Here is a 72,089-nt window from a genome sequence, read left to right on the forward strand (position 1 = left end):
ATTATACAGTGCAGAGAAAAAAAAAATCTTTTTTATTTAATGTTGATGTAGCCACTTGGCCAGCAGAGGGAGAAAATACAATACAAAATACATGCAGTGATATTTAGCTCTCTCCATTATAAATGATGTGATATTTTATGTTTTCTTTTCCATCACTTTCAGGTCAGAATATGTATGAAATTATCCAAGAATATGTAGTTATCTAAATCATCTCTACCATCTTCCCCCAAATGTTAAAGTCTGCCTTTATTTTTCTTTAGGTTGAAAGAATTCAGCAGTGTATTTTACTCGAGAGCCAGTAAGCTCTCATCTAAAATTAATAGAAAATTATGCCTTTCAGAGAGAGCTGCAATTTCCAGATGCTCATTTCGTCTCTCATTGCACACTAATGAAATGAACTGGAATATTTAGGCGTTAGATATTCTATTGCTTGGGTCTGAGGGCAGTTAGCCAAAATCTGATGGTGCAAGATAGAACTGCTCTTCCCCTATAGTACAAAGAGACTTGCTTATAAGATTGGAGGGGGTGGGTGTGTGGGTAAGGTGTGGTTGTCTATGTTGTGTTATGTAATGTAGTGTGTATGTGTATATATACACACACACATATATATACACACACATATATACAAAGACACACACACATATGCTTTTCCATCCCACTAAATTTATACTACATTTGCCTAATGAAAGCATAATGTAGAAAATGCTTATTAACAGGTAAAATGAGGATATTTACTCACATCAAAACCTGATTCTTTTCTGTACAATATAATTCAAAGCTCTCATCCATGCATGTCAAATAAGATTAGAGTTTTTAAAACAATAGGATATATAAAGTTTTCACATTCATTGCAAAACATCTACTCCTTAGGAAATTTAATTTGTGAGGAAAACAAACAAATCTGAGAGATTATTAGCAGCAGTTACAAATAGCTTGTGCTAAGTGTAGTGTGCCAACCTCCCAGTCCTAAACCACACCCATCCCTTCACTCCATTAGCTCACCATCTCTTATTTCAGTCTTATCATCTTATAATCCATATTCCATGCTATAGCTAGAGTTTTTAAAAATTATTTTTTATTTTTAAATCATTGTAAATTCCATTCAATTGTAAAAAACAATACAAGGAGTTTCGATGTGCCCTTTACTCAGTTTCTCCCTCATGGTAACATCTTGCAAAACTGTAGTGTAATATCACCAGCAGGATACTGACATTTATACAGTCAAGACAGAAAACATTTCCATCATCACAAGCCTCCTTCATTTTACCCATTATAGTTACACTAACTTCCCTTTCCCATCCCACATCCCTGATCTGGTCTCGATATTTATAATTTTGTCATTTTAAGAATATTATATAAGTTGAATCACATACAATGTAATCTTTTGCGATTGCTTTTTTTTTTTTCCTCACTTGGCATAATCTTCTGGAGATTCATCTAGGTTGTTGGGTGGATCAATAGTATGTTCCTCTCTTTGCCAAATAGTATCCAACGGTATGAATGTACCACAGTTTAACCATTCACTCATTGAAGGAAATCTGGGTTGTTTTCAGCTATTGGCTATAGTCAAGTTGCCATAAAAATTATATACAGGTTTTTGTGTGAACCCAGGTTTTTATTTCCATGGAACAAATACCCAGGGGTGAAATTACTGTGCCATATGGTAGGTTCTTGTTTAGTTTTAAAGAAAACACCACACGTTTCCAGAATAGCTGTACATTTTACACCCCTACCAGCACTGTATAAGTGATCCAGTTTCTATGCATCCTCACTGCAATTTGCTGATGTCATTATTTTACATATATACTTATATACTGCTATCTCATTGTGGCTTAAATATCTATTTCCCTAAAGGCTAGTAATATCGAACATCTATTCATGTGCTTATTTGCTATATGAATCTTTGGTGAAATGCCTCTTCATTTGTTTGCCCATTTTTTAATTAGATTGTTCTTTTACTATTGAATTTTAAGAGTTTATGAAAAAAAGAGTTTATGATACATTCTAGATAATAGTTCTTTGTTGGCTATGAGGTTTGCAGGTATTTTCACCACTTTGTAGCCTATCGTTTCATTATTTTTGACAAGATCTTTAAATAAATTTTATAACTTTTGATGATGTCTAATTGATTTTGCCTTTTATGGAATATGTTTATGGTGTGAACTCTTAAGAACTTTTTGCCTTTCCCTAGATTCCAACGATTTTTCTACTATATATTTTTCCTAATACTTTTATATTTTAATGTTTTACATTTAAATCCATGATCTATTTTGAGTTAACTTTTGAATAAGATTTGATAATTAAGTTGAGGTTTTTTTTTTTTTTTTTTTACTATAGATGTCCAATAGTTTCAACACATTTTGAAAGAATATCTTTCCTTGATTGAATTGCATGTACATCTTTTGTCAGAAAAGTTGGGTATATTTGTACGAATCTATTTCTGGATTAGCTGGTCTATTGTTTTAATCTATGTGTTTAGCCCTTAGCCAATACCACACAGTATTGACTACCATAGATATAGTAATAGTACGTAGTATATGACCATATACTGTAGCTATATAATACATTCAGCATTTTCTGAAAAATGAGAGGCATTGAGAGGAGTAGGATGATATGGAGTGAACTGAAGGAAAAAGTTTGGATCTCTGAAAGTATAAGATACTAAACAATACGACCTGAAGAAACTGAGACTGAGATTGAGGGCTGTAAGTGAAAAGTCTAGATGTAAGTGTCTACAAAAAGTGCAACTCAAAGAAGTAGACTTTGGGAGCCAACCACCAAGACAGAGAGCATATCGGGCATTCCAGCATAGACATTCTGTTGGAAAAGTCTGTAAGGTGACATTCACTCAGATTTCAATACATCTGACTTAAATTTATCTTCTGTAACAGTGGAGATTACTATGCCACAAACAGTATACATATCACACAGTGATCTACCACCACTCTATGACCAGTGAACTGATTCATGATAGATTAAATGCCAGCAATTGTTATATCAATATAGTGAATAATTTGTACTAGTGGATTGTCTTGCCAGGAGAAAAGTGCTTTCTACATCTTGAAATAACTCATTTTCCCAACTAAATAGTAGGAAAAAAATATTGCCACAATTTCCAGGGTTCAGTCTTTGTAGTTCTTAGGAAGATTGTATAGCGTTCATAGTAGCCATGAAATAAAGTATGAACATCTTTTTATGGACTGTCTTCAAGACTGAGTTTACCACATGACAATATTGATGTCACTCAATTGAGAATGTTAACACGGTTTATATTTCTGTGATATAGGGTTTACCTTACTTCTACATTTTAATCTAAATTGCCAGCTTGAGGTGGCAAAAGAAAAGAGGCAATAGCAAATTTTACAGTAGTGAAATTTAATATGATAAATATTGCTTAACTGAGGCCAAAATAATATGAAATTTGCTGTCTCAGGATAGTGAATGAACCATTAAACAGACTAAAAGAAGGCTAGGGTAGAGGTATATGGAGAGCAGGGTAGAGTGAAACAAACTGAAATACAAGGTAGAGATGTGTGTTAGATATTACATGGCCTTGTAGGACACATGAAAGAACTTGGTCATTGTTCTCAGTACAAGAGTAACAGATCAGCTTTTAAGTAAACCAATTAACTTTATTGTAGTACAGCCTTGAGATAATCCAGTCATTTTCAAATCGGTTGGACTTTTCATATACCTCATCAAGCATCATAAAAGATACATTCAAAATACTGGTGTCTGCCTATATCAGTAATTGTGGGTATACTAGATATGTTTATTTTTGAGCTCTTGAATGTAAATTTATATCTAAAGTTGAGGAAATATCTTCAATGCACATTATGAGTGACTTGAATTCTGGATTAGTATGTGCTCATGGACACTATTGGAATAAACATATAGACTACATTTTTTAAACTTTTTCTTAAAAAAAAAAAGCCGGGACACGTGCAGAATGTACTGGTTTGTTACATAGGTATACGTGTGCCATGGTGGTTTGCTACACCTATTGACCCATCCTCAAAGTTCCCTCCCCTCACCCTCCACCCCGCAACAGGCCCTGGAGTGCATTGTTCCTGTCTCTGTGTCCATGTGTTCTCACTGATCAACTCCTACTTAACAGTGAGGACATGCGATGTTTGGTTTTCTGTTACTGTGTTAGTCTGCTGATGAAGGCTTCTACTTCATCCATGTTCCTGCAAAAGACATGATCTCATTCCTTTTCATGGCTGCATAGTATTCTATGGTGTATACGTACCACATTTTCTTTATCCAGTCTATCATTGATGGGTATTTGGGTTGCTTCCATGTCTTTGCTATTGTAAATATTGCTCAATAAACATATGTGTGCATGTGTCTTTATAGTAGAATAATTTCTATTCCTTTGGATATATACCCAGTAATGAGATTGCTGGGTCAAATGGTACTTCTGGTTCTAGATCCTTGAGGAATCACCATACCGTCTTCCACAATGGTTGAACTAATTTACATTACCATCAACAGTGTAAAAGCCTTCCTATTTCTCCACAGCCTCACACCAGCATCTGTTGTTTCCTGACTTTTTAATAATCACCATTCTGACTGGCCTGAGATGGTATCTCATGGTTTGGATTTTCATTTCTCTGATGATCAGTGATGTTGAGCTATTTTTCATATGTTTGTTGGTTGCATAAACGTCTTCTTTTGAGCAGTGTCTGCTCATATCCTTTACCACTTTTTGATGGGGTTGCTTGTTTCTTGTAAATATTTAGCAAGAAAGCACCCTTTCTTCCACCACTCTACTTGACTACATACTTCCCACTCAATGCTTCGTACCTCTGCGAATCCTTAGAACACTACAGTGAACTGACATGAGGTCTAGCACACAGCTTTGAAAAGTCCGCTAATATAAAATGTTTTTAGCCACATCTGTCCATGGCATTCATCAACAATTTTTGAGAGAACTATTATAGATTCAATATTTCAATGCCCTACAAGTATTGCTCTCACTTCTGCTAAAGCCAAGTAGATTTTTAATAAATGACTAGGAAACATTTTGGAAAGATGATAATAATGTAACAGAAGTATGTCAAATGTTGCTACTCAAACCCCTCAGAAAGAAGAAAAAGACGCTAGAATTTTACTCATATAGGTCAGAGTCTTCAAAGGAATGTCCTTAAAAACTCTGCATTGTCCATCTTTTTGCTTCCAGTGACATTAATGCTTTTTATAACTTGCTATTTCATTCCAGCTTATATTTGAAGTGGGACTAGAATCAGCATAAAGAGATAACAGAGGTGAAAAGGTATTACATCTCTTTCCTTCCCTTTTGTATAATATGGAGCTCCTCTTTAGCCCTTTCTCTAATCTAAGAAAAATATAGGTCCTAGACATTTCAAAGGTTAGAAATTTAATGGATGAGAGATAAATATATTCTGTAGCTTCTATAACTAGATACTACCCTGTGGGTGATCTCACAAGTCTCTGGGTTGATGACAAGTGCTTAGAAGTGTAAAATCAAGTCTGCCTGGAATTTTTGTTCACACCTTTTATTGAAGAGAGGGTTACCTCCCAGACACTCTTGGATAGATACCTTTCCCACCACTACCACCATGTCTGAATAATCTAACCCCCAAGAAATAGCAAAAATATTCAAGGGGAGAGAGGTCAGGGTTATGTAGAGAAATTACACCTCAAACCAGACTGTTAGTACCTAAGGTATTTAAACCTCCTGGTAGATATGACAGTGTGCAATGTGAAATTTCTATTATCAGAAATTTTATTCATGTATCTCTTCTCAAAATACACCTAAGTTCATCATCTCATTTGGTTCTTACAATTTTTAAAGTCCCCACATTTAGATAAGACTGAATCATGGGAAAAGAAGTATCTGTTGGGAAGTTAAAATTCCCTAGGAAACAGTGAACTTAAAGCCTAGAGTTAGTATTCAAATTTGCTTTGACACGGCCTTGATGGCTCAGGATATTGCCTTACTATAATCTGTGCTATTAACATAGCACAGAAGCAAAATATTTAAAACCACAATAAAATATCTCAATTATGGGGCAGATAAATGTAACTTGAGACATCACAAGGTACCATTGCATTCTAGCATTCCTTGGAGCAATTGGTTCACTGGGCACTCTCCCTTGTGCTGAAAGGGGCCCAGGCAGAATGATTCCAATGTCTGGATATGTTTGGAATTGCTTTCTTGAGGCAATCTACCTGGGGCTTTTGTCCTGGTTGTTGGGTGAGTTCCTTAATGCCTCTCTACCTTGCAGCTGCTAGGGCTGGGAGGCTCAACATAGCTTCTCATTCACTTGTCTAGTTCCTGGAATGAGATGGATAGACCAGCTGAATCTAGCCAGGCATTGTTTCCTATCCTTGTGGCCTCCCCATATAGCTAGCTTTGACTTTCCTACAGAATGATGAGCTCAGGCCGAGTGCAGTAGCTCACACCTGTAATCCCAGCATTTTGGGAGGCCAAGGAGGGCAGATCATCTGAGGACAGGAGTTCAAGACCAGCTTGGTCAACATGGTGAAACCCGTTTCTACTAAAAATACAAAAATTAACTGAGCATGGTGGTGGACACCTGTAATCCCAGCTACTTGGGAGGCTGAGGCAGGAGAGTCGCTTGAATCTGGGAGATGGATGTTGCAGTGAGCCGAGATCATGCCACTGCACTCTAGCCTGGATGACAGAGCAAGACTCCTTCTCAAAAAAAGAAAGGAAAAATAAATAAAGAAATACAATAATGGTGAGCTCAGAGTAGCTTCCTACAGGACAGCTGGTTTCTCCCAGAGTGACCAGGTCACCACTGGGAAGAATTATCAAAGATTCTTATAAAGCCTCAGAACATTACTTCCACTGCATTACATTATTGAAGCAAAACACCAAGGCCTGCCCAGGTTTAAAAGAAGGAATTAGACTCTACCTTACAATGGGGGAAGCAGCAAAGAATTTTCAGCACCTGTAATGTAGTATCTATGAAACAAAAAGACACTCACAGTGAGGGTGTGTGTGTATGTGTGTGTGTGTGTGTGTATATATATATATATATATATATATAAATTTTGTTCCTCTCTTATGTACTTTGGCAAAGGCACTCATTATTTGTCCCAATTTTTTTCAACTGCAAAGTTGTAATAATGATCCCTGCCTCCTTCTCTTTACTAGTAATAATGACACAATACAAAAGGTAAAAATATTGACAGTATATTAAGCTGTTTAAACAAAAAATATATACTACATAAAAAAGAATAGCATCAGACCTAATACCATTACCTTTGGATTAAGACAGAAGTAATTTAACATAGCTCTGCCACATTTTTCCATAGGGCCATTGACAAACTAACTAATATAAGTGAACCTCTATTTCCACACTTCTAAAATACGGAAGAGCCATAAGAAATCCAACCTCAATGTTTATTTTATTTAACATACTTAACACAATTCCTGTTATACAGCACACAATAAATATTAGCATATTGCTAGTGTAAGTTCTTCCTATCAACTGTGAATTCATGAAGGTAAACTTCTGATGGCAAATGTAGGACTCACTTTATATATATTGATAAATATCAGACTCTATTCAATACCTTGGAGATGTCATCTTTTTGCAGAGGCAATGTGCCATAAGAAATTTTTGTCTTCTCTTTGTTTTTTCAATCAGTGCACAATACACTTCTTGTTACTGAAAGACACCAGTAGGGAGGTCAATATAATTAAAAGATTGATCTTCTGGAAACAATGCTTAATAACAGGCATGAAAAAGGGAGAGTGATTTTGCATTTTCAAACACTGTCCTCAAGTTAATTTAACCTGAGCTGTTTGTGAGCCATCTAAAAAGTCTAGGATCAATATGTCCAGGCTGAAATCAATGGACCAAAGAGAAAAGGAGACAAACTCCAATTGGCTAGTTCATTCAGGTCGGTGACAGCCTTGTGAAAGACACTTGGTGGAACATCCATTTCATATGCTCCAGATGCTAACAGCTTAGATATAAAGGGCAATTGTTGTATTTTGCTTGTTCTCTAAAGTAGAAATCAATTATATATGTTTACTTGCAGATACACATAAACAAACACATTTTTATGTTAAAAAGTAAAAAAAAGAGTGGTTCTGAGAACCTTCTTTTTTATTCCAAAATCTCTAAACAGAAACAAACAAACAAACAAATAGACCTTCAATAATCATCTACTGCATTGGTTTTCAAACTTTTGTCACCTAAGGATCTTCGGAACATCACATTTTTATTATCACATTTTGATCTTTTTATTTATGTTCTTATGGTTCTTGGCCAGTAGTCCTCTAAACTTGATTTTTTTTCCAAGCCAATTTCTCTTTTGTTCTATCAGTCTCTAATAGTTATTTTTTGTCAGAAACTATTTCAGTTCAACATTCACTGAGAGCTGAGCATGAGCAAAGCCTGGCATAAGATGTTCTCCCAATGTTGTAACCTCTGGGACATATATATTCTCTCTTCTTCCTTAACAGGAATTTGTATGAAAGATGCCAAAAGACTTACACAGTACTTCCAGGTTATTATGGATTGTTAGGTCTAACACAAACCATAAATGAATGTCAAAAGGAATACAAAAACAGAGGTCAACAGAATTTCCTGAATGGTCATATGATCCAGTTTGCAGGAAATTTGAAATTTTTTTGCTTCTGTAAGTTATTCAAGCCCATAATAACCTACACAGAAATCAAGTAAAATACTCCTGACCCAAATATTTCAGTGATTTTTTTTCTAGGTCATTGTAATTGTATAAACATAAATAATATTGTATGCAATTATTCAATGTAAAAAACACAGCACAATCATGAGGGTGGATGCAAATTTATTTCATACTCATTTTGTATTCACATAACTTTCACTAAAGCAAAAACATTTATTGTTCATGTGGGATATATCACGAACATTAGAACACATTATCCAACTAACTTATTTATGTGGAAATTTACATATGTCATCTTCACTTTCAATTAGCATCTAAGAAATTTTTGAGGAACCCGAGAGCTCACCATCAAAACAATATACCCATGTAACAAACTGCACATGTCTAAAATACAAGCTGAAATTATTTTTTAGAAAAGAAGCTTACCAGTTAGTTGCAAGCAGAAACACGAAGAATGGCATGGCAAAAAAAGGTAAATTCGACTTTTCTGATTGAATTATATGTTGGAAAATACAAAAATTAAACTTTTCTACTATTACATTTTTCACAAAAATATAGATGAGAAAGCCATTTAGGGACAGAATGAACTCTACATAGAGGAATGGAATGGGTTGTTGGGTGATTATACAACTTTAAACAATTTAACCACTGACAATATTAAAATTAATATTTAGCAAATAACTCTCTCTGAATCTAGTGGAATATGTGAGAAATATGAGGTACGCCCTCCATAAGCTTCATAAAATAAATATTAGTAACAAAGTGAATGAAATAATTAAATAATTACAGTATGGGCCAGAGGGTTCTGTTTAGTTGGCCTTTCTTGTGATGCTGTTCCTAAATATCCTAAAAAGCTTAGCAGCTAATTATTCACCAAAAATAACCCCAAATCAAATTCAAAATTTTGACTTTCTTGGACAAAGTACAGAGAGTCAAAAACCCAAGTAGACAATGTTCTTATTTTTTATTAAAGGTAAAACTCTCAAACCTATTTATGTTGCTATTATGATATAAAATGTTACATATTCTTTACAGGAATCTGGTCTGTGAAAATCTAGTTATTAGTTTCACAAATGATTTCCCATAAAATTCCTTTAAATAGTATACTCTTATAACACATTTAAAATTGATTATCGCCACAAAGCTTAATTCACAAAGAATAGTTAATATATGATATATAGCCGTTGTTTTATGTATATCTATTTTCTCAATATTTTACATTTGTATAACTCATTACAGTTTAATGTGTTTAAAACAAATTATTTTATTTTATGTATTTGATAATTATTTTAAAAAGCCTTTTAAAGTTGTTAGGGAAATTATTATTGTCACCCATTTCATAGGGAGGGAATTGGGGCTGAGAAAGGTGAATTTTTCAAAAGTTAACCAGCTTCTAACAGACAAAGTCATTGCCACACCCCAGGTCTTCTATTCTAGACTTATAATTCTTTCCATACTGTCACAATATGACTCAAATTTTAAAATATCAGGGGTCCTTCCTATTGCTAATAACATTTCTTTGTGAACTGATATACAGTTTCAAATCCCTTGTTAATGTTTCTTCTTATTTTAGGATTTTAATTCCAGACTAGACATACTGTGAAATATTTAATTCAATTCCTTCATTGGATTACAACTATCTGTAAAAAATCATATAGATAAATCTTCTCTCATATTTAATAATCTACTGTTTATACTATATTTTCTGAGTTTTCAGTCCATTGTTTCTTTTCAGTAATGATTATCTTCAGATATTACCGAGTACAAAACTTCCAGTATCTAAATTGTCACCTGATCTGGTAAAATATCTGAGTTTAAAAATAAAAAACTCCTCATGAAACTCATCTCCAATAAAATTAATTTTTCATAGTTACATGTTTTTCTATTATACTGTTCCAACTCTATTTATACGCATTCTCTAGGTGCTTATGCTCTTCCTGATACCACAGTACCTGTGCACTTTGATATGTATGTGATCTGTGATCCTTGAGCACTCAGAGGAATGTTCAACATAGTTAAAATCATTCTCAGAAATAAAAGATGTCAGAAATTCCTTTCTCACGTATGTTTATTGCAGCACTGTTCACAATACCAAAGACTTGGAACCAGCCCAAATGCCCATCAATGATAGACTGGATCAAGAAAATGTGGCACATATACACCATGGAATACTATGCAGCCATAAAAAAGGATGAGTTCTTGTCGTTTGAAAAAAAAGGATGAGTTCGTGTCCTTTGCAGGGACATGGATGAAGATGGAAACCATCACTCTCAGCAAACTAACACATGAACAGAAAACCAAACACAGCATGTTCTCACTCATAAGTGGGAGCTGAACAATGAGAACACATGGACACAGTGAGGGGAACATCACACATCGGGGCCTTTCAGGGGTGGGGGGCTAGGGGAAGGATAGCATTAGGAGAAATACCTAATGTAGATGACGGGTTGGTGGGTCCAGCAAACCACCATGGCACAAGTATACCTATGTAACAAACCTGCACGTTCTGCACATGTACCCTAGAACTTACTGTATAATTTAAAAAACACACATTAAACTATGAGAAAGAAAAAAGAAAAAAAAGAAATACCTTTCTAGTAGTCCTACTTTTCTTCAAAATGGCTCAATATATTATCACATATGGTATCTCAATTGCACTCTCAATTTTACTGTTACAGATCTAACAGATATGAGGAAGATCTTATTCATTGTTTACCATAAGGAAAATCGTAACAAAAGATTTTGAGCAACACAATACAAGTTTTAAGGCATTTGGATAATCTTATTTATTATATTCAACTTCTCTTGACTCAGTACTAATGTATAGGTTTGTATTGTGTTTTTATAATCAAAAAGCAAACTATTTTTCCAAAATGTATTCCACATAATCTAATAAAATGAACATGTGCCTAATTACAGAAACCACCAATTTGAAACCATGACATTCCTGGGCATTCACGGTGATTCTGCCTTGTGATTTTAGTTCTTTCCTTCCTTGAGAAGTGGGATTTCTGGGCTGTCCAGGAATTAGAGTGTCTGTATTCTACATGATAATTAGCATGCCCAATTCTTAATCACTTGGCTTTCAATTGTGACAGGACTGACAGAATGAAGACCCTCGAGTTATTAGCAAGAAGATGTTAGATTAAATCTTTCCTGTATCACCCATGAGTGGAAGTCAAATTTATCTCAGAGCTCATATTCAATACATCCTTAATTTTCCCATCCTTCTTAGGCTTCTCCAAAATCAACTTCCTTTTTGTACTGTGCCCACCATATTCCAACCAATCCATTATTTTCAGGCGCCCATAAAAAATTTATGGCAGGAATGTTGAGGCATTTATTTCATCAAGTTAGTACAGCCCAGTTTGTAAGGTTCATAGTATTTTCTTTCTCTTCTCTGTTTTCTCTCCCTTTAGATATTGTAATTTCCACTTGGGTGACAGATCTCTGTATTAGACTCTTTACCTTACTTCTTTCCTGGAATACTAAGCCAAGTGATAACATTTAGTTACTTTTCTTAACTATGAGAAATTAAAGTAATTTTATGTTTGGATCTTTGGATTCTTTGTCCACTTCACCTATTTTGATGACTAAGTTTCATTTCATTCAACATAAGACATGTGAATCATATTCATACTTTTTACCTTAGTACAATCTGTGACATTCTGACAAAGACAGGGAAAAAAATTCCTGCGTTTCCAATCACTTTTTGGGAAGAGAGTGCTTTGTCTCAACAGCATTAGTATAGTACTTTGTACTTTTAAAGAGAGTACAAATACATTATGCTATCTGATCCTCTTAAAAACCCTCTGAGATAGGCTGGACACATTAAAGACAAAGGCATAGGCTCAAAGAGATTTTCTAACAAAGCTGGTTAGTTAGTGGCAAAATTAGATCTCCTGATGCTTAGCCTGTGCTCTTTCTGCTACACTGAAGGCTTAGCTGAAAAAGTTGAAAGGAAAATTTTCTAAGGCTTGCAATATATCATTTTTAAAAGTTTTTTTCTTATTTTTTAAGATAAAAAAACCCGCCTTCACTTTAGATAAGTTGTAAAACCTTGAAAATATAAATAGATTGAAACTCACCAATAATGTTACTATCTGAAGGAAAACTTTTTCCATAAATATATTCATTTATATTTACATAGTTGACATCATTAAAATTATAACTCAATTTCCTATTAACACTATCAATTTCTATTTATATCAAATATATTAATGTCTTTGAATATTTTTGAGACATTTCAAAAAAGGCTATATAATATTTTATCACCTGCATACACCATCATTACTTTTACCATTTTATTATTGGGCAATCAAGTTCTTTCTAATTTTTCACATAATAAATAATAATGTAATAACCTTGCAATTACATCTATGTTGAAAATCAAAGAATTACTAGTCATAGGATATAAATATTTTTAAAATCTTTGCTGCATACTGCCAAATGATTTTCTAAAGCTTTGATCAATTTACATTGTTCCAACAGTGTAGGTAAATATCCAGCATTAAATTGCGTAGCTTAATTTTTGAAATTTGACCAACTTGTCAACTTGTTTTGTTTCACATTCTTTTGATTACTAATGCTTTGTTTTCAGTTTTACTAAGAAATTTTTCGTTCACTTTCCTGCATGATATTTTAAACATACTTGTCCTTCTTACGCCTTTAATTTTTGCACTATCTCAAATCACTCATCCCTTACTGTGTCCTTAGGTCAGTGGGTTTTTAGCCTTATGCACTAGAGAAAACTTCTCGAGATAAGTACTTAAATCATAATTAGCCATGTGTTCGTCAATATTCTCTTCTACTGGGGTAGAAAACAATTTTTCAGGTTTTCCCAAGAACTGATGCTGCCAACTTCTGTGATGCTACAGAGAATGACAGCTCACTATAATAAAGCCTTATAAGTTAAAAGGTTGATTCAATTCAATTCCATTTCTTCTTCCTTATAATTGCTGGAAATCCCACTCTTCCCTGGTTAAGTCGCTAAGAAAAAATAAACGTAATTGCCTACATGCTACTTTACTTTATTTTACATTTTATGTATTTAAGAGCCATATAAAAACAGGGTCATTTTTATATATTCTTCTGGGATTGCTTACTTAACGTACTTCTGTGTTTATCTATGTAGATGCATATATCCATAGCTTATTTTTATTGCTGTACAGTATTTCATTGTGTAACAATACAATTTATTGGACCAGGTGCAGTGGCTCACGCCTGTAATCCCAGCACTTTGGGAGACCAAGGCTGGTGGATCACTTGAAGTCAGGAATTCAAGACCATCCTGACCAACATGGTGAAACCCCGTCTCTACTAAAAATACAAAATTAGTCTGGCATGGTGGCGCATGCCTGTAATCCCTGCTACTTGGGAGGCTGAGGCAGGAGAATCACTTGAATCTGGGAGACAGAGGTTGCAGTGAGCCAAGATTATGCCACTGCACTCTAGCCTGGGCAGTAAGAGAGAAACTCCGTCACAAAAAAAAAAAAAAAAAAAAAAAAAAAAAAAAAAAAAAAATTATTTAAGGATTCTTCTAAACATGACTATTTGAGCAGTTTTCAGTTCTTTGTCACTAACTTATGCTATGGGCATTTTGTGCATATTTCCTGGTGGCCATTTGCAAAAACTTTCCCAGAGTAAATAAATATAATTATTGGATTATAGGTTGTCCTCTTGGGAAGAGGCATAATAAAACCTATATAAAATAATTATATTCTCAATCATAAATGAGGTGCTCACAACTTTCTTGGTTGCTATAATTAAGGCAAGATAAGAAATTAGTTTCAAAAGACTTATTTTTTTAAAAAAAGAAGAGAAACAACAACAAATAAAAAACAGAGCCACCTCCAAGTTTAACCCAGTTCTTATTTCCTTTGAATTTTCTTCCAAAATTATATATTATGCCATCAGAGCCTAGTGGTGATGCATGCATTGTGGACAACTGCCTTCAAACATATCCCAGGATGCCATCTTAGCACAGCAGTAGTATAAATGACCTAGGAAAGACACACTATACAGTGCCAGTCTATGGGCTTTCTAAAGCAGGAAGAGTGGTGAGCATTCGTTATTGATTACATTTATTTAATACTCCCATGGTGTCAAAATTTGGATTCAGGAAGCAATAAAGCGAATGAAACTGGAAAGCCTAAGCTTGAAAATCCAAGTAGATCCACAAGGTAAGGCAAAAGCCAGGTGTCAGAATGTGGAATAAGGAAAGGAGTGAACTATTTCAGATAGGAGCGCTCAGAGATAAGTGACCAAATGAGGGTCAGAGGACAGATGAGCGTACTCAGATGACATATGCAGAATGACCATGAGTCAGCAGACAAAACACACAGAGATCTAAGCAACTGTCTACTCCAGCAAGGCAACCAAAGGCAGCCCATCTGAAGGCAAGTTGTAGAGCACCCAGAAGTCATGTGTGTGTTAGAAAAGCCTAGCAACAGTTCTCACAATTGTGATCAGTTGGAGAAAATATTATTCCTAAAACTGCCCCTTAGGGAGAAGGCTGTATTTGCTTGAAAGGCAAGCAGTGACAAGTGTTTTTGGGGAAAAAAAGCTCAAATATTAAAGGCACCGATAGTGATCAAAATTTTAGAGGAAGGAATGAATCCAATTCTACCCGAGGAACATTAAAGGAATGTTTTTCTCCTGAGAAGGAGAGAAAATAAAAATAGTTAGAAGAAAGGAGAGTTAGGGAAGGAGGAGAAACAATATGCAGGGCTCAATTAAAAGCCTTTTCATAGACATGGAGTCAATCCAAATGCCCATCAATAATACAGTGGATAAAGAAAATGTGGTACATATACACCATGGAATACTATTCAGCCATAAAAAGGAACCACATCAAGTCCTTTACAGGGACATGGATGAAGCTGGAAGCCATTATCCTCAGCAAACTAACACAGGAACAGAAAACCATACACCACATGTTCTCACTCATAAGTGACAGCTGAACAATAAGAACACATGGACACAAGGAGGGGAACAACACACACTGGGGCCTGTCAGGGGGTAGGATTGAGGGCGGGAGAGCATTAGGAAAAACTCCTAATGCATGCTGGGCTTAATACCTAGGTGATGAGTTGATAGGTGCAGCAAACCACCAGGACACACATTTACCTATGTAACAAACCTGCACAACCTGCACATGTACCCTGGAATTTTAAATTAAATAATCCTTTCCAAAACTGCTTCTGTAAACCTTCAACATTTTTCTCATGAAGTTTATGTGTGAGTATGTTTTTTAAAAAAATCAAATCCTGTTAAAGAGATGAGTTTCAAATCTGCATGGAGCTAGGGTGAGATCAGGGCAGTGTGCAAAGTAGGGGTTAAAAATGGAGGTAACAAAGGGGAGATAAGTACTAGGGATCTTTCAACCATCACAGTGAAAACTTTTAGTCTGTTGCCAGCTACAGTCTGATGAGCAGTTTAAATTCTAATGTACTGCCAGGTTAGACACAAAAATTGTTCCAGGGCCAGAAGTTGGTTTGAGCCCATAGGGGCAGAGTGGAATGGTTTGTTATGTTAGGATTAAAAGAATTCAGACAAGGGGTCAAATTCATAGCACACATGAGTCAAAACGGGCATGTGGAATCAGTGTAAATGCCAAACACTGCCTTAAAAGATAAGCAAGGATGACGTTAACAATAATGTGTACAAATATATAATATGGGTTATTTTTAAAGTTAGCCTAATTAAGATTTTTGAAACAATTTTCTTTGTTACATTTGTTTTATGCTAAAGATTTTCCACATAATCTGAATGAAGGTATTAAAGAGAAATTGTGAAGGAGTGCATGATGGAAAAATTGAAAACCAGCAACACAAAACAAACTCTGAAAAGACAGGCAGAGAGAGAGTGTTAGGAGATAATGGAGAGAGACCAGATGAGAAGAGGTGGGCCAAGCAAACTGCAACATCCAACACATCCAGCCAGATTAGCCTTCTCGCAGATTTAATTTTGCCATATTTCCATGTTTGCATGCTTTTAATAAGGGCTATAAATAACCTTTAATATGGTTAGGTTGAAAAATAGGGAGGAAATGAAAGGTAGGATTTAACTTAAAGTCATATTTTATTGAACGATTTTGTAATCACCAGATACCTTTCCTGTATTGTAAAAAGCAAACAAACAAACAAAGATTAGGACCATCTTCCTAGTCCTGTGAGTAGCATTTGTCATGACCAATCAGCTGCTTCTTTGCACTTTTCTTTCCTCTCTTTGTATATTGATCTTCTGATTGTCTCGCTTTTTGTCCTGACTCTCAACTCTGTGTGTTTTCCAGCCCGATTTTAACATGAGTATTCCTAAAAGTTCTCGCCATGGACTTATCTCTTCTCAAACTATACTTTCTATTGAGAACAGCACAGTTTCGAGACTAAAAATACATAGTTTGAAGATAGCCTGTCTGGATTTGAATCCTCACTGTACAACACACATAGAAATACTCTCTCTGGGCCTCTCTTTCTCCATTTATAAGATGGTAACAATAACAGCACCTTCCTCTCAAGGCTGCTGTGAACGTAAATAATTTAAAGTATGACAAATGCTTAGGACAATGTCTGGCATACAATACAATTAATACTTTGGCCTTGCTATGATGATGCTTAGAAAAAGGTTACATCCATTCCTGTATCTTCAAATTCTGGCCATCCTGAGAATAATTTTTGATTCTGTTTTTCCTCCAATTCTTCACCTGTAACTTTACTCCTGCAGTGATAAATTCCTGTTGGGTATTGCTACCTGATCATTCTGCCAGCACCTCCACTGAACATAACCAAATCTGAAGTCAGTCCTCGGTTTTTTTTTCCTCTGATTATTCTTCTGACACTATTCTCTTTTTGCTTTTTTGTTTTTAATGATATGACAGTCTTTCCACTAATCGACCCTTAAAATTTCTTGGTCAACTTACATATCTTATTCTTCAACTTCCACATCTCATCTGCCTTTAAGTTCTAGCTTCCTTTCACAAATGCTCGTCATATGCATTCACTTTTTCTATTTCCTCTTCACTGCCTAAATCCAGACACTCATCATTGTTTATCTGAATTAGTCCACATTATCTGTGAACTGATATCCTTACTTCTATCATCTCTTCGACGCATCTGCATGAGCAGCACATGTTAAAACTGCGCTAATCATTCCTTGCTCAAATTACATTTAAAAGTTGTCATATTTAAGAGTACTTTAAAATTCATTAGTTTGATTTTTGTATTACTTTATTTTTCTTTTTAGAAATTGTATGTATTTAAATATGCTTTATCATCTACCCACAAGCTATGTCTCCATATTTGTCTTCCATGACAATTAAAGCCTTCTCTGCTCCAGTCATGTCCACAGCTCAGAGATCCCCAATCATGCCTAGGTTTCTCACCACCATGTTTTGCTAACTGGAATACATTTCTCCCTTATTTCAGCTTATCAAAATTTTTCCCAACATTTGAGACCCAATCCAAATTCCTTTTCTGCATGAAGCTTTTCTGTTCCCCTGGTACAGTAGATCCAGCATTTCTTTCCTTTTTCCAATCCTAGCACTTATTTAGAATTGATAAAAAGCTGTCATGCTATGTACCAGAAAGCACAAACAATATACTTTAAAAAGGGTTGGATATCATAGGACTGTCATTTACATTACTCATAATATCTCTATAATGTAGGTAAGTATATATTGCATGTTCAAATTATTTATATTTGCATGTGCAAAAATTGAAGATGAAAGGTTAAACAAGTTTCCCAATTATATTCCTAGAAACAGCCAGAAACAAGAAAGCATACCAAATATGTGTGTCTCTTAAATCTGTGCTCATTAGCATTAATTTTGGTAGTTTTTAAAGGATCACCTACATCAGAGGCATCTTGAGGTGCTTACTAAAACGTAAATTCCTACTTACATGGCTACTGGGGAAGGGATCAGACTCTGCGTCTTTAATAATTTATCCAGGTGATTCTCATGTACTGTACAATTTGCAAAATAGTTCATTGAACCTTTTTTATTATCTATTACTATATATATTAAATTCAGTGAAGGATTAGTTTCTTGTGGGCAAAAATCATGTCTTATTTCAAATATGTACCTATAACAGTTCATAGTACAGTGCCTGATACATAATATATGCTCAATAAATTTTGGTTGAATTATTGCCAATTTCTATGTTTCACCACAGCAAAAATTATTATAAACCCATCAGCGGTCAGTAATATATTTGCCTTATGTGGCAAGCTGTAAGAAATATATTCGAAGATTTAACATATACACAGAAATACACTCACATATGCATATTAACTGCAGAATATTTGGAAGAATACAGAAAAACAGAAGAATGAAGATCACCCAAGGAGAAAGCCTTTTGTCATATTTATGTATTTCTTTAGGAATTCCCTCTATATTATGTATAGGTCATATTTATACATATGTAGATTATATATATATAAACACTTGCTTACAAAATAGAAAAACGGTAATGTTTCTGTCAATTTCTACTTGATATAAAATCTGGTGCTACTCTTATTTAAGTGCAACTGTCTATATAATGACCTTTTCTTTGCAATGTTGTTTCCAGATTCTTGTGGGGCTTCCAAAATAATATAAAAGTCTCCTCACCTTCTTTCAGGAAGAATCACAGAAGCTTAGAAGTGAAGTAGACAATGATTTAACTTTCAGTGGCTTCTTATCATTGTGTTGACTTTATTTGGTGAAGACATGAGGTTCAGCACAACCTGTATTAGAAGGGTCTCTCTCATATTAACGACATATGATGCACCACCCGGGTTAACAGAAACAAAACTTCAAAAGCGTTTCAGAAGAGGAAGAAACTGTAACTCTGTCACCTGAGGCTCTGCATACCCTTGAACATCTCTTACTTCTTTCCTGAGGATAAAAATAATGGTAATTCCAAGGCGATAAGTAAAATGATCCATCTTTGAAACTTTGACTCAAGAATAGAAACTCTTTTATCTGATTCTCTTCTCACATCTAAGAGGAATTCATATTTTCAAATTTTTCACCTGCTAACGGTGAAAAAGGCACATTATCCTAGTAGGGATAGGGGAGTTTAAAGCAAAAGATGGCAGATTCACTAACTCGTTACCTACTCCCTCTCCCAAAAGTCCCTTACAAGGACAGTAACAAGATTAATGCATGAAATCAAAAGAACAAAAATAATACAAAAGGAGATCATAGCAAAAGCTTTTTGGAAATGGATACAGCAGAAAGATGAATGACAATTCATTAGCAGATGCAAATAGCCAAGTCTCGGGATGGCATTTAGGAAAAATTAAGAGGCAGCAGAAATTGTGCTGAAGGTCCCAAAATGTTCATAGAATGTTTATTTCAAGTCTTTCTAGAAGTACGATAAAAAGTAGAGTTGAACACAAGTCGATTTGTTAAACTCTCAGAAGATAGGTCCTTAAATTTCTTTCAGCAGCCCACCAAGCTGAAAATGGCTCATTCAAAACCTTCACATAAGACCAGAGGAACATGCTCTCGAAGTACTGATACAAATGGGACACCTGCCTCACACTGTATACAGAAATTAAACCCATATCTGTTGAACATCAGCGCTGTCACTTACCATTATACTACACTGTTGGTCACTTTTTTCATACACTTCTATTGCCAGTAATAATAACAAGGAAGAACAAATTTGGATACACTTTCACATGGGATCTTACTATTAGCAAATTCTTTTTCTCTTGACATTTTGGAGATGGTTTTATGTTTGTACCTCAGTCTTTATAACAGCTGCATCCCTATTCCTATAAGAAATGTGTCATATTTTGTTATTTTCTCACTCTTATTTTGTCATGTAGCCTGTTCCCATTTTTCTATATTACCATAATTATTAAAGTGAACATGCTTGTGCAGTTTTTCCTATTTTGCCCTTGCACTGTAAATTCACTAAGACATATTTCTAGAGAGAGAATTGTTGGTTCTAAGGGTATGTGTGTTTTAAATTTTGAGATATACTGCCACATTGCCCTCCAAAAGAGGTTTTACTGCTTTATACTAACACTATAATTACAAGAAAGGGGCTATTTCTTGAATATCACCCATCACTTAAAATTGTATCAACATTTTAAGTTTTGGTCAATCTTATATGTGAATAGATCTCATTTTAAAAGTTTAATTTCTGGTATTAGAGAAGTTGAACATCTTCTCCTCTGCTAATGACCACTTGTGTTTCTTCCATGAATTCTACTGTACCCAAATATTTCTCCCTTGCACACTATTACTATGGGTAAGCCCTCTGTGCCATGCCTAAAGCCTACCCTTTGATTAGCATTAGGTGCCATCCTTCATCTACATAGGGCCCCAGCAGTACTCTTGTTTTGTTTCCTAAATCATTTTTCTCTCTTCGTTGAATTATTTCAACCAGCATATAAACATGCCATAATTTCTCCAAAAGAAAAAATTTTTTGTGATCTTCAACTTCCATTCACCTACTAACCCATGATGTTGTACCCCTTTCAGCCAAACCCCTTTCTCATTGTTTCCAAATCCTCTCCTTCAGTTCTCTCTTGTACCTATTCCAATCAGGTGTTATTCCTCACCATTCTATCAAAACAGCTCTTGTCTATGGCATCCATCATTTTCATGCTGCTAAATTCAATATCTTACTCTCAGTCCTCATCTTCCTCTACCTTTCTGCACCATTTGACACAGTTGCTTACTCCCTCCCTCCTGAAACTCTGATCACTTGATGTCCAGGAACTCACTTTCTAAGTTCTTCTCATGTGTCATTTGGGGGCTCCACCTTCATCGCTTTCACTGATGCTCTGCTTTTTGGACTACACCTGACCTGCTTCTTGAACCTCTTCCTCATTCCTCTCACAGGTTTCCCCATCTCAGCAAATGGCAGTATTACTCTTCCAGTTACTCCAGTCAAAATCCTTGCTGTTATTTTACCCATTTTCTCTCAAATTTAAGATTAAATCCATCAGCATTTCACATTAAATCTCCCTAAATAATATGTCCAAAATCTAACCATCTATCTTCTCCATCACATCTACCCCTATAGTTCAAGGGAGAGTATCTCTTCCCTGGATTATTGCAATAGCTTCTCATCTTGCCTCATTTCTACCCGGTACATCTCCCTGCAGTATATCTTCTATGAAGAAATCAGAGGAACCCTTTAAACATGTAAGTCAGACCAGGTAATTCCTATGTTCAAAATCTGCAGTTGATTCCCATATCACTCAGGACAAAAGCCAACAGCCTTACAAGGATCTACAAAATATTACATGATCTCATTTTCTACTGCTCTATGCCTTGCTGAATTTACTGTAGACACGCCATCTTTTTGAAAGTCCCTCAGATATGTCCAGTGTATTTCACTCTTTGAGTCTTTGCTCTTGCCTCCTTGCTTCTTTTGGATATTTTCTTAAATTTCATCTCATCAGAGAGACCTTCACTGATGTACTCTGTCTTTTAAAATATTATTTATTATTTACATGATTTACACATATAAAAAATTCAAGCAGCACTTAAATGTGTAATGAAGAAAAATATTACCCCAAACCCTAACATTTATAAAAAAATTATTAACTAATCAGCTTTCTGTTCTTGCAAATGAAGACATATGTGTTTAGAGAAACTAGAATATTTCTGTTGAAAAGTATTACATTTTTTAAAAATGAGAAAGTGAAGTAAAACTAAACAAATGTTAAACATGTAATAAATGTTCCTTTACTGTAATATCTAGTATTTTTCAAAGTATCATGCAAGATTAAAAAGCGATTATGAAAATCATTAAGATAGTAAATAATTTACCTGTGGCCACACTGCTGGCAAATGATAGAACTGGCATTTGAATGGACACCTGTATCCCCAGTCCTTTTCTGATATATGTTTCAAAAACCACAAGATTTAGTTTTCAATGTAGTTCTTGTTATGATGTAATCAGCATTCTTATTTTGCCTTATCATCCAATTTTTACATTATAAATTTGATTTTATATTATTAGACTAATATTTAGATTCCATTGTACAACTATAGTTTTTATGGCATTTTAGTTTTAATTCAATGTTTAAATAGATTCAATCTTCCTGTCAGCTTTATCTGGCTTCTTCAGTCTTAAATTTTTTCATTTTTATTAATCTTTTAATGGGTTGAATTTTCTCTTCCTGATTTTTTGCAAGAATGCAGCATGGGTGCTTTATTTCCTGAGTTAGTTTATATTTGAGGCCGTTTCTTGGTTGAATTTGTATTTGAATATCTTTTCTGAGTATAGTCTTTTTGGATCATATTTTATTTTCCATAAACTAAATAGATGCTTCTCTGGTATATTCTGCCACTGAATGCTGTGGTGAAGTTATCTAGAACCAGCTTAATTCCCTACCCTTGCTTGTTTATACATAAGTTTTACCTAGAAGACGGAGAGATTCATTCATAATAACAAGAATATACACTGATATCAATTGTTTTGTATCAATTTCCTTAATTAAACCATATACTTTCAACATTAAATTCTCAAATTTTTCACTGTAGGGAAATCTCATATTTTTAAGTACCTTTTTTTTTTTTCTATCCATTGAATTTTCTACTCCAGAGACACAAGCTATCCTCCTGCTGGATTTTTACTGCTGTCTCTCTTATCTATTGTATTCGGTCTAATTTATATCTTTGCATTCTTTGTGATTACCGCAAATCTTTATAGACTATTAATGTTATTTCAGCCCTATCTATTCTATTATTTGGTTTACTTATTAGTTTGACTTTTCAATTTGCTGTCTTAGCACTGCAATTTCCTTTGTAATTTCATTCTGAATGAATTTCTAATTTTAGCAAGTTAATATTTTTACTGACTTGTTCAACAGCATGGAACACTTACAGTGTAATAGCTTGCACGTCTTGGATGTGTTTCACATTGTCTTCTTTTCCTAGATTGTTTTTACTATGATTTTTTTTTCTTTCTCCTGTTTCAGAGACACACAGCTACTCCTAACATCCATTCTTTCCTTCTACGAAGTAATAGGGGCCTAATTTTGGGTGCATGGCTATTTGAATTAAAATTCTCTTTTTCAGCCTCCTTTGGAGGTAGGTATGGTTATGAGGTTAAGGTTATGTTCTTGGCATTTGATGTAATTAGAAATGTCTTTAATGTCTTAGTCCTTTAAGAGGTGCTGTATGCCCTTTTTTCTCCTTTTCCTGCTGCCTGAAATATGAATACAAGGCTGTAACTTAAATGGTCATTTTAGAGCTGTCACTACATGTTGAAACCTGGATCTCCGATTACGTTGGTAGCAGCCTTAAAAATGTGGACATTTTTCTACAGACCCTTTTAACATGAGATTAATAATTATGTTGTTTAAATTGCCATATTTCAGAGTTTCTTTTGATTGTAGCTAAAACTAATCCTGCTAGTCTTCCTCCATTCCCTTTTCCCTGCCTGTCTCATTTTTCTTTCTTTTCTGGTTACTTCTTTGCATAATTTCAGACCATTTTTCTTTTTCATTTTGCTCACGCTTGGCAGTTCTGTTGCGGCTTTTTGGCTGTCATGTTCTGTGGGAGATTTCTCTGTTATTCCCTTCTGAGACGTCTTTGGGTTCCTCTCTGAGTTACAGTCTGTGAGCAGGGTTTTATGCTGTGTGCATTCCTCTGTAGCATGAGAGGTGAAGCACGTGTGTAGAAGTGGGACCTTCTGAGGCAGTGTGCCCCCTTGGAGATGGGGATACAGGTGTGCATTTAAGTGCCAATTCTATCATTTGCCAGCAGTGTGGCCACAGGTAAATTATTTAACTGTGCTGAATCCCAACTTCCCCATTAGTAAAGGGACGTAAAATATTAAATTCTTTCCTGCTTCACAGTGTTTGGAGGACCAAGTAAGACAATAAACTAAAGGTTTAGAACTTTGCTGGTGGATCTGCAGTCTGTGTCAGAGCATAGTTACCACTATCATTATCATCTATTCTGCCGCTGCTTCTTAGCTGTTGTTAAATGTTGTACATTGAGTATGCTCTACATAGTCAAGTGTGCATCATTTTGCCAGGATAGGTACCCTTGACCTTTGAGGCTTTCTGCCAATCTCGTGTGGGGTTCTGGAGTATTCCTGCTCCTCAGACATGCAGATATGTGTGCTTCCTTTCTAGTTGCTCTAGTTCTTCACCAGACATTTCCATTCCTTTCAAATCAGGAAAGAGAAATGCTAGTAGCACCCACTTATATCCCTTCTCTAAAGACTTGGGGATGTTAGTGAGAGTGTTTGAGATTCTGTCAACTCAAAAATGTAACATCATAAAAGTGAAAACAGGATTCATTTCTGTGGGACCCAAATCATCTGTTTCATTCCTTGGTCATGTTGAAGTTTATAAACTTTGCTTGTGATCTTCATTGTCTATTGTTCTTTTTGTTTTAGTTATGTTTTGTTCCTGCTTGTAGAAGATTTACATTTTTAATTTTTATTTAATTCAGTTTACCTTTTATTTTTTAGTTATGCCTTGTACAGAAGGCTTTCTTTCATTCTAGGATTAAAATATATTGTTTTTTATGCCATTTTTATATTTTGATAATGTTCAGTCTTTAAATTATCTGGAATTTGTTTTGTTGAGGACAGTTAAAGACATACAGTTGTCCTTGAATAAAACAGGTTTGAACTACATAGGTCCAAATATAGGCAGATTTTTTTTCAACCAAATTCAGATCAAAATACAGTATTCAAGGAATACAAAATCTGTGTTTAAGGAGAGACAACTTTTCATGTAAGTGGTTTCCTCAGGGCTGACTATGGGACTCAAATGTGCTCAGATTTTTCTAGGGGGTGGTGGTCGAGTTTTGGAACTAGTCTCCCACATACACTTCAAGATGACTATAATTTGTTAATTTTTTTCCAAATGAATAACTAATTTTATTAATACTATTCATTGAATTGGCTAACCTTTCACTGCCAGACTAGCAAGACTCCTTTATGTTAAACTGTTTCTACTTATATGAATCTGTTTCTGGATTATATTTTGTTCCATTTATCTATTTGTCTAGTATCGGCACACTGATATATGTCTAAATGATCATAGATTCGTCATATGAGAAAACCATAATCATGTATAATTATCATATATTGTAAAAATAAGTTATGACTATTACGTGAAGTATCATATATTGTATGAAATAAATTCTCTTATTTTCAGAATTTTTTCATTTTTGTGTGTATGTATTTGGTCTTTCAAATGATGTCAGATTTCCTGTTGAGGTTTTTACTGGGCTTTCTTTGTAATTTAAAATTATTTCTTATTCCTTTAGTATATGACATTCTGTTTCTTTAGGCTATTACATTCTTCAGTACAGTTTATGGTTATATTCACATAGGTCTTACCCATCACTTATTGATATGGGACGGGGGAAGGGAAGTGGTAGGTAGAGAAGAACGGGGTCCGTGGCCAGGGCTCCACCCTCAGGCCTGTGCCCACAGACCTAAGTGAGAACAGGCACTCCTGTTTTCAAGTCCAAATGTTTCATTTTCCAAGACCAGTCTGGCCCACCACACCTCCCTGTCCTATCCCCATATAAGCCCAAGACCTCAGCGGGCACACATACAAGTGGCTGGGTGTGGAGAGGAGCAGAAGAACACACCAGCAGACACTGGTAGACCAGTGACGGTAGAACGATGTGGACGCCAGGGAAGTTCAGCTGCGAGCCATCAAAGGAATCTGGCCTCTGGGCAGCCTGACTCCAGGGGAAAACCACTTTCCCACTCCATCTCCCTTCCAGATCCCTATCCCTCTAGCTAAGAGCCACCTCAACCACTCAATAAAACCTTGCACTCATTCTCTGAGCCCACAAGTGATCCGATGTTTTTGGTACACTAGGGTAAGAACCCAGGATACAGAAAGCCCTCTGTCCTTGTGATTAGGCAGAGGGTCTAATTGAGCTAATTAACACAAGCCACCTGCAGACAGCAAAGCTGAAAGACTGCACTGTAACACATGCCAACTTGGGCTTTGGGAGTTGTTAACACTCACCCCTAGATGGTACCGTGGGGTCAGAGCCCAAAAGCACTCCCCACGACCATGTGCCTGTCTGGTCTGCATGCTCCCCTAGGGGTTTGAGCAGTAGGGCACTGAAGAAGCAAGCCACACCCCTGTTGTACTCCCTGCCAAGGGAGATAAGGGAACTCTCCTATTTCATTATGAGATTACTTCAAATGTTCTTAATAGTTTTATTTGCTATTATGAAGGAGATCCTTTTGAACTTTTCTCTACCTTGTTATCAGTGTATATACAGTAAAGCTATTGATTTTCTAAGTTATATTTGGATCAACCACCATACTAAATTTTGATAGTTTCTTGTTACAGTTTTCCTGTTAATTCTCTGAATTTTGTAGTTTAAAATTTTGTCATCTAGTCTTCTCCTTGCCAATATTTATACTGCTTCTTCCTATTACTTTTATTATTGCCTGACTAGAACTATATTGAATAGTAGCTATCTTATTGCAAATTCCTTTTTTATATCCAGTTTTAATGAGAATTCTAATAATATTTCAACAGTAAATGTGAGTTTTGCTTTAGTTTTTACGGGTTTTCTAGTTTTTTCTTTATGGATATATTATCTGTTCTATTAGCTTTGTGAGACTTCTCTTTCTCCCCATATATATGTGGGGGGGATATATATATGTATAATCACACAACCACATTTGTATATATAAATAGTAGCTGCAAATTTAACTTAGATTACTTTTGTTTCCTTGTTTTATTTTTTATTTCATGTCCTTTTGTTGCTGTTATTGATATTATAGTAACGTATAACATGAACTAATATTTTTCAGGTGTTTTCTACATGCCAAGAACAGTTTCAAGTACATTATAAGTTTTAAGTCCATTAATCTTCACAAAGAAAACTAAAAAGAGATACTATTATTTTGACAAATAGATACAATAGATACTAGGCACCTAGGATGCTATAGTGTACAAAACAAACAAAAATCTGTTTTTATTGAACTTATGTTCTTTTAACTTCTTTATTTAGATACGAGAAACTGAGTGATTTAACCAAGGTAGAACAATTACCAAAAAGAAATGACATGGACTTAAAAATTAATAAATTCATTTTCAGAACTTAAAACTTTAAACCACTACCCTTTACAAATATTTGTTCACCTGATTCTACTAGGTATTTTGTTTGCAATAGCCTGGCAGTGTGGAGGAAGGTAGGCAATGATTCCTGGAGCTGTACACCGGCAAAGAAAAACAAAGCCAGGTACTAATTAAAGAGGTCAGAACAGGTTTTATTCAGTACCTTTTGGAAACGGACGAAGAGTCCAGTGTGAACTAAACCCTGGAAACAAAAGGCTAGATGTTTTTTAAAGGCTGGAGTGTGCTAAGAGCAAAGCACTGAGGGATGTTAAGGGAACCTCTCTTAACCATGGGACTACCTAGATTTGTAAATCAGTGCTCACTGGAAGAAGAAAGAAACTTCTACTTTCATGACAGAAGGCAATGGGGCAAGTTGAAGCAAGGTGCCCACTGAAAGTAGGTCCTATCCCCCCACGGGACTGGGAGTAGGAACATGAGTTATCTTCCCTGAATGTTCTCATTTCAAAAATACAACTCTGAGATCTTTAAGAAAACCATTTGGGGTCGTAGACTTACAGCTTTAAAGGCAGAGAAAGTATTCATAATTGCAAGCTTTCTAAAGTAACTGTTCTATAGGGGGTTCAGAGGCCTATCTGCATATCAACAAAGTTTGGCTGGAACAAACCATAAACTCACCTGCCAGCAGTGAGCTGAGGCAGGCATTTTAAAAGTAGAGGTTGGAGAGGTAGGGTCATCCTAAGGACACAGCCTTAAGCTGCCAGAAGTCATGCTAGAGTTTGCCAAGTCTCTCAGAGCAGAGGGTTGGATGGAGTTGTTATGGGCCAAGGGTCCTACAGTTCTTAACACCCATAGCTGTGGTCTGGTTGTGGAGGTTATCTGCCACTCCTGGGGTCTGTTACTACTTGGGCCACTGTACGTATGCTTGATGCTTTCTTCCAGGGATGCTTATCCTTGCTGTTTCTTATTAAGCCCAAGTCAGGGAAAGAGGGCTTAATTGCTATACATATATTAAACATTCCAATTGTTGCTTCTTACTGCTGTACTTCACTTGTGCTACTTCCAAACTAATCTCTATCTTTACAGCAGTCCACTTGCGGGTGATTTAGCAGGTTGTTCTGGTTTCACCTGTATGTCTGCATCATCCAATTTGTTTTCTACTTTTGGGTGATATCAACTATTCTTCTGCAGATGACAGTGTATCATGTTTTCCTACATTGCTATGGATTAATCCTCTAACTTTCTCTTTATTCTCTAGATCTTTATTTCCATCTCTAGGTACCATCTATTTGTATTTTTTGTAATCACATGGGACTTGGGCAGAACTCAGTGCTTGATTCTCTATCTTGATCTAGTCAGTCTTTCTTTTCAAAGTAGAATTGTGAACTTTGAAAAAAAATACCTATGAGCTTTATACCCTTAACAGAATATAGATTATGTTTTATTGAGTTGCATTTGTATCGTATTTGCTTATTTCATAGGCACTGAAATCTTTCCAGTCTTTTTTGGTATAGGTTCTTCTTATGAATACCCTTAAAAAGTGGAAGCTAGTTCTATTAGCCCTCAGTCTCAACAATAGCATAAATTTTGTAATTATGTCATTATCTGTGAATATTACATCATCGTTGAGGTTCATGTCTTCTATTTTAATAACATTCTGCAAACTCTTTATCACAGAGCTATAATCCTGGCTTATTTTTATATCTTCTATCATAGGTCTCAAAGAGCTTCTATAAACTCTAGCTACATCTCAAGGTTATTAATCTTATTTGGACACGAAGGACTTGACAGTCACAGGTTAAAAGCAGTGTGTGAGCAGCAGGAACTGAGTCCACACATCCTAATTCCTGTCCAGTGCCCCATTTACTGCTTAATCTTTCACAGGTCCTGTCTGAGGCATGCCACATTTATTTCACAGCTGCAGAGCCTAAAACAGTGTAATAAACAGAGGTACAAAATAATGATCCAAAATTCTAATCACAAATTACAATATTTAATTATTTGCTTCTTTTCAATATATCCCTTAATTAATTGAATCTAATATTCCTTTTTGACAAGCCAGCTCTTTTCATTACTTTTTAACAAATAACTACTAAATAACTCTGCTGGTCTAAGAACAATTGGCATAGATTTGAAAGCACACTTGCAATGAATTATTTCCAAATTGTAAATGAATTCTCTTTACGTCTTTCTCTTTACCTGACCCCCAAAACATAAACTCTGCTTTCTTATATTTTAAGCTGTCAGCTTTGACCCCATGTTCAATTTGGTGGGGGGTTGTTTGTTGTCATTGTTCCTCCGCTCATTTTTGAACTGAGAAATAAGATCATTTTTAAAAATCAGATACTTATGAAAATTCATCAAATAAGATCTATCTTAAAATTTAGTATATGAAAGATTTGATGTTGCCTTTCACCTACTGTGATAAATACTGGGAAGATTAGGAGAAGGTGACCTAAGTGTACCATTTTCTCTCTTCTATTAATTCCATTCAACTACACACACAGAGAGGTGGCAGATGACAGGTAAAGCTGAGAGCAGAGAGAATTTGCCATGCCTTCACAGGTTACGCTGTACTATGTGAGTGAGAACAATGGAAAGAAGAAATAATGGGAATATCTGGACTTCCAGAATTCTGAATAAAATAATGATTAGTCTGTGTTATGTCATTCCAAAGAAAAAAAAAACAGGAGGGCAGTGTATATTATGCACCAACCATGTGATAAGGTTTTCAAAACTTTAAAAATCATTTTCATGATTTTCTTCTTTTTGCAGAAATAAAGAATCCTATAGTCTTAAAAAGAAAGCAGCACTGGGAACAGCTTTTTTTTTTTTCAAAACTTTTATCATTGAAATAAACGCTAAGAAAAATGAGACACAGGAAAATGCCATTACAGAGAAGAGCGGAGTTAAGTATGGCTATGATCATACTTGAGAAATTCAGTTATATCAAACTGAAAATACATTAGCCGTGTTGATTAGATACAGAGGACGTGAAGTAGGTCTAATACAGCCCTAGATTCTTTTATTTAAAATTTTAGCAGGTATTGGTAACAGGTTGTTTTTCCCTGTTTGAATTGTTTTCCCTTACAATTAAGAAGGTTATATCTTAATTGTAAACATGGCTCTTTTCCAAATTTCTGTCAATATTTTCTAGCATCTCATGTCCAGAACTGGACCTCATGATTATTTTTAAATTATTCTAAATACAAGGATAGAGTTTTGTTTCTTTTGTTTTTGTCTTCTAAGCATATTTGAGTTTATAATATTTAAATTTTAAACTTTCTGTAATTTTGACTTCCTCAATATTTTTAATATTTATATCATATTTCACCATTTTTATGATTGCCTAAAATATTTTCTATAAATAATAAGATTATCAGTATTTTCAAGGTTGAGTAAATAGGCTAATTATATATCTTTATATTTGTATTGCTAAGGTCTGGTTTTATGGCTCGTCAAAATTCAGTATTAAGAGATAGATGACACTCAGGAAAAAAAACAGATAAAAATAAGAACAAAATAGTAATTATTGATGACTTTAAATTGTGTTCAACTATGTGTGTTCTATTTAGGTAAATAGCAATTATTGATATAATACCACATCCACTTAGTAATTAATATTTTTTCTTTTGGTTTTGGCCACATAGGAAATTTTACAAACCATGGAAACAGAACTCTCAAGTTTGCACTTAAAGTAATTAATCTGCAACTCATATCCATATTAAAATGAGTCTGATATTATTGACCCACTTCCCCTGAGCCAGCTTTCCCCTTTATCTTGTTCAGTCTGGCTTCCTCCCTAAATAAAATACTTAAACCACAGTTACTAAGGTCTTTAAATATCTTACATAATGTCTCTAAAATCTATCCCTGTGTCATGTACATATTCCAGTGGTTTACACTCTACTGTTGCCTAAGTCCTGCCACTTTAATAAGTTAATCCCCAGAATCCAGAACATATACATACCCATTCACACACATTATGCATTTTTATCATATTTTCTGGGCTATGAGGTCCTAATATTGAGGATATTTCAGCTGCAAGAAAAGTCTAGCTTAAATATGATGTAATTAACTAGCTCATGTAATGAAGTACAAGTGTAGGGTAGTTCTCTAGGTTAGTTGATTGAGAAACTCAATAATTTCCTCAAGTGTCCAGCCTCTTGTTATTACTTATCTCTGCAAACCACAGCCACATATAAGACTGGTTCTCTTAATGGTCTTAAAGTATCTCTGAGGAGGAAGATCTACATTGTTCCTTCTTCCTGTTCATAAGGATAGAAGGACATGCTCCCTGGAAGTTCTCTCTTAATTGTAAATATGACTCTTTTCCAAATTTCTGCCAATGTTTTCTAGCATCTCATCGCCAGAATAGGACCACATGATTATTTCTGAATCATTTCAAAGAGAATAGAGCTTTGTTCCTTTTGTTTTTTTGTCTTCTAAGTATATTTGAGTTTACAATTTTTAAATTTTGAACATTCTGTGATTTGTACTTCCTCATTTAAAAAAATTTATATCATATTTCACCATTTTTAATTGTCAATATATAATTTTCTATAAATAATATGATAAGTAATGAAAGGGCTGATTTATAGGGGTGGTTCTTTGTTTTATAAGTAAATGAGAAAAATGAATGATTTAAAAAAATTAAGTTCAAGGATGGTAAATGCAGAAGTTAAAGTACCTGCTTATAGAAACTGGTGATACTTTGAAGTTTTATTGTGGAATGAGAAACGGATATGACAAAACCTATTTTAATGAAGAATAAGAGATTTGATAATTAGCCAATTTAATAATACTGGAACTAAGAGGAGTCCCTTGACACTGGAAAGATCTGTTTAAAACAAATAAAGGATGCGCCCCCTTAAACTTCTGACAGAAGATCAAACCAGTAAAAATGTTACTGGTGCCTAAGATGCCATGGCAATGTACTAAGAATCATAGAGAATGCCAGACATGGAAGACAGTTTCTTACCATAAAGAAACTTAAATATAGAAGGTTTAGAAGATCATGTGAAAAATTGAACAGCAATAACAAAATAATTAAGCAATACTTGAAGACAGCCACTGTAGATGTCTTATAATTAAATACATCATAATTTGCCAAGAGAATTACTCTGATAATAATGCCAACTAGAGGTCATATGGGAAAAATCATTAAATGAACATACAAAATTCATTAATTAGAAAGTTACTACACGTCAAAACATCAGTTTTGTATTTATTGCTAATACCACCAAACATTTGAGGAAGAAGCAATAAAAATCTTGTACAAACTCAAAGTATAAGAGGAGGGAATACTACATTATGAAGTTGGCATATCCTTGATACCAAAAACTGAACAAAGATATTAAAAGAAAATTACAAATATTCCTCCAGAATGTAGATCCAAGTATCTTAAAACAATATTCACAAATATATTTGTATGCTTTATATATTCAAATAAACTTAAAAGCAAAACGAAAAAAAACCCAATATGTTAAAAGACATATTGACCAAGTGGAGTTTGTTTTAGGCAGACAAGGCTGTTTTAATATTTTAAAGTCCAGCAGCATAATTTACTACATTAGCAGAATAAAAGAGAAAAATCACGATACAGAAAAGGTATTTGAAAACATTCATACATATCCATGTTTTTAAAAAAGTCAGTGAACTAGTAGTTCTTAGAAGGAAATGTCCTCAACCTGAAATACAGGGTATCTATGAAAATCCCACAACTAACATCTTACTGAATGGTAAAATTTTGAATGTTTTCCTCTTTAGATCAGAAATGAGGCAAAGATGTATTCTTACAACTTCTATTTAACTTTGCATTGGCAGTTTCAGAGAATACAGTAAGACAGGGAGAAAAAGCAAAAGGAATATAGGCAAGCAATTAAGAAGTAAAAGTCCCTTTATTTGGAGACAATGTGATTTAAACAATCATCAAATGTATGTTTTGATATATAGTAACTTTCTAATAAAGAATTTCTTATGTTCATTTAATGATTTTTTTTCCCTATGACCTGTAACAGAAATTATTATCTGGGTAATTCAGTTGGCAAATTATAATGTATTTAATTATAAGCCATCTAGAGTGGCTCTCTTCAACTATTGTTTAATGATGTAGAAAATCCTAAGGAATCTATTTTAAAACTAGAATTTATAAGGGAACTTAGCAAGATCACAGGAGACAAGGTCAATATACAAAATTAAATTGTATTGCTATTCTTAGCAGCAGTCAATTGGAAAATGAGATAATACCATTTATATTAGTGCAAAAAACCATAATATACTCACAAATAACTTTCAAATAAGCAGTGCAAGATATCTGCACTATAAACAACAAATCACTTAGACAACTTTTTTAAAACCTGAAAAACTGGAGAAACATACAATATTATTTTGAAAACAATATTATTTTCAATTTTCCCCCATTTGATGTATATATTTCATGCAATTCAATCAAAATCTCAGTTATACTTTTGTAGAAATTGATAAGTTAAATGTAGAATACAAATGAAAACGGGACCTGGAATAGCCTACACACATTGAAAACAATGAGCAAATTTAGAGGACTTACATGCCTATTTTCAAGACTTGTTATAAAGGTACATTAATCAAGACAGTGTGGTATTAGAATAACAGCATATTTACAGGTCAACATAGCAAAATAGGAAATCCAAAAATAGATTAACACATATATGGTTAACTGATTTTCAACAAAGAGATCAATGCACCTCAATGGGGAAAAAATCATTTCAACAAATGATGCTGGTTAAAAGTGTGGGGGAAGAAAGTGAACCTCAACCCAACCTCACACCACACACAATAATTTGAGATGATTCATAAGCTTACACATAAAACTTAACATATAAAGCTTCTGAAGAGTCATAAAAGAACAACTTTATGTTCTGAAGTATGCAAAAAAATTCCTGGGCACAAAAGCACGAATTCAAAATAGAAAAAAATAAAGGAAGGGTTATATAAGTTTTACCAAAATTAAGAACTTCTGCTTATTGAAAGCTGCCATTAATAAAGTCAAATCACTGGATTGGAGAATATAGTTTCAAGACATGAATTTTACAACAGACATATTCAGACTATATAATGAATTCCTATGAATCAGCAATATAAAGAAGACAACCAAATTTTTTAAATGGCTGTGAGACAAATTTTTCAAAAAAGAAAATTATCCAATAAGCATATGAAAAATGCTTCACATCTTCAGTCACAAGGAAAATGCAAATTGAAACTTTAGTGAGATACTGTCTTCATACTCACAAAAATAACCCAAATTTTAAAAACTGATAATGTTGGGAGGATATGTAGCACCTGGTACTCATACATTGCTGGTGGGAGTATAAAATGGAGTCAGTTTAGAAAGCTATCTGACAGCTTCTTACAAAATTAAACATACACATTTACTATAACCTAGCAATTGCATTTTAAAATATTGTCCCAAGATAAATGAAAGCATGTTCATAAGAAGACATACAAAAATGTTCCCATTGGCTTTATTCATAAAAATAAATAACTGAAAAAACCCAATGTACATTATCAAAAGAGTGGATAAATAAATCATAGCATATTTAAAGAATGGAAAATAACTCCACAATAAAACATAACAGTTACTGATATATGCAATGCTATTTGATGAATCTCAAAAAAAATTATGTTGAGCAAAAGAAGCTAGACACAAAAAATTGCTATATATTGCATTTTATGAAGTTCTAGAATAAGCAAAATTAGTCTATAGTGAAGAAAAGCAGAATTGGTTACTTCCAGTAGAGTTGTAGGGTGGGAGGAGAACAGGAAGAGATAATAGAAATATTCTGCACTACTGTGTGGCTACCTGGGTGTATACACTTCTCAAAGTTCATCAGATTATATACTTAAGATACGTGCATTTCATTGCATGTGAATTGTGTCTCATTATTTTACAAAATATAGCAATGGAAAATCCATATACAGGCATGTGACACTTAATGACAGAGATATATTCTGAGAAATGTGTCTTTAAGAGATTTAGTCACACAAATATAATAGAGTGTACTTACACAAACCTACATGGTATGGCCTACTATACCCTTATGCTAGATGGAATAGCCTATTGTTCCTAGGGTGCAAACCTGTACAGCATGTTACTGTACTGAATACTGCAGGTAATTTTACCACAATGTAAGAATTTATTTATCTAAACACATCTACACATAGAAAAGGTACAATTAAAGTATGGTGGGTTTTATAGTATTTTAGGACTATCATCACATATGTGGTCTGTCAGTAACAGAAACATTACGCAGCACATGACTATATTTCAAGGAAAATTTACAGAGGACAACCATCAGGATCTCTTACAGAACGTGACTCCTTGTCAATAATAAAATGAATGTGAGTCTAGGGTAATTCAGCTGGGCTAGGCAAAAAGGTTAAAGGGGAAAGCAAATATACATGGCTACACATGTAGGTACCTAGGCAAGGAGGCGAGTCTTTTGCCTTTTCTAAATTTCAATTTTTTCATCTGTAAAATTAACATTATTGAATGTCAGTGCATTATGCTGTTAGGAATTTTTTGTTGTTGTTCTTTAAAAAAGCAAACACATAGAAATAAGAAATGCAGTGGTGTAGGGCTTCAGATCACAGCCCATTTAGGTCTCCTTGTCTTGACTTCAGTGGCTTCTGGAGCCACTGTGTTTAATCATATGATTCTGAGGAAGATAACTCAAAGCTTGGGATGTATGTACCAATCAGCCTAAAGTTAATTAACCTACACTTATACTTAATGTATGTTACATGTTGACATATTATTCTGATGTTTAATGGATCTGGATTATTTTTATGATTTTATAACAAATTGAAACTTTCAATGATACAAAAAAATAAAATAAAATAAAGACTTCTGGCCCAGGGCATTATTCACTGTTTTGTGTTTTTTTTTTTTTTCTTTTTTGGTTGGGGAGGGATGGGGCGGGGCAAGCACACATCTAAACTAGATTTTTTGTTTTTTAAAAATACAGAAAAACCCTATTTTTTAAATTGGACTTTCTTCAAAAATACTGAGCAAAGGAAGCAAACATTTCACAAGGCTGTAAGGACCCTTAAAATCTTCTTCAATGGTGATTTTTATTAATAGACAATGCTATGATGCAAAATAAACAAAAGGAACTAAATGCTGTTATCTGGAATTAAAAGCACATACTTAAAGTAAAACATGAAATATATACACTGCATTATGGAAATAGGTTGACTGTCAAGCAGGCAATTAAAAACTAAAATATAGTGAGCCACAGACACATTCATTTTCTAACAATGGATGAATAACAAGTGGGCTTTTTTACCTTTCTTTTTTCTTTCTTACAAGGAACACAAGAATACAATGTATTTCACAGAGTGGAGTACATATTTTCAAACAATGCTGACACATCTTTATTGTTCAGTCTGTTTCTAGGAAAATTAAATCTCCTTTTTCAGTTTGTGGACAGTTAGCTCGGCTGCACATGTTAATAGAGACCCTCTACCTGAGTTAATTTACCATTTAGAACTATCTGAGTGTGAAAGTAATCCTCGTGGTAAACAACATGTACTCCATGGTAAACACAGCATTATCCCCAGGCCCAATGACGGAGTCAACTCAATAAATAGAAGTCCTGGCAGTAATTCCTACCTTTTACAATTAAAAACTAATTATTGGTTGAAAATAAACAGTGTGGTAATTTCATTCATTACATGCAACAAACAAAGCCCTACAAAGCTCACGTATTTGAGAATTTGTTGTATTTTGGTTAATGAATGAAGTTAAAATACATATACATATTTTTTACCATATTTCTTGACAATTTCACAAGGACAATTACAGCACAGGCACAAGAAAATTGTTGTTAAAAAATGCAGTTGACTAAAATGTGTACCACAGAAGATGATCATTTGTCCAATAAAGATTCTAAGACATCAATGACACAATTAGTAAAGGAACAGAAGTTTTCTATTGCCAAGACATTTGCTGCAAATATAACCTTCAATCTCTTTTATTAAATCACAACTGAAGACACCAGTAATATGGTTAGCTAGAATATGCTCTATTAATGGCTAATATTTATTAATGCATAGTAAATAGCTATTACACATAATTTACATATATCCTTTAATTCTCACAACAATCATGAGACCTACCTCATATTCACTGTTCATTTTGAATACATTAGATTCATTTTTGTGCATTTAATTCATGAAAAATTCATAATCAAATTGGTTTTGAAGCCGAGTGGAGATGCTTCCATCAAATCAAAGGCTACAGTAGATACTAAAAGATACTAGAATATTTATATACATTTACACAATAATCCACTACTGGAGACTTAACCTGATAAATAATCATAAAAGTACTTGCATAAGTCACAGGAGAAAAAAAATGAATCAACGCAAAGTAAAAAAAATAAAGGTACAGTGGGAAAGAAAGTCCCTGTAAATTTACTACAAAGAAGTTGTATTTAATATAAAAAAGTATTGTGCATAATTGTTAGAGTTGGGTTACAAACTCAACTCTGATCAAAGCAGAGAGAGAAGTCAATTATAAGATTTTGATATGGTTTGGCTGTGTCCCCACCCAAATCACATATCAAACTGTGATTCCCACCTGTATTAGGCCATTTTCACATTGCTGTTGAAGACATACCTGAAACTGGTAACGAAAAGAGGTTTAATTGGACTTACAGTTCCACATGGCTGCAGAGGCCTCAGATTCATGGTGGAAGGTGAAAGGCCCTTCTTACATGTCAGTAGCAAGAGGAAAATGAGGAAGATGCAAAAGTGGAAACCCCTGATAAACCCATCAGATCTTGTGAGACTTATTCACTATCACAAGAATAGCACGGGAAAGACTGGGCCCCATGATTTAATTACCTCCCATATGGGTCCCTCCCATAACATGTGGGGATTCTGGGAAGTAAAATTCAAGCTGAGATTTGGGTGGGGACACAGTCAAACCATACCACCACCTGTCAAAGGAGGGACATATAATCCCCAGGTGTGAAGGGAGGGAGGTGATTGAATAATGGGGGCAATTTCCCCCATAGTGTTCTCATTATAGTGAGTTCTCACGAGATCCGATGGTTTTATAAGGGGCTATTCCCCCTTCACTTTCTCTTCTCTCTCCAGCAGCCTTGTGAAAAACGTGCCTGCTTCCCCTTCTGCCATGATTGTAAGTTTCCTGAGGCCTCCCCAGCCATATGGAACTGTGAGTCAGTTAAACCTCTTTCCTTTATAAATTACCAAGTCTCAGGGAAGTTCTTTATAGCAGTGTGAAAACAGACCAATACAGATTTATTGTTCCTAATATAAAATGCCAATGGATAGAATAAAGCCCATTTCCCCTCTCTGCCCTCCCTAATAAATATTAAAGTATAAGAAAAATTCTTCCGTGGAGCCTCATAAAAATGACTCTTTAATTAACTTGAAAAGCTCTTCAACAGCATGCTTACCGCATCTCCTTACGTGCAAATCAAAAGTTCTAAAGTATAGCTTAGTGAACAAATCTACTAAGGGACTAAATAATGGTAAAAATACAGACGTCTCATATGGTCTTGTATGAATAACAAGCATATTTAGAGTATATGGTAGAATGAATTATAAAGTATTTAGGGTTGTAGTTTTTAAAACTTACACAGAACTCATGGTCTCTGTTATAGACACCAGAGAAAGAGTGAGAGAGGTGGTAGGTGTGGTGGAGCTCTGGTATCTTACTCCTGGTTTTACCCGGAACAACTCCTTACTTATTACTTCTATATTGGGTTTTCTTATTATTTGAAGAGAGGTTCCACTGAAAAGGAAAAATGGGTTTATTGTAGCATTAACCATCACTGTGAAAATATTACAACACAAAATTGCAAAAATACAGTAATGGCTAATCAGTACTCCAAATTTAGTAATAATAATTATAAAAGTTGAATTGTATACAATTATTACAGTTGAATCACAAATTCAACTCTGACAGTAAAAGAAATGAAAGAGAGAAATCAACTTAAAAGATTCAGTGCCAAGATGAGCCAATATATTGCTGCCCTTGTGGGTGATGATTATGTAGAGTAAAAAGAATTAAGGAAGATTTTTATAAGATACTAACAGAATACAAAATAGTATGCATGGGATGTTTATAACTGTAAAAATGAGTACATGTAAATGATAAATGGAAATACACAAAGATGAAATTTTGTTGTGATTTCAAGGTTTTTTATCTTTAAACATCCCTTTAAAAAGATCAATGATTTTGACTACATAAAGTTTTAGGACAAAAGGCAAATCACTATATGATAGAAAAATTTGCCACAAATGCAATTGTAAAAGGCTTAATACCCTTATTAAAATTGAAAATTATTAAATGATAGGAAAAAAGACTCTAAATTTTCTAATTTCAATAATTTGGAGTTTGACTAGATAAAAATAACAGCAACAAACATTATGTAATATTACCATATTCCAGGAACCTTTCAAATTACCTTACATAAATTAGGCAACTGAATCCTCATAACAATCCTTGTGAATTAGGTACCATTTTTAGAGATAAAGAACCTGAGTCACAGGAATATGAAATAAATTGCCCATATCACATGGCTAGGAAATGGTGGCTCCAAAATTCAAACCCAAGCAGTCTAGCTTCAGAGCTCATGCTCTCAAACAACACACTAACTGCCTGCCAAAGCAAATTACTCTCCGGCTCTACCCTATTCCAAAATATTCATACCACATCATGCAGCAATAACATTATCACCTCCTATCTGCATGCTATTCTATAAATTTCAGAATGTTGTCATATGCATTATCTGATCCTCAGAACACTTCTGATAGCAAGAACTCTCTGCTCATGCTGTCCCTGTATCATTGATCCCAATATTGCTATTGCACGATGTTTGTTTGACATTTGCAACCATTTTGTAGTCTTGACCTCTTGTTCCCTCATCTCTTGGTCCCCTATGGACATTCTAGTCCGTAGGGTTTGATTATCTGGATTTCAGAAAGAATCCCAGGGCGTTGTTAAATTCCATCAATTATAGGTTGTTATAGAAAAAAAGAGAACAAACACATCTACTATAACATCCTGATTTGTCAGAACATTTAAATATTGAAGACATGCTGGGCACAGTGGCTCATGCCTATAATCTCAACATTTTGGGAGGATGAGGTAGGAGCATTGTTTCAGACCAGGAGTTTGAGACCAGCCTGGGGCAGCATAACAAGAGCTGTCTCTACTAAACATAAAAAAAAATTTATTGGATATAGTGATGAATGTCTGTCGTCTCAGCTACTCGAGAGGCTGAGGTGAGAGCATCACTCAAGCCTGGGAGTTTGAGGCTGCAGTAAGCTATAATAGCACCATTGCAATCTAGCCTGGGCAACAGAGTGAGACTCTGTATCAAATTAATTAATTATTTATTAACTTATTTATTTAGGTGTGTGTGTGTGTAGACAACCATACTTACAAAGCTAATTTCTCATGGTATATAAATGTAAAAGTGGCCAGTGATAATATTAGCCAGACAAATACCCTAACATTAGCTCTAATGTGGATAATAAAGTTATAAATGCTTTAACTATAATTTTAACTATCATTTTCTTACTGAGAAAAATTACATGTACATTATACAGCTACTAACAGGAGGCCAGAAATCCAGGCTTCTAAGAAAGACTGTGATATACTACTGGACAATGGAATTCACATTTGAGAATACAAGAAGCATCAAAAGCCTTTGTGTCCAGTCAACACTTTAGAGTTTTCCTATAAATAGAAACAAATGTCTTTGTACCCACATTTTTTAAAACTCAGTATTGTTAGTCTATTTTACTGTTGAGACCACAGGAATTGAATAGCCAGAAAATGATAGGTCATAGTGACAGATTCAAACTTCACTGCTGTTTCTACCTAGCAAAAAGCCAAAACCCAACCAATATTCCATTGAATATTTGTTTTAAAAATAACTAAAAATAGGCCGGGCGCGGTGGCTCACGCCTGTAATCCCAGAACTTTGGGAGGCCGAGGCGGGCGGATCACGAGGTCAGGAGATCGAGACCATCCCGGCTAAAACGGTGAAACCCCGTCTCTACTAAAAATACAAAAAAATTAGCCGGGCGTAGTGGCGGGCGCCTGTAGTCCCAGCTACTTGGGAGGCTGAGGCAGGAGAATGGCGTGAACCCGGAAGGCGGAGCTTGCAGTGAGCCGAGATCCCGCCACTGCACTCCAGCCTGGGCGACAGAGCGAGACTCCGTCTCAAAAAAATAAAAATAAAAATAAAAAATAAAAAATAAAAAATAAAAAAAATAACTAAAAATAGCTTTCTTTAAAAAGTGACTTAAAGATTACAGAACAAAGGGAATTTTTGGACAGAAGTAAAGAGAATATGATGCATGTGATTTAGCTAAAAGTATGGAAAAAAGTCAATTACCATATTTTCTTAAAATTCAGATCAGGAACTAATTTTGCAGTTGTCAATTTTCTAATAACATGAAATCAGATCTTTGAAGTATCATTATAATATATTAAAATAATTGATATTAAACATGGCCTCTACCTCATTTGGGATTAAAATCAGTAAAATCATCTCAGCTCCTTTAGTGAGAGAATTATCAGACTATGGGAAAGTAATTTTGTTTTGCTTTTGCTTTCAAATGAGCAAATGCTCCTTTTAGGAAAAAAATACAGATGAATGAAGAAAAAATATAAAATTAAAGAGATATATTTAATAATAATCTCACCACCAACAGCTAACAAATATAATTACAATAATGCTTTGCAATAATGCAATGCAGTAAAACACTGGACATGTGTATTTTAGTCCATTAGTGTTGCTATAAAGGAAATTACAAAGAAAAGTTTATATGGTTCATGGTTCTGCAGACTCTACAAGAAGCATAGTGCTATCATCTGCTACTGATGAAGGCCTCAGACTGCTTTCACTCATGGTAGAAGCTGAAGGTGAACCAGCATATAAAGATAACATTGTGTAAGACAGGGAGAAAGACAGTGGGGAGAGAAGTGCCAGGCTCTTTTTAACAATAAATTCTCACAAAACTAATTAGAATGAGAACTTATTACCATGAGGAGAGCACCAAGCTCTTCATGACAGATATGCCTCTGTGACCCAAATACTTCCCACTAGTCTCCACTCCCAACACTGGGGAGCAAATTTCAACATGAGATTTGAAGTGGGCAAATATCTAAACTATATCAATGTGCTATTACTGAAGTTTTTTTAATGTATTGACTTATTTAATCCTTATTACAAACCTGTGAGGCATGGACTCAAATTTTACAGTCTCCATTTCACAGAAGAGAAACTAAGCCATAGAAAGGATAATGTGACTTGCTTCAAATCACATAGCTACTAAGTGATGGTGAGGCTTCAGTCTCCAACATCTTGGCCTTAAATCAGTGATTGTTATCACTATTCTCTATTGCTGGCAACAATAGAGAATATATCATGGACATAAAGGAAGCAAATAGTCCACATCCACTGGATATGGACTCACGTGTCAAATATTATAGACTGTATTAGTCCATTCATGCTGCTGATAAAGACACACCTGAGACTCGGCAACTTACAAAAGAAAGAGGTTTAATGGACTTACAGGTCCATGTGGCTGGGGAACCCTCACAATCATGGTGGAAGGCAAGGAGGATCAAGTCACGTCTTACATGGATGGCAGCAGGCAAAGAGAGAGGGCTTGTGTAAGGAAACTCCCATTTTTAAAACCATCAGATCTCACGAGACTTATTCACTATCATGAGAACGCCATGAGAAAGACCTGCCCCCATGATTCAATTACCTCCCACCAGGTCCCTCCCATGACATGTAGGAATTATGGGAGTTACAATTCCAGATGAGATTTAGGTGGCGACACAGCCAAACCATATCATTCTGCTCCTGGTCCCTCCCAAATCTCAAGCCCTCACATTTCAAATCCAATCATGCCTTCCCAAAGTCCCCCAATGTCTTAACTCATTTCAGCATTAACACAAAAGTCCACAGTCCAAAGTCTCATTTGAGACAAGGCAAATAAGTCCCTTCTGGCTATGAGCCTGTCAAATCAAAAGCAAGTTAGTTACTTCCTAGATACAATGGGGGTACAGGCATTGGGTAAATACAGCCATTCCAAATGACATAAATTGGCCAAAACAAAGATATTACATGCCCCATCCAAGTCTGAAATTCAGCAGGGCAGTGAAATCTCAAAGCTCCAAAATGACCTCCTTTGACTTTATGCCTCATATCCAGGTCACCTGCTGCAAGAGGTAAGTTCCCATGATCTTGAGCAGCTCTGCCCTTGTGGCTTTGCAGGGTATACCCTCCCTCCTGGCTGCTTTCACAGGCTGGCATCGAGTATCTGTGGCTTTTCCAGGCATACAGTGCAAGTTGTCAGTGGATTTACCATTTTGAAATCCGGAGGACAGTGACCCTCTTCTCATAGCTCTACTAAGCGGTGCCCCAGTAGGGACTCTGTGTGGGGGCTCCAACTGCACATTTCCCTTCTGTACTGCCCTCACAGAGGTTTTCCATGAGGGCCCCACCCCTGTAGCAAACTTCTGCGTGGGCATTCAGGTCTTTCTATACATCCTCTGAAATCTAGGCAGAAGTTCCCAAACCTCAATTCTTGACTTCTGTGCAACCGCAGGCTCAACACCACGTGTAAGCTGCCAAGGCTTGGGGTTTCCACCATCCAAAGCAACAGTCCAAGCTGTACCTTGGCCCCCGTCAGTCACAGCTAGAACAGCTGGGACACAGAGCACCAAGTCCCCAGACTGCACACAGCAGAAGGACCCTGGGCATGGCTCACAAAACCATTTTTTCCTCCTAAATCTTCAGACCTGTGATGGGAGGGGCTGCCACAAAGGTCTCTGACATGCTCTGGAGATATTTTCCCCATTTTCTTGCTGATTAACTTTTGGCTCCTTGTTACTCATGCAAATTTCTGCAGCTGGCTTGAATTTCTCCTCAGAAAATGGAATTTTCTTTTCTGTCATTTTGTCAGGTTGCTAATTCTTCAAACTTTTATGCTTTGTTTCCCTTTTAAAACTGAATACCTTTAATAGCACCCAAGTAACATCTTGAATGCTTTGTTGCTTAGAAATTTCTTCCACCAGATACCCTAAATCATCTCTCTCAAGTTCAAAGTTCCACAAATCTCTATGGCAGGGTCAAAATCCCACCAGACTCTTTGCTAAAATGTAACAAGAGTCATCTTTGCTCCAGTTCCCAACAACTTCCTCATCTCCATCTGAGACCACTTCAGCCTGGAATTCATTGTCTATACCATTATTAGCATTTTGGACAAAGCCATTCAACAAGTCTCTAGGGAGTTCCAAACTTTCCCACATTTCCTGTCTTCTTCTGAGCCCTCCAAACTGTTCCAATCACTGCCTGTTAGCCAGTTCCAAAATTGCTTCCACATTTTCGGGTATTTTATTCAGCAGCACCCCACTCCTGGTACCAACGTACTGTATTAGTCTGTTTTCACTCTGCTGATAAAGACATACCTGAGATTGGGCAATTTACAAAAGAAATAGGTTTATTGGACTTACAGTTCCACGTAGTTGGGGAAGCCTCACCATCATGGTGGATGGCAAGGAGGCGCAAATCATGTCTTTTTTTTTTTTCTTTTTGAGACAGGGTCTCACTCTGTCACCCAGGCTGGAGTGCAGTGGCACAATCTCAGCTTACTACAACCTCTGCCACCTGGGTTCAAGTGATTCTCCTGCCTCAGCCTGCCAAGTAGCTGGGATTACAGGTGCACATCACCATGCCTGGCTAATTTTTATATTTTTAGTAGATATGGGGTTTCACCATGTTGGTCAGGCTGGTCTGGAACTCCTGACCTCGTGATCTTCCTGCCTCAGCCTCCTAAAGTGCTGGGATTACAGGCGTGAGCCACCATGCCTGGCCGAGCAAGTCATGTCTTACACAAATGTCAGCAGGCAAAGAGAGAAAGCTTGTACAGGGAAACTCACATTTTTAAAACCATCAGATCTCATGAGACTTATTCGCTATCACAAGAACAGCACAAGAAAGATCTACTCCCATGATTCTATTTCCTCCCACCAGGTCCCTCCCACGACATGTGGGAATTGTGGGAGAAAAAATTCAAGATGAAATTTGGGTGGGGACAAAGCCAAACCATATCATGGATGCTATGCAAGTGACAAATTTCAGATAAACTTATAATCTGAAAATACCTAATATTTTAATATCTTGATATTGTCTACCAAATTAACCAATTAGCAGAAAAAAATGCAAAATGAATTTGTTAATGTGAGAAAAATTATGTCCTGAAAATGAGTTCAGTAGAAAACATAATGGTACTATTACACTTAGATTTGATATTCAATTGTCTTACTTCCATCAATTCAATACTTTCCCACACAAAGTACTTTCAAATAATGTCATGATCAATATTGATTGAAATTCAAGTTGAAGAAAATAGGATTTTTATGTACTTTATTAAGCACTCTCTCATATATCTCATGAAAAAATCATCAGAGATCTAGCTACAAAATTAACAAGTTCACTTTTGAAGCTGATGCATGGGAACTTTATCTGAATGAGTGGTGGCCTCATTTTCCTCCATTTCTTCAAATTGCCATTTTAGTAGAGCTACCTATGTATCTTTTTTAAAAAATACAGATAATGTCAATTCAATCATTCCCACCAAGTGATTCAAATAGAAAATACTATATTTAAATATCAAAGCTAAAAGTGCAATTTGAATAGTCCTTGATTCTCACATTGCAATACACTATTTCAATGTTTAATAGAATCTAGTAATAGTTGTTTTATGAGGAATACATATACAGTTATTCTACAAAGACGTAAAGACAACAATTTCTAAAATTTCTACACAAGAATAGAGTAAGTCTACACTATAGAAGTTAGATTACTTATGATCATGCAATTTCTCCACCCCAAATACATATGTGGTTTAGTGTTTGTATTATTAGGGGACAGAAAAGTGCAGGTTCATAATTATATTTTTATAGCATATTATATCAAGAAATAATCTTAGAAATTATCTAGTTGTGGCAGAAAAATATCTTTTAATAGTTGTGGCAGAACTAAAAATTATCCAATTGCTGTTTATATAACCCAATTTTATTTCCTCTTGGGTACACAGTTAAACCACATGTCACAAGCTTCCTTGTGGCCTTGCATGTGACTGAATTCTAATGAGTAGATTGCAGGTGAGCATTATGTGTTCTATTTCCTGGCCTGGCCCACATAAGTATCTCCCATGCCTAACAGTCTATGCCTTCTTCCTGTTAACAGCTGATGGGAATGAAGAAGACACTCTGTCAGTGACACCCTGGGGATGGATGCCACCAACACACAAGAGCCTATTATTAAGTATTTGGGGATGTTGTAAGCCAGTTGTTAAAATGTTGATAGCTTGAAATTGACCATGGTGGTAGTACTGATCTAGCGAAATCAGCAATGCTATCATTAGGGCTTTTTTTCATTTCTTTTTTGGATATATATATATTTGGAGAGATTTACTAGATTCACTAGGTTTACTAGAATACCATTGTCACTAGAATGGTTTCCTAATTCACATATGGTAGGTGACAGAGCCAAAATCTGGGAGAAATTTTTGTCTGATTCATTACTTGAAAAAAAGAAAAAAAAAAAAGAATTAGCTGACCAGTAACAACTACTTTAAATTGCTGTGTAGGGAGATATAGGGTGCCCAGGTTTGCTCAGGATGCTCTTTGTGCCCATTTTCCCAAATTAATATATTCCCTTTCACTTGAAAAAATGTCTTAGTTTGAATGATGGTCACTCCGGCAAGATAAAAACATAAAACGTGTCTTGTATTAACCCACTCAGGATGGAGGTTTATCAGTCACATTCTCTGTAATATCTTTGCTAATACATTAATTCAATCCCTTAATTTTATAATAAGGAAATTGATATTTGATCTTCATAATGATTTTTTTAAGAAAAGCAGTTAGCTCATATACAAAGTGTGTCACGTATGTGTAAAGTAAGGCATAGGGAGTAAAGCAATTTGCCAAATTGATAGTGAAAGAGAATTAAGGCTGCTATTTCTAAGTTTCCAATTATCTATTGAACTCAGTATGTGACTTAGGTACCATGGTACCTTTTTGTTTAGGAAAATATGTATTTCAGTTTGTATTTTCTCAGCACACACCAATTAGAGAAAGGATAGAATTGTCCATAAGTATCCTGAATGGCCATAAAAAATTTATTTAACATAGTTCTTGTGTCTCCTGGAGGCATTTTGTTTCTCATCTACACTGCAGTTGCTGCTTCAAAATTTTAACAAATTAAAGCCCACTTGGCTTCACGTCAAATCCAATGTCCCAAAGTTTTTGTTTTGTTTTGTTTGTTTGTTTTTTGCCAGCAAGTATAGTATAGAGAGACTCATTACTGGAATAAATAGTGCCTTTATCTAAAATCAATCAGAATTATATTGACTCTGGTCATGCAAACCCGTACTTGGTACTTGCATGCACACACACACAACCCATACCATGCCCCTTCATAAAAGCCTCTGGATCAGAGAGGTTGGTTGACACCGGTTGAACAACAGAGTTTCTACTGTCCATATCTTTTCAACTTTTATTTTAAATTCATGGGTATATGTGAAGGTTACATAAGTAAACATGTGTCATGGGGGTTTGTTGTACAGATTATTTCAGCACCCAGGTATTAAGCCTAGTACCCATTAGTTACTTTTCCTGATCCTCTCTCTTCCCAGCCTTCAACCTCTGAAAGGCCCCGTTGTGTGTTGTTCCCCTCTATGTGTCCATGTGTTCTCATCATTTAGATCCCACTTAAGTGAGAACATGTGGTATTTGGTTTTCTGTTCCTATGTTAGTTTGCTAAGGATAATGGCCTCCAGCTCCATCCATGTCCTTGAAAAAAACATGATCTCATTTTTTATGGATGCATAGTATTCCATGGTATACATATACCACATTTTATTCATCTAGTCTGATATGATTTGGCTGTGTCCCCAACCAAATCTCATCTTGAACTGTAGCTCCCATAATCTCCACATGTCATGGGAGGGACCTAGTAGGAGGTAATTGAATCATGGGGGTGGGTTTTTCCCATGCTGTTCTCATGATAGTGAGTAAGTCTCATGAGATCTGATGGTTTTATAAAGGGCAATTTCCCTGCACATGCTCTCTTGCCTGCTGCCAGGTAAGATGTGCCCTTGCTCCTGCTTCACCTTCTGCCATGATCATGAGGCTTTCCCAGCCATGGAGATCTGTGAGTCAATTAAACAGCTTTCGTTTATAAATTACCCAGTCTCAGGTATGTCTTTATTAGCAGTGTGAGGATGGACTAATACACAGTCTATCATTGTTGGGCATTTAGGTTGATTCCATGTCTTTGCTACTGTGAATAGTGCTGCAATGAACATATATGTGTGCATGTGTCTTTATAATAGAATAATTTAATTCATTTGGGTATATCCATCTTAACTTCTGGATTATTTCTACTAGCTGTTTATGTCCAGGTTCCTCTGTCTCAATGTCATTATCCCACAGCCATTCAGTCAAAATCCTCAGCAATCTGTTTCCTTTCTACATATTTTAATTTTGGTTAACATTTATGAGTAATGTATACTTTTCATGTTATATAATTTTGTCCTCACGGAAAACATATAAAGCAGGTGTGACTACTATCCTCATAAATGAAGAAACTAAGGTTTAGAGAGCTTAAGTAAAATATCTAAGTTCCCATAGCTAGTAAGAGGCAGAATTCAGATTTACATGTACATTGATATGATTATAAAGCTCACTTTCTTGGTTACTATCCTCTCCCCAGGTACTCTTTCCTGGTATCCCATAGTTCCTCAATAGTGATCCTTTGCTCTTATCTAATTATAACCTGCTTTATGTATCTTTCTACTATCACATCTTTGCTCATACCCATCTTTACCCCCATAATTTTTCCTTTGCCTGTCTACTTGAGTCTTAATCTTCAATACTCAGTTCTAGTTCTACATTGCCCTCAAGCTTTCTTCTTATTTCAATAGTCCCTTATTTGCCTCAAATATGAAAGCATGATATTGCCCTCAAGCTTCCTTCTTATTTCAGTAGACCCTTATTTGCCTCAAATCTGAAAGCATGAGATCAAGAGAGAATCTGAATTAGTAGTGCTGAGTCACAAACGCAAAGCAGCAAACCATTATCACCCAGGTTAAACATCCTGTTGACAAGTTTTATTTGGTCTGCATAGTCATTTTGCTTTTGTTTCCATTTTTAATTTAAAATTGTTTCCAAAACTTAAAAACTTTTTTAGAAAAATGCAGGCCATGCACGGTGGCTCATGCCTGTAATCCTAGCACTTTGGGAGGCTGAGGATGGTGGATTGCCTGAGCTCAGGAATTCAAGTCCAGCCTGGACAACATAGTCAAACCCCATCTCTACTAAAAATACAAAAAATTATCCGGACATGGTGGCACATGCTTGTAATCCAAGCTAGTCTGGAGGCTGAGGAAGGGAAATTGCTTGAGCCCGGGAGGTGGTGGTTGCAGTGAGCTGAAACTGAGACACTGTACTTTTAGCTGGGGCAACAGAGCAAGCTCTGTCTCAAAAACAAAAAAACAAACAAAAACAAAAACAAAAAAACAGAAAAGTACAGATTTTTTTTTTTTTTCAAATGAGAAAACAAAGGCATGGAGAGATTTCAGTTTTGCTTACGAGAACACAGTTGACTTAGTGGAATGGAGACCCAGATTTCCACAATCTGAATCTGGTGTTCCTTCAGTTCTACTTATACGTCGCTCTGCTATTTAAGCTGTATCTAAGACAGGTATGTCCTAATTAGGTTTTATAATTACTGGCAGATATTTTTAAGTATCAAACTTTTTGCTTGTATTTACACAGCAATTACTGTAGTACTTGCTAAATACTGATTGATTCCCTGAATGACTCTTGTGCTAACTGAGGCAAAGTCAGAACCAATTCTTCCTTCTGACAAAGAGGAAGAGAGACAAATTAGTTTTACCCAGCAGTTGATAGCCACAATGTGTTGTCTGCTCCTGGAAAGTGCTCTATTAATACCATCCTGAGGCTCTGTCCTACCATAGGGCCTGGGTCAGCCATCCTGCGCTCCCAGGTAACTGGATGGGACAAAGGAATAACAGAAGCTCTGTGAGGTTAGATCACTTTAAGTAAAGGTCCCCAAATTAAAACGTATTCAAGGCAGACAGATCCAATTTAATCTGATTTTCTCTGGTACAGGCCCAATATTAAGAAGAGAATAATTCATCAGAATAAAAAATGACTCATTAAAGAAGTGTTTAAGATATGGAAAGAAGAACCAACAATAGAAAAAGACAGTTCTAAAGTTCTAGCTCTTCAATTTATTCATTGTTTTCTTTCCCTATACACAAAACAAAGAGAAATGGACCCACAATAATCTATTAAGCATATAAAACAAGTTCCAATTTGCTTGTCCACTAGTCAACATGGCGGTCTGTGTTAGTCCAATGTGTTGCTATAAATAAATACTTGAGGCTGGATAGTTTATAAATAAATAGGTTTATTTTGGTTCACAGTTCTGCAGGCTGAACAGAAAATATGATGCTGGCATGTTTCTGGTATAGGCCTCAGGAAGTTTACCATCATGGCAAAAGGCAAAAGCAGAGCAGATGTATGACACGATTAGTGCAGGTGCAAGAGGGAAAGGGAGGAGGTACCACACTCTTCTAAACAACCAGATCTCACATGAACTCACAGAGTGAGAACTCACTCACTACCATGCAGATGGTATCAAGCCATTAATGAGGAATCCATCCCCATGAACAAAACATCTCCCACTAGGCCCCACCTCCAACATTGGGCATCTCATTTCAACATGTCATTTGGAGGGATCATACATCCAAACCATATCATGGTCTATTATATTTAGACAATATTGGACAAGTGGGAACTTGTCTGTAATTTGAAAGTATATTATAACTTGCAAATAAATTGTGATAATTATAGTAATCAATAGCCTAATAAAAGATTGCATAATTGCATTTTTCTGATAATTTAAATAGGGAAAAATGTATATAAACCTACTTGTAGTAAATCAACACTTTACCTAGAAATAAGTCAGTGTAATAAATCCTAAGGCTGAAATATATTGTTTTTATCTTGCCCTACAAGGATGAAACTAACGGGACAAACATTTCAAAGGTTAGAAAATTTTCCATCAAGCTTCTAAGACACTTAGTGATACCCTTTGGTACCACATTAATAATACTTATAAATAAATGGTTAAGAAGTTAGTTAATCCAAGTTTCTTGTAGCCTGTTAGCCTTAGTTGTACTGGATAGTACCACTTTCCTGTTCCTTTCTCCCACAATAATATATTATAAACACACACCACACACACACAAATACATACACACACACACACGATAGAAAAGAACAACAAAAAAAAGTATATTAAAGTGCTTACGCTAACAAAATCTAAAATAAAAACTGCTGGTTTCAGAAAGAAAAACCGAAATCACAACCAAAAATGTAAGTTGATCTATGAGGACCCACACATAGGAGTCAGCAAATGTGATTGGAGCTTAATCAACAAAGGGAGGACATGATACATGGCCTTGAGACCATGAGGGAACCGGTATAAAGCCTTCTGCATAAAAACTAGGCACTTGAAGAACTCCAACTTTTGGGAAAAGTGAGTAAACCATGTATACTCATTGGCTGACAGACACAGCAAATTGTTCTTATTCTATTTGATGTTTCAGGTATAAAAAGATATTACCACCAAAAATTAAAAGATTAGACCTTGTTCACCCATTGATAAGAGGCCCTGAGAGATGCAGTATACCAAGTTGGCAAATTAATCTAAATATTTATACAAGAATATTAACCTCGGCCGGGCGCGGTGGCTCATGCCTGTAATCCTAGCACTTTGGGAGGCCGAGGTGGGCGGATCACGAGGTCAGGAGATCGAGGCCATCTTGCCTAACACTGTGAAACCCCGTCTCTACTAAAAATACAAAAAATTAGCTGGGCGCAGTGGTGGGTGCCTGTAGTCCCAGCTACTCGGGAGGCTGAGGCAGGAGAATGGCGTGAACCCGGGAGGCGGAGCTTGCAGTGAGCCGAGATAGCGCCACTGCACTCCAGCCTGGGCGACAGAGCAAGACATGGTCTCAAAAAAAAAAAAAAAAAAAAAGAACCTCAATATCTTTGAGGTTCTGGCAGAAGTCAATGCGCAATTGGCCATTAAAGACATGTTAGCCATACAGGGCTTCCAAAAGAACTCCATGAGAAGGGTGTCTGTGTGTGTGTGTGTGTGTGTGTGTGTGTGTGTGTATTGAACTCACCGTTCATGAAGTGTTTACACAAAGAAACAATAGGACCCCCAAGCCATGCTCCTCCTTACTCTCTCGAGATATTTTTTAACCTGCTCAGGTGGCTGCCTTTCTCTCTCCAGGGCCTCATTACATAAGTAACATATTAAATATCTTTTCCTTTTGGCACATGTGCAGTATTCTCTATTTCAACATCTGAACCAAAATTTAGATGGCATATTGGTCTTCTCTTCCATGGAACAAATATGAGAAACTCTTCAGAAATATAAGAAAATTTGTTTATATAGTCACATTCTTTGAGGATAACACAATAAAATTAGAAATGAATAATAAGTATCTTCCTCCAAAGAATACATACAAGAAGTAAAAATACACTTCTAAGTAACTATTGATGCAAAGAAAATTTTATAATCAAATGTATAAAGTACTTATAACTGAGTGATGAAAAATATACAGTTCAAATTTGTGAGATGCAACTAAACAGTTCTTCAGAAATTTAGTTCTATAAGCTCTTAGATACCATATTAAAAGAACTGATAAATAAATCGTTAAAGCCTTATATCTGTGCATTTTAAAAAGAAAAAACCCTCAGAATTCATAACCTGAGCATTACAGTCAAGATGTTAGAAAAATAACAAAGTATATTTGAAAATATAGGATGACGAAAAATAGCAAAGATAATATTAATTGCAAAAATAAGTTGTATAGAGGAACAGAAGAATAAAATTCTGGTTATTTGAAAGAAAGGTAAAATATACAAACCTATCTTGATATTGATGAATATACAAAAAATAATAGGAAATTAATTGTATTTACATTTTAAAGGCTGAAAGAACTACAATATATTCAGTAATGCAGAGCAGATAAAAGTTTAAAATAACAAAGATTTGCAAATAACGTGCTACGAGTAAACATGGATATTTAAGTGAAAAACTAAATTTCAGAAAATAAAATGCATTTCCAAATGACTTCAGAAAAACAGGCATCTCAGTTCTACTCAGAAGAAAGTAACAGGTTTTGATGGTTCTTTTGGATTTTTCCAAATCTTCAAGGAACAGATAAACTCTAATTTCAAAACTTATCTGAAAGCAGAAAGATAAGCATACCCCCAATATTTTTTATGAGACCACTGAAACTTTGGTGCTGGACAAAGATAATATTAGAAATAAATATCACTGATGAATATAGATACAAAATTTGTAAATAAAATATCAGCTCTTCAAATCTAGCAATGTCTCATACATACAGTAAAGATTATTTCAAGATTGTAAGAAGAATTTAATTTCAGAAAATTTAATTATATATTCCACTGTTTAAACACATTAATGGAGGGTAAAATTTTGACAAATTTGAGAATTTGGATAAATCACAATTCTCAAACATTGACAGTAAAATTACTTTGAAAAATAGTTTTTTGGTATCTATAAACTTGAAGACATACATATACTAGTATTCAGCAATTTCAGTCCTAGATGTGTGATAGAGAATTCATTATATGGGACCAAGAACGTAAAGAATATGTGCATGATTTCTAATAAAGAATAGTAAGGAAATTTAAATGTTAATCCATAGGCGGTAGAAATGTACATTATGGTATATTCTTATAATGTATTACTATTTGATAAATTAGATTATATGTATCCAAAAGAATACATCTCTAGTATATACATTTAAATGAAAAAACGAAGTTTCATCACTCCGAAAAGCAAGCTACTAAAGGAGATTAATAGTATAACAAAAATTATGTTGCCAGGCATGGTGACTCAGGCCTGTAATCCTAGCACTGTGGGACGCTAAGGCGGGAGGATCGCTTGAAGCCAGGAGTTTGAGACCAACCTGGACAACAAAGCGAGACCCTATCTCTACAAAATGAATGAATGAATAAATAAATAAACAAACAAAGGTAGCCAGGCATGGTGGGTGCGCATCTGTAGTTTCAACTACTTGGTACGCTGAGGAGGGAGGATTTGAGCCAGGGAGTCTGAGGCTGCAGTGAGCTGTGATTGCATCACTGCTCTCCAGCCTGGGTGACAGAGCATGACCCTGTTTAAAACAAACCAAAAAGGTATGTAAACTATAAAAATATATGACACGATAATGTAGACAGACCAAAATGTAGTCAAAATATTTAAAGCTAAACCAGAAATATATAAACCAACTTAAAAATAGTAACTCCCTGTGTGGAAAGAAGATGGGAAGGAATGATTGGAGGCTCTAACTTTATCTGTGATGTTTTATATTCTTTTTAAAAATCAGAAATGAATATAAAAAAATCAATATTTACTAATTCTTGATGGAGCATTTATGCATCACAAAATACCTTTGTATTATGAGTGACCATATGGATAAGCTCTTTCTTTTTCAGATATGGAGATGGAAATTGAGACAGTTCATGGACTGCAAGATGAGAGACAAATAGTAGCATAACTAGGGAAAGAAATTCATTTTCTCCTATCTCCAAATTCAGTATTTTTTTCAATGAAATTATGCTGACTTTAATCAGGTAGGTTTTATGTGTTATTTTAATGAGGTTCAATAGAAATATTATACCCCCATTCAGATTTTATTCTTTTGATGAGTTCCCCAGTGTCTTTCTTATTTGTTTCATTCTGCCCTATAATAATAAGAGTTATTTACATCTCTATCTTTCCTACTCTAACAGTCCCTGGATTTCAAGGATCATGCTTTAATCATCTTTTTATCTCCATTCATCAAAGTATCTTATGCAAAAAAAGACATTCAATACGTGTTTGATGAATCAAATACATTGGTTTATTCATCCAACAGGTTGAACAAACATGTTTTGAACATTCATGATAGGTCATGTACTATGCCATGCACTGGGCTAATTGTCACAGGTAAAATGGGTGAAGGTTTAAGCTATAAAGAGTTATTTAGATGCTTTGCAACTAGCATTCATCTTGGAGTTTCTGTTACCATCACTAACCTATTTCTATAGAAATCCAAACACATAAGGAATGCAATGTTCTCAGATTGATGAGCTAAATCTAAAGAGCTAAATCTAAAGAATCTAAAGAGAAGGCACATGTTGGTACGATTGCTCCTCAAATAATCAATATGTTTTTGCTAATTTTACAGCATGAAAGAATTTATGTACCAGGGTAAAGCTAATCAACCCCAAAATAAAAATCTCCATGCCTTTCCTCTATTTCCATCCTTTTAAAATTTTAATGATGTAAAAATAAGATACTCACAACACTGATAACACTTTAAAAAACTTTAGTGTTTCACATGGTATTTTATTTCTGGGTGAGAAAGAGTAAGCCCGTTCTATCCTGTCTCTTTCACTAAATACAGCTATGCAAACTGAACAGAATGCATGAAGTAGCTATTTAAGGAATGGAGAGTAAATAATATCTGATAGATTTGGACGACTAGAATTGAAAGTACCACCAAACTATTGATTAGTTTATCTGTTTTTTTTTTCCCTAGTCTTCACAATCTCAACTCAACACAATCCAAAACTAACAGGGCAGCTCCAGGGAAAGGTCTCTAGTTCCGGCTCAAATAGAGAAAAAGCATCTCCCAGTAGTCAGAAAAGAATGAATGAAATTCATTTTCATTTATGCCTGACAATTATCCCAGTGCATGGCACAGTACATGACTTTCGATGAATGTTCGAAACATGTTTGTTCAACATGTTGGATGAATAAACTAATATATTTTATTCATCAAACATATATTGAATGCCTTTTGTGCATATGACACTATGATGGAGATAAAAAGATGATGAAATTTCTCCATTTTTCTTTTCTTTTTTCTTCTGTTTTTTCTCACCTCAGCCCTGAAGCAATCACCAACAGTGGTGGCACCAACAATGGCAGAGATAGGAGCCAACAAGAGCCTAATTTTCTTATAGAGAGTAATCTTTCTTATAAGAAAAACTGTGATTTGAAATGGATAAATCAAATCTTCATTGCTTTTTATTTCTGTGTATCCTTGTATCGCATAGTGCAAGATGCAGGCACAATCATGTGAAATGTATGATAGACTAGGGCAAATAAAATCCCAGCTTTCTGACAAGGGCAAAGTAAAGGAAAGGATTGCAGAACCATAAAGCAGAAGAAGGATAAAAGAGGAAAACTTTCATGAAAGTGACCCCATAAGTTGTCTTTGAAATTTCAGCCTCACCCTCAAGCTGCATATACATGGATCTGATCTTAACAGCATTCCATAGACTTTGAGAAGTAAACAATGGAATAGACTACCACTCAGGTCCCCAAATGGCCAGTGAGTATTATAACCATGGAACAAATATGCGAAATATTGCAAAAAGTTTGAAAATGAAATTGACGTTGAAACCATAATCACAGAAGTCTAGTCAAAACTTGTGGCCTGAATCTAACCACACCAAGGGCCTGCTCAAAATTTAAAAGTAATAATAAAGTAAAATTTCCCACAGGACTTAAAGAAGACTCCAAATTTTTTCTTTTCTCAGACAGGGTCTTGATCTGTCACCAAGGCTGAAGTGTAGTGATGTGATCATAGCTCACTACAGCCTTGAACTCCTGGCTTAAGGAATTCTCCCATCTCAGCCTCCTGAGTAACTAGGACAGCAGGCACAGACCCCCAGGCCTGGCTAATTTTTTTAAAACTTTGGGGAGATACGGTCTTGCTATATTGCCCAGACTAGGCTCCAGTGATCCTCCCATCTTGGCCTCCCAAATTGCTGAGGTAATAAGTGTGAGCTACCATGCCTGGGCTGACCTAGTGTTTTATAACATAATACTCAAAATGTTCAGGAGACCATCTAAAATTACTTGGTAAGCTAAGAACCAGAAAAAGACAATGACAGATGTCAATGCCAAGATGACACAGATATCAGAACTGTATCATAAAGGACTTTAAAACAGCTATGATATGCTTTAATATTTTATAGTGAATGCTTTTGAAACAAAGAAAGAAAATTTCAAAGAGAAGATATTAAGAATAACCAAATAGAATTTTAAGAACTAAAAAAATCATTTAGTAGTCAAGTTCAATAGACAACTGGAGATAATAAAAGTAAGAGCCAGATAACTTGCACATAGGTCAATAAAAAGTATTCATTCATGGATACTCTTCAGCCATAAAAAAAGAATGGAATACTGTCTTTGTCAGCAACTTGAATGAAACTAGAGGCCATTATTCTAAGTGAAGTAACTCAGGAATCAACGAACTACCTCATGTTCTCAGTTATAAGTAAGAGCAAAGCTATGGGTACACAAAGGCATTCAGAGTGGTGTAATGGTCATCGAAGACCCAGGAGGGAGAAGGGTAGGAGGGGAATGAGGGAGGAAAAAGATACCTATTGGGTACAATGTACACTACTCAGGTGACAGGTGCACTAAAATCCCAGACTTCACCACTATACAATTTATCCACGTAACCAAAAACCACTTATACCCCTGAAGCTACTGAAATCAAAATAAATAAAAATAAAAATAAAGAATCACCACTGTAAAAAAAAAAAGTATTCATTTAGAACTAAGAGGAAAAAAAATTTCTAAAATGAGCATGTGAGACCATAACAAAGTATAAATATTCATATTATTATAGTCTAAGGAGGGATGAATAAAAACTGCAATATAGAAAAAAATATTTGAGGAAATAGTGAAGGAAAACTTCACAAATTTGGTGAAAGACATGAACCTATCAATTTAAATTGAGAGGTCAGCAAACTTCTAAACTCATAATAATTTATGCACAAACACATTATAATCAAACTGCAGACAAGCTAAAGACATATATCTTGAAGACAATCAAAGAAAAATAACATATTACCTAGAGGGGAACAATGATTCAAATGTCTTTGGATTTCTCATCAGAAACCATGGAGCCATATATGCAAAAGGGTTGTAAGCAAATGAGCACTAAGTAAAAAATTACCATCTTGCTATTTATTCTTAAAAGCACTGATGAAATAAGATGTTTACTAAAGTACTATTGGTTGTGAAAACAATACAAAATTTCTGACGTGCATATGCAACCTAAAATATGAAATCCAGAATATAGTTTGTTCAATTTTTATGGAAAGTGACATTTAACAAAGAGTAAAGCAAGAATATTTTATTCCCTGATTTTTGTGTGCTTAATCAGTCTTTACTTAGTTCTCATCATTACTGTAATAGGTACACAAAAGTTCAACTTTTAAGCCAAAGATTGCGTTTATGAATTCTGTAACTTAGCACTGTATTTTGCTTTAAAGCCTGAATATTAAAACTTCAAGTGAAATTTCTTGTCAAATAGTTATAATTTCTTTGAAATGCCGATTTACTAATGTAACTTGGGCAGTCAGTTTTGCAAAGTGGGCTATATCTGCATTGCAATGAGTTTATACTAATTGTTTAGTATATAGAACACAACTTAGTTTCCTTATTTGCAATCTGGGTAGACAGATTGAAGTCTTTTACTGATTTTTTAAAGATGAATTGTTTGATTTCTTACAAATCAAACAATTGAGTTTTGAGAGTTATGTTAATACAATTTCTTCATTAGATATGTCATATTCAGATATCTTCTCTCAGTCCTTAGCTTAATATTTATTCTTTTCTCAGGAACTTTGGAGAGCAGAAGTTTTAAATTTTGATGAGGTCCTGTTTATTGTGGGTTTTTATTTCTATTATGTATTATGCTTTTGCTGTAATGCCTCAGAACTCCTTGACTAACCTAGGTCACAATGATTTTTCTTCTTTATATTCTTCTAAAAGTTTAATAATATTATGGTTTAAATTTAGATCTATGACTATTCTAGTCAATTTTTGTACAAGCTATAAAATGTAGGTCAGTGTTTTTTCTTCCATATGGATATTCAATTTTTTCAACACTACTTGTTAAAAAGATGACTCTCTCTCCACTGAACTACTTTTGTGCCTTTGTCAAAAATTAGTTGACCATATTTCTAAATCAATCTGTGATCCCTTTACTTTGTTCAATAATCTAGGTATTCATTGCTTTATCATTATCATTTGAATTATTATAGGTTTATAGTAAGTCTTAAAGCCAGATGTGATTCCTCCAACTTTATTCCTCCTTTTCAGTATTGTTTTCACTATTTTGTCTTTCCATATAAATTGTAAAATCTGTTTTTCATATTTAAAAACAAAATCTTAGATACTGATTGCAACTGCATTAAATCTTATATTATTCTGAGTAGAATTGACTATATTGAGTCTTCTGATCTATAAACACTATGCTTCTACATTTATTTAGATCTTCTTTGATTTCATTTATTGGAATTTTTAAAAATTTAGAGCATACAGATCCTATACAAGCTTTGTTATATTTATATCAATTATTTAATTTTTGGAAATATTGTAAATGGTTTGTTTTACAATAATTAGCTGCTCATCTATGGTAACACAGGTAATTTTGGTTGTTCTTGCATACTTCAGCCATACTAAGCCCACTTATTAGTTCTAGAAATATTTTTATAGATTTCTTGAGATTTTATATGTAGAAAGTCATGCCATATGTGAATAAGAACAGTTTTATTTCTTCTATTCCAATCTGCATGCTTTTTCTGTACTTTTCTGGCTTTATTGCACTGTTTAGAATTCCACAGGCCAATGTTGAATAGCATAGCGTGAACATCTTTTCCTTGCTCCCTCAGGCTGTGGCCAGCTCTCCAAAATGACGCAATGCTGGCTATTGGAAGATAAGCAGAAATGCACAGGAATGGTCATATTGTCCAAAGGAACATGGATGGAACCTTTACAGCATCTGTTATAGAAACTACAAGAAATGCATCTTTACTCAGAACACAAGGTAGTCGAAAGCAGAAAGTTGGGAAAAAACATATCTCAGGCAAATTCTAAAGGAAGGGAAGGTAGTATAAGATATATAGCCATATTAATATTAGATAAAGTAGAATTTAATGCAAGGAGAACTACCAGAAAAAATTAAGAATATTTCATAATGATAAAAGTTTTAGTCTACTAGAAAATATAACAATTTTAAATTTGTATGCTTCAATCCCATAATCTCAGAATATATTAAGTAAATTAGATATAACTTCAGAGGAAATACACAAATCATAGAGGTTTTAACACATCTCTTTCAGTAACTGATAGAACAGATAAAGTTACAGAAGACCTAAACAATCCATTTAACAAATACCAAATAACTTCAAAGTACAAAGTCATTTCAAACAGACCTGCAGCATATTAAAAAAATGTTTCATGTGATCAGCCTTAAAGTCTCGGAAAATGTTAAAGGCTTTAAATCATGTACAACAAAGGGGAGTTAACTTAGAAACTAATAAAAATAACTAGAAAACATCTCCTCCCAATGTTTGGAATATGTGACCTTTTTAAAAATAGATCAAAGAAATAATCACAATGGAAATTATAAAATAGTTTGAGTATGACCATGAAAATATGGCATATAAAAACCTGTGAGATACAGTTAAACTCCCCTAAAGAGGCGTAGGTTATAGCCTTAAAAGCATATATTAAAAGTTTACAAATGCAAAAATCCATGATTGAAAAAGCCATCACAAGAACATGGAAAAGGAAAACAAATAAAACCTAAAAGATACAGAAGGGAGAAAATAAAGAGCAAAGATGAATGAGATAACAAAAAAAATACAGCCAAGAAGACCAGCAAAGGCATTTCCAAAGGTCCACTTGATGTTGGTCATTGTAAATGTAAAGTAACATCTGCCAGCATAATGTGTACATGTATGTTTCCATTAAATTCAGCTTCCCAAATGTAGTCAATGAAAAAATGGACTGTTGCCTTTACTAGTGCTGGTGTTTTTCCAAAAGACAAGAACTGAAAATAAAGAGGGACAGGAGAGAGGGAGACGGGTATGGAGGGAAGTTTTGATAATGAGACTGTTACAGCTAAAATAGGTAAGGAAGAATGTAAAGCAATGGCATGATTGACAAATGATGTAACATCAATGGACTGAATAGGGCAGTGTAAGAGTGGAGGGTTTGAAACTGAATCATGAGAGGAGTGGTATAGTTTTCGCTAACGACATTCTTTGTGTCATAATCTCTGGGAATAAATACATTGAGTTATAGTGAAAGTTTGTTGGATAAGAATGGAGGTTTGAGTTTTAGTCCAAGGTAACAGAATATTTAGAATTACGAGGAGATAAGTATTCGTAAAGGAATTCCCTTCATAAGGGGAACATAACACCCCGGGGCCTGTTGCGGGGTGGGGTCGGGGGAGGGATAGCATTAGGAGATATACCTAATGTAAATGACGAGTTAATGGGTTCAGCACACCACAGGGCACATGTATACATATGTAACAAACCTGCACGTAGTGCACATGTACCCTAAAACTTAAAGTATAATAAAAAATAAAAAGAAATTCTCTTAAGCACTATAACTTCATGTCATGACTCATACAGATTAAAAATCTCAATATAGATATCTCTAATATTTACTCCCTTCAACAATTATTGTAATCTCTCTATATATTCTAAAGATTTTATAGAACAAATCTATGGCTTCTTCAAATGTATATTATCAGTGCCACTTTCAAACAGACTTTCTGAAATTTTCTAACTTAGGACTACAATGTCCCTTCTTCCTCTAAACAGCCGCTCAATGTCTCATTTTCTATGCTTAGAGGTCCAAGACTATGGTTTACTTTCATTTTAAAGAAAACTTACTGAAATAAGATTTCGATATCAGTGTTATTTACTCTCACCATTAGAATTGTAGAAATATTTTTTATTAAACAACAATTGCTGTTTATTTTGCATGCTGCCAAATGATACTCCTGGATTTATTCACTCATACATGCAATGCATGCAATAATATTTATTGAGCTCTTTTCTACATACCTGGTATTTTTCTAGATAATAAGCAATGACAGTGAATAAAAAAGACCAAGTTCTTACCCTTATGAATCTTACATTTTAATTGGAGGAGACCAGTGATAAAAATAAATAAAAGCCAGTGAATTTGAATGCTATAAAATAAAAGCAAGATAAAATGATAGATGGAATAACGGTGGTCTTCTTTTATATAAGGTGGTCAGAAAAGACCTCACAGAAGAGGTAATTTGAGAACAGAGACCAAAATAAAATGAGATAGTAAGTTATACGGATAAGGGAAAACTCACAGAGTCAGAGAACTGTTCCTAGTAAATGCAAAGGCCTGAGACAGGAACATACCTTGTTTGAGGAATGGTTGAAGCAAGCTAGTATGGCTGGTACAGTGAGCTCATGGGAGAATGCTAGCTATAAGGTATGAGAGGAGAAAGTGGAGTTTGGATAAATAAATCACATATGGCCCTAAGTTAACAAGTTGCATTTTATTCTGAGTGAGCTGGGGAAGGTTTTGGAAAATTTTGAGCTTAGGAAGTTATTCTATTGGAATTGCATTTTTTAAAGAAACACTGGCTTCTTTAGAGAGAATAGATTGTAGGGAGATAAAAGCAAATGGATGAAGACCAGTTAGTAAGCTGTGGTAATAGTTCAATTGAGATAATAGTATATTTGTATCAAGGAAGATATGAAAAGTAATTAGATCCTGGTTGATTTTAAAGAGAGAACACACACATTTTGTCACTAAATTGGATTGAAATTGAGAGGGGATTTTGAGAGAAGGAAAGGAATCAAGGATGATTCTATGTTTTTTTTCCTTAAGCTACTATGTGAATGCAATATCCATTTACTGAAATGGAGATGACTGAAAAAAGCAGAGTGAAAATCAAGATTTCACTTTTGGTGGATTGAATCTGAGATGTCTTTTATACATCCAAGTGCAGAGATTGAATATGAGTCTGAATTTCATGAGAAAGATCAGGGCTGAAGACGGTACTTAAAGCAATTGAATTAGATGAGTACACAGGGTCATAGTAGATAGAAAAGAGATAAAATCTGAGAATTGAGCATTGAAGATCTGTGATATTGAGAGGCTGTGAAGATGAGAGTGATTCACCAAAAGAGATGGTAAAGAACAACCAGAGTATAGGAGAAAGAAAAAAAGGGAATATTGTCCTGGAGGCTAAATGAAGAAAATACTTCCAGAAGAAGTATGGATTTTGCTATTATCAAATAAAATAGGAGAAAGATAAGCCAATGGACTCAGCAAGGTGAAGTTTACTTGGTGACAATAACGACAGAAGATCTGATGAATTTATGGAAACAAATCCTGATTGGAGCAGAGTCAAAAGAGAGAAAGAAAAATAGAGACAGTGAATATAGACAATATTTTAGGACATTTTCTCTAAAGGAGGGCAGAAAAGTGGGGTGGTATCTGGATAAAGATGTCGGGATAAGATAATTTTTTAAAATAGAAGACATTGCAAGCGAATTAACACAGGAACAGAAAAACAAATACCACATGTTCTCACTTATAATTGGGAGCTAAACATTGGACACTCATAGCCATAAAGATGGCAACAATAGACACTGGGGACTACTAAAGAGGGGAGAGAGGGAAAGAGGGAAAGAAGGGCTGAAAAACTAACCATTGAGTACTATGCTCAGTACCTGGGTGATGGCATGAACTGTACCCCAAAACTCAGCATCACACAATATACCCATGTAACAAACCTGTACATGTACCCCATGAATCTAAAATAAAAGTTGAATTACAAAAAAAAGACATTGCAGAATTTTTACACAGAGAATCAAAAAATTAAGCAGGGGGGAGGAAATCAATTCTCAAAGATGGAAAAGGATCAAGTGTAGGAGCAATATTCATAAGTGAGTCAGAGGAAATGTCATTTACTGCATATATGGAGAGACGGACCTTAAATAGAAGCGTGGAGAGTCGTCTGTTCCAGTTGGAGTAAGACAAGGTATATGAGTTTAGATGAAAGTAGGTAGTTTTAATGCTAGAACTATATACACATTACCTTCTTATTGTATCTCTTTCAACAGTAAAATACGGAGCAAGGTTATTAGCTAAGAATAGAGGAAGGCTGTTAAAAGTTTCGGAAATGAGAAGATATAAAATAGTTGTCTCAGAAAATGAGAGAGTGATTTGACTTGGGAAATATGAGAGGATTTCCAGATAACCCAGGAGCCAACCAAAGGTTTGTGGTCATAATTTTAAACTGAGTTCGGCTAAGAGTGGTCGCTCATGCCTGTAATCCCAGCACTTTCAGAGGCTGAGATGGGAGAATTGCTTGAGGCCAGGAGTTCGAGACCAGCCTGGACAACAACATAGTGAGACCCTGTCTTTACAAAAAATTTTTAAAATAGACAATCAGTTGGATGTCATGGTGCACACATGTGGTCCTAGCTACACAGGAGACTACTAAGGTGGAAGCACTGTTCAAGCCCAGGAGTTCAGGGCTACAGTGAGCTATGATCACGTCACTTCACTCTAGTCTGGATGACAGAGACTCTGTTACTAAAAAAATAAAAATAAAAATAAAAAAATTAAGTGAGTTCAGTCAACCTGGATATTTTTCTCCAGTTATATTGTAGGTACTAAGAAGGTGGGTCAGTCGACGTGGCGGTCTTGTCAAGTTGGTGTGACTGAAGGGAGAAAAGGAAAACAAAGATGAGAGAGAGATCTGTGATCGGTCTATTGAAGCAAAGACTGATAAGGAAGAATGTGAGGAAATGAGTCATGCAGAGCGCTAATGTGGTGTGTCAATGGATTTGAGGGCCTGGTGGAACAACAAAAATAAAGGGAGGCACCATAAAAGGGGAGTCTGCCTGTGGAACACTGAAAATGGAGATTATAAAACGAATGCTGTTATTGCAAATGGCAATAGCTTTGGTCTAATCATAGAAATGGGTTAGCTGATGTCATTAGAAGACAAGATAATTGGAGGTGAGGAGACCCAGAATACGGGAAGGATCGTTTTGTGGATATTGAAGTCATCAGTTATAATGACAGGAGTGGTGGTGAAAGAGGATTAAGCAGGTACTAAAACCTTCAGTGGAGGGAGTGGGAGCAATTACCAACAGGAGAGCAGATGACTGCAGCAAGGAAGGTTAATGGGGTTTTGTTTAATCATAGGCATTTCAATGGAGCTGGCATATGAAAAAAGTAGGAGAAATTGTCTTGAAGTAGCAGTGAAGAGCCAGAACTGTATCTACTCAATCTCTAAGTCCAGTGCCACATGAGGTGAGAGAGAAAATACAACCACCATTTGAGAATTCTGCAAGGCAAGCAGAGGCCTCAAAAGAGAGCTGGATTTTATTTAGAGCCTTAAGAGAAGAGGTTGAGGATACAAAGGGCTTTATTGATTATGGACCGTGAGTTATGCAGAAAAAAATTAGAATGTCATGTTTGGATGTAAGACTGAGTCAGAGCAGAGGCTGTACAAAGCTATATGGAGTGCAGGTAAGGAAAGACGACCCATGAATTGTGCCTTTCAGGGTTGAGGGGGTTAAACAGACAGGCATATGATGGGTTACTCCTGATTATATCTTGGAGGCAGGTGGATCATCAGTTTAATTGCATGCTACTAAAATGGGTGACTGGTTTTAAGCACTCTGATGTGGAGAGAACTCAGTGAGTTATGCAGGACAGAGCTGTTGTCTTGCCAGGATGATGCGGCATAGAAGAGATGATTTCAAAGACAGTCCTCTCCCTTAGTGTATCTTTCACGTAACTGTATTCCCATAACAATATTACTTCATCTCATTAAATTTAAAAATATATATCCTAAACAGAAGTGTTCTTCTAAATGAAATGACCATGACCATACAGCATACTGAATGCTTTCCAAGTTCCAAATTAAGGAAAAACTTTATTCTTCTGTTATGTTTCTAATTTTAGTTCAGCCAAAGGAGCGAGACATGTGTTCAACATGTTTTCTCTATTTTCCTTTGGTTCTCTAAGATGCTGACAATTTCTAAGGAAACTAGTTGAAGTAATTTGGCCTCAAAATTAGAGTGAAAGTCACTGAAATTTCCAAAACACCCTAGAAGCTTTTCATTCATATTTTACCTATGCCTTCCTTCTTTACTGTCGTTTTTTCTCTTCAAAGAAGACAATGATTTTGAGATTCTCTGACTAGTAAAACCTTATCCTAAGACCTTACCCTGGTATTATTCTGGCTTTTAATTTTAGTGCTAGAAATTTAAATTAAGCATCCCAGTCAAAAGTTCTGATCCCAGGTGGAAAAATATTGTTCTCGCCAAAAATCATTAAAAGCTAAAGAACTAAGAACCCAAAAACTGAAGAATAAAAATACTTTGAACAACTAGGATTTTCAGTTAATTTTGGAGAAGCACTCATGGGCTTAAAGCATCTCCAATCATTTTATCTTGATATCCTCCAGGGATTGAGTGCTCACTACAAAGCAGTGTATCTGCAAACTTTTACTTAGATACACTGTTAAGTATACAGATTTTCATTTGGTTATTTTTTTTGAGGTAAAAGATAATACTTCTCAAAATTTAGGAAGACCTTTGTGTTGTTCCTTCTTTTTGGGCATAAAATATATTTGGCCTCATAACAGATTTGGTCTTTAATTAAATCTTGCTGTCCCTTAAAGAGAGTGGTTCAGGTATGCTCTTCCCCATACTCCTCCCTCTGCATGACTATAGTAATACATGCATTTTTCATTACATGTAGAACACAGAAAAGTTAAGATAAGTACATACTGGCCAGGTGCAGTGGCTTATGCTTGCAATCCCAGCACTTTGGAAGGCCAAGGAGGGAGGATCACTTGAGCCCAAGAGTTCAAGACCAGCCTGGGCAACATAGTGAGACTCCATCTCTACAAACAAACCAGCCAGGTGTGGTGGTACCTGCCTGTAATACAAGCTACAGGGAAAGCTGAGGTGAGAGGATTGCTTGAGCCTGTTAAGGGTGTAATGAGCCCTGATGGGCCTACTGTACTCTAGCCTGACTGACAGAGAAAGAAGAAGGAAGGAAGGAAAGAAGGAAGGAAGGAAGGAAGGAAGGAAGGAAGGAAGGAAGGAGGGAGGGAGGGAGGGAGGGAGGGGGAAGGGAGAGAGGGAGGGAGGGAAGGGGGGAAGAGGGGAAGGAGGGAAGGGTGGAAAGGAGGGAAGGGTGGAAAGGAGGGAAGGGGGAAGTGGGGAAGGGGGAAAGAAGGGAGAGGGAGGGAGGGATAGCGGGGAGGGGAGAGTGGGCTGCGGGGAAGGCCAGCTTCGCCATTACTCCACAAACTTCTGCTGAGTTTTCTCTGTGATGAGATCAGGACAGCTCTTACCTGGAGGACTCTGAACCTGACTCCCACCTCATGTTTATTTCATGTTACATGCATGAAATAAAATGCATGTAACAATGTTTTGAAGACCTCACCCATATTGCATAAGTATATCTAGTTAAGTTTGTTCTCACTTCTGTATAGTATTCTATCTTAGGTATCTGCCACATTTTACATATTTTCTTCCCTGGAATGACTAATATGTTGGCTTCCAATCTTAGCAATAAGTGTTCTGTATGTTTCTTTGTGCTTCTACGTGACAGTTTCTCTGAAGTGTGAATACCTAGGAGCAGAATTTCAGGGTTCTAGGGAATACACATAATTAGTTTCACTAAGTACTGCCAAGTATTCTCCAAAATGTCTATACTAATTATATTCACATCAGCTTTGATAGCATGTTAATATTAGTAATTACCTATTCATAACAGCATTACTATTGCTCATTATTTTTATTATTTTAATGGTGAAATTTTAATTTTGATATCAAAGCTCTGGAAATTTTTAATATGATTGTGGATGTAGATATGGGAGGAATTTTTGGTTTTATTTTCCTCATTCACTGTCTGCAGACCACACTTTCTCTGCTCAACTCAATGTGTAAGAGTAAAGTTCAAACTCCTGTTAACATCTGCTTTTCATTTATAAATTTGCTTTTCTTTAGTTAAATGTTCTTTTAGGCTAGAGTTTCTATATTGATTGTGATCATTAGCATTTGAAATGTATCAGTTATGCTAAATTCCTCAGTGTTGAGTAACATTTAGGGAAATATAGAAACCTGTAAGTTGCTTGATGACTTTAATTATGACACAAGTCTTTCTTATACAAACAAAGAATTCATCTTTGCAAATTATAAATAAATATAAGCAAATAACATAAAGAATCCTAATTTTTCCCTCTTCAGAAATTAACAGTAGTTTAACTAAAAGCCTGAGATTTCTTGTTTGTTAAGGTGTCGTTTATCGTTAATATCTGTGTTCTGTGGGCAATAGCTTTTATTCTTTTAGGTACAGATATATCAAAATTCCTTCCCACTCCCCGAATTCTTAATACACTATTGGTAGAAATGTAAGTTAGTTCAGCCACTGTGGTGATTTCTTAAAGAACTTAGAACTACCATTCAACCCCACAATCCCATTACTAGGTATATATTCAAAAGAAAATAAATCATTCTACCAAAAAGACACATGCTTATATGTTTATCATAGCACTATGCACAGTAGCAAAGACTTGGAATCAGCCCAGGAGCCCATCAACAGTGGACTGGAGGCTGGGCACGGTGGCTCACCCTTATATTCCCACACTTTGGGAGGCTGAGGTGGGTGGATCACCTGAGGTCAGGAGTTCGAGACCAGCCTGGCCAACATGGTGAAACCCCCGTCTCTATTAAAAATACAAAAATTAGTCAGGCATGATGGCACGTGCCTGTAATCCCAGCTCCTTGGGAGGCTGAGGCACAGGAATCATTTGAACCCGGGGAGGCAGAGGTTGCAGTGAGCTGAGATTACGCCACTGCACTCTAGCCTGGGCGACAGAGTGAGACTCTGTCTCAAACAAAATAAAACAAACAGTGGATTGGATAAAGAAAATGTGGTACATATACACTATGGAACACTACATAGTCACAATAAAAGATTGATATTATGTCCTTTGCAGCAACATCGTTGCTGAGACCATTAGCCTCAGTTAATTAACACAGGAATAGAAAAACAAATACTGCATATTCTCACTTATTGTAAGTGGAAACCAAACATTGTGTATTCATGGACATAAAGATGGCAACGATAGACACTGCAGAAAACTAGATGGGGGAGAGAGAGGAGGTTGAGTAACTATCGGGTACTACCCTAAGTACTGGGGTGGTGGGCTCAAACTTACCCCAAACCTCAGCATCATGCAATATATACATGTAACAAAGCTGCCCATGTACTCCCTCAATCTAAAATAAAAATTGAAATTATAAAATAAAACAGAAATTCCCCTCATATCTGTTAACATGTTCTTACATTTAAGATTCCTTTAAAAAGAAAAGGTATTTGGCAGGACAATATTAAAGATAAAGATTGCCGCTTTAATTTTGATTAATCATTTGGGATTCAGATTCTATAATCCATAATTCGAGTACTGATGAGAGACTGCAAAAAAAAATGGGCCAAATTAAAAAATATATACTGGTTACTCAGAAACACTGCCCAGTTGTTCTTTTTGAGGTAACTTTTTGATCCCAAATTTCCTATACTTCTTGAAAAATAAAAGTCTATTTAAGAATAATTACATGCCAGGTCATTTTGCTTATTGATGATATGGTTCTTGACATTAGCACAAATTATAATAATCAAAAAAAAATGATCCCTAAATTTCTGAGTCAATCTCAAAAGATTTTTAAATTTTAGGTATCTGAAAGCCCTTATACTACCATTACATTCATTGGGGGGTTCATCATAGAGGAAAGTAATAGAAAAATTTAGTGACTTATACAAAATAGGTTATGTGTATGTATATATATATATATATATATATATATATATATAGAGAGAGAGAGAGAGAGAGAGAGAGAGAGACGGAGAGAGACAGAGAGAGAGGGAGAGAGGCTGCATATATCCCATTTAAGTATGTGGTGGGGGAGGTCTTACTTATTCTGGAACATGGTTATGGCTAGCACAAATGTATTAATGCCCTTGCAATGATAGAAGATGAGGTTTTAAGGATAGGGGATAAGGCTTTGGCTTTGTTTATCCTTTGCAAGTAGCACTTTCAGGGTCTAAGGGATCCACCGATTAGGAAAAGTCTGCAACAAGGTATTTTTAGCTTCTTTGAATCTAGATTTTGTTTAAAGTCTCTAATAATAATTTTTTTAAAATAGATCACACCTTGGGAAAATTGAACACTTCAATTTGTACCAACCTCTTGGTGTCAAAATGCAAAACCAAGAAACAAATATAGAAAATATAAACACAAATACACGAGAGGCCAGTCTCACATTCCAAGCCACATGAGATTCCATCAGAAAAAAAGTCTGGGTAAAAATAAACATGAACTCAAACATTACAAGGTACAAAGAGAAGCAGCTGATCAAAAAAGAAGAAAACATAAAAGAGGAGAATTAACATGCTAATATGTTTGAATGAGAGAGCAACTGATTTTAAAATAAATATATTTTAAATGATTTGCTGCTCTAAAGAAGGAGTCTAAATGTTAAGACAAATTTGAAAATTAAAGGAAACTTGGAGAAATAAATAAGGTTTAAAAGTCATTAAAGAAATTAAGCAGCAGATTAATAATAGAGTCCATTTTTGAACCAAAGCTAGATCAAAAAGAAAAACAAATTAGAACTTATAAGATATAGAGATTTTAAAACATTTAAAGAAATATTAATAGATGTGGAAGTTGAGAGACATAGAAGATAGAATGAGGAGAGGTATCAGTCAAACAGGAATTCCGGAAGTAAAGAAAAACAGAAAATGGGAGAAAGGTACGATTTGACTAATTAAATGAAGTGATTTTGGCCAGGCCCGGTGGCTCACGCCTGTAATCACAGCACTTTGGGAGGCCGAGGTGGGCAGATCACGAGGTCAGGAAATTGAGACCATCCTGGCTAACATGGCGAAACCCCATCTCTACTGAAAAAAAAAAATACAAAAAATTAGCTGGATGTGGTAGCACACGCCTATAGCCCCAGCTACTTGGGAGGCCGAGGCAGGAGAATCGCTTGAACCCAGGAAGTGGAGGTGAGCCAAGGTAGCGCCACTGCACTCCAGCCTGGGCAACAGAGCGAGACTTAGTCTCAAAAAAAAAGAAAAAAAAAGAATTTTAACAAGTGCTTCTTACTAGAAGTATTCAAAAAAAAAATGCTAATTCCCTGCTCCTCTTTCCCGCTATTTCTTGCTTTCTAATTAAAAACTGAAATTAAAATTTAAGATTGTTTCGATACCTTCTCCTATAGGCTTGTTTCATAGTTTATGCCCAGGACTTTACATATG

The sequence above is a fragment of the Homo sapiens genome, chromosome 2 (assembly GCF_000001405.40).
Source record: "Homo sapiens chromosome 2, GRCh38.p14 Primary Assembly".
Classification (NCBI taxonomy): Eukaryota; Metazoa; Chordata; class Mammalia; order Primates; family Hominidae; genus Homo; species Homo sapiens.